General features: G+C 45.5%; 3 long non-coding RNA genes across 3 annotated transcripts; 2 read left to right on the forward strand and 1 right to left on the reverse strand.

The window, feature by feature from the left end:
- Nucleotides 1-17,669: 17,669 nt before the first annotated feature.
- LOC131905064 (uncharacterized) lies at nucleotides 17,670-20,295 on the reverse strand. The gene is made up of 2 exons (XR_009377846.1): nucleotides 20,158-20,295; nucleotides 17,670-17,838 (listed from the first exon to the last, which is right to left on the reverse strand). It is a non-coding gene; the product is annotated as an uncharacterized LOC131905064 (long non-coding RNA).
- On the forward strand, nucleotides 18,313-21,979 carry LOC131905063 (uncharacterized). The gene is made up of 2 exons (XR_009377845.1): nucleotides 18,313-18,449; nucleotides 21,655-21,979. It is a non-coding gene; the product is annotated as an uncharacterized LOC131905063 (long non-coding RNA).
- A 3,263-nt stretch (nucleotides 21,980-25,242) lies between these two features.
- Nucleotides 25,243-26,554, forward strand: LOC131905065 (uncharacterized). Its single transcript, XR_009377847.1, has 2 exons — nucleotides 25,243-25,603; nucleotides 25,977-26,554. It is a non-coding gene; the product is annotated as an uncharacterized LOC131905065 (long non-coding RNA).
- The last annotated feature ends 45,535 nt before the right edge of the window (nucleotides 26,555-72,089 follow it).

The raw sequence follows: 72,089 nt of genomic DNA on the forward strand, positions 1-72,089 counted from the left end.
AACTCAAAGCACAGATTGTTAGGAAGAGCAAGGGCCTTAGAGCCTAAAGGAGTGGGTACATGCCTATAGTACCAGCCTGCTCTGGAGGATGAGGCAGAAAAATCAAAAGTCTCCTGTCAAATGGGGCAAATTAGGGAGGTTCTGTCTCCAAATAACAGAATCAAAAGGAAGGATGGCGATGTAGCTCAGTGGTGAGTACTTGCCTAGCACACACAAGACTCTAGTACAACCCCTCTCGCCCTGAAAACCAACAGGCAAAAACGAGCAGGCTGTGTTTCAGCTCTGTGTTTACCAGCTGGGCCTCGTGTCTTGACTCATCAGTTCTCACCACAAGTCTCCACTTAATTCTCGTCCTTGTGTTACGATGATAGCATGTGAAACTAAGGACGTGGTTTTAAAAGGTGGATCGAGGAGATGGATGTCAGAAGTAGCATGGCTGAAAACTCAGGCCAAACTGGGCAAGTTAAATAAAACAAAAAAGACATCAACAACAAGAAGCCGCAGATATCCACGGTGGGAGGATGGCTCAGCCAGCTAACAGTGGCAGGATGGTAAGCCAAGGGTGGCATGTCACAGCGTAACAGAATGCTATGCAGACATTTCAGGGGGACATTGTGTTAAAACAATGAAGATATAAAACCTTAACTCTAGCATGCTCCCAGTTTCCCAAGAAGTAAGCAAAGCAAGTCAGCACCAGTGATGATGATCTTAACTGCTAGGATATGGCCTGTGCGCCTGCATGAACGCACATACAGTTTGTCTTTCCATTTCCCAATCCCATAATGAACATGAGTTGTTTCGAAAATGAATGCCAAATATGGCACTCATAAAGGGGTACAAGGAACTCCTCTTTGGTCTAAAGGACAATTAATGCTTTTTCAAATGCTTTATTTGTATGTTTATTCATTATTTTGTGGGGGTGGGGTACCAAAGTGCCATTTCAGCATCTATCTAATGCTCAATCATCTCTTTCAGTTACTATCTGGATTTGACTGGGTTCAAAGAAAAAACACAAACATCAAACTAAAGCTTTTCTTTAGGAACTACCTGGGCCCAAGCTGTGAATTGGATGTGCCGATACAATCTTAAAAAAAACCAAAAAACAAAAAAACCAAAAAACCACACAACAAAACCAAATAACAACAAAAAACCCCAAAGAAAAACAAAAATACCTCAAATAAACCCAAACCACCCAACAACCTCTCTTATATGTTACCCAGGAAGCAGGGCAATGGGAAAGTGACCTCAAGGCTGGTGTTCTGACTTTGCCACCAGTTGCTGCTAGGTTAGCTGTCCCCAGCATACCAGGGCAGGGCAGGGGGCCAGAGGAATGCATGTGGCCTAAAATACCAATGGGTGATCTGGGGACAAATGAACCTCATGGGCACAGTTTCCAAAGTTAGGTCTTTGATAGCGTCCCCCCTGGCTTCCTCTCAGACAGCGGCTGGTACTCCTTTCTAAAGGACAGTAGGGGAAGGGTGGCAAGGGGACTGTCTGAGACTTGTCCCAGCTTGTCTTCAGCAGTGATGATAGGAAGCAAAGCTCCTGGTGGGCAAATGGTTCTGAAAACTGTCAGGTTCCTCCTTCTCAGGCTCTTCCTGGCGTGGCAGATTTGGCAACTTACATTAGGACTTAGTGAGAAAGGAAAGAACGCAGGATTTCCTGGGTTCAGTATGCCCTTGGTTATCATGGAGAATGCACCAAGATCTTGCCAAGGTCATTCAGGCAGCAAGGCAGGGCTTAGAATCAAAGACTCTTCAGCCTAGGGCAAGAACTGGGGCTACTGAGTCCCAAATTCCTCCCCATGGTATCAGTGTCAAAGACACGGTCTACCTATCTGTTCAGGGTCTGCTGTGCGCCAGCCCCTTTGGAAATTTTGACGGACAATTCCATCTGTTAGAGGCAGATGATGGTGCCTCTAAATCAGCAGTTTTCAACCTGTGGGTCACGACCCCTTATATGGGGATGAAATGACCTTTTCACAAGGGTCACATATCAGATATCCTGCATAAGGTTTACATTACAATCATTACAGTAGGAATGAAAGCGATTTTATGGTTTCAGGTCAGCACAACACAAGGCACTGTACTGGAGGGTCACCGCATTGGAAGGTTGAGAACCACTACTCCAACTCCTTGTGCTGAGGGTCCAACCTCCAGGATTTCAGCATTTGTCCCTAATTCAGTGTGACTGGTGTCTTGTAAGAAAGGGTGCCTGGCTCTTGCCTTTAGTTCCAACACTCAGGAGGCAGAGGTAGTAGGATCTCTGTAAGTTCAAGGTCAGTCTGGTCTACTAGCAAATTCCCAGCCACTCAGAGCTACACAAGGAGATTCTGTGTCCCCCCTCACCCCCGAAAACAAACAGACAAACAAACAAACAAATAATATCAAAACCAAAGCAACAACAACAAAACAAAAACCACAGTCTGTGTGTGTGTGTGTGTGTGTGTGTGTGTGTGTGTGTGTGTGTGTTCCACCTTGATCACAGACTTCAGCCTCTGGGGCTATGAGGATGTGTATTTCTGGGACTTAAGTCACCAGGCTGCGGCACATGGCTATGGCAACCTTAGAAGACATGGTTCTACTGGCAGCCTTGATGGCAGAGAGCACTGGCTTCAGGTGATGAAGAGGAAACACTGGCCAGGGGCAGTGAAGCAGCTTGCTCAAGGATTCCAGCTAATAAATCCACTAGAGCACAGCGCTCATTGACTCAAACCTGGGGCTTTGAACTGTGTTCTGAGACGGGAGGTGGCTTCCGTGAGTGTGCTCGGCAAACCACAAATGCTTGTTGGATGAACACATGATGTGTTGTGGCTGATGTCAGCCCCTTCACAGGGAGCTGCTTGACCCTCTGATGCCAGAGGGATCTATCTATCATCTATCTATCTATCTATCTATCTATCTATCTATCTATCTATCTATCTATCCATCATCCATCCATCTGTCATCTATCTATCTATCTATCTATCTATCTATCTATCTATCTATCTATCTATTTATTTCAAGGCAGGGTTTCTCTGTATAGCCCAGGATGGCCTTGAACTCACAGAGATCCGCCTGCCTCTACCTCCTGAGTACTGGGATTAAAAGTATGTGCCACCATTGCCCACCATTCAGATGGGTTTTTCTCATCTAACAGGACACTACGGGGCTGAAACTGGGGCATCAAAGAAACATGCTTATTTCCACTTACTGCAAGGATAGGGACGACCATGGGCAAAATGCGAAGTCTCTCCCAGCCTTTGAGTGCTAGGTAACACATCCTGGATGATCCTGCTAACTCGGCTTTCAGGTTCTTAGGTGACATTTCGGTGAACTTCCCTGCTTGCATACAGGCAATCCCACCCCATTGAATGCTACCAATCCTTACCTACTTTCAGCCTTCCCACACTGTCTTCATCTGCCCTAAAGGTGACTCATTCCTGCAATGGTGGCTCAGTCACTTCTTCCTCAGCCTGAACCAGCTGCCCCCATTACAGGGGAGGTTAGCTGCATGGAAGGTACTTGGATCATTCCCAGCCCAGATGCTGCCTGGCACTTGGTGGGGTTTTGGTGCATATTGGGCATAAATACCAGCATGCACTCTTTTTAATTTTTAAAAAGGCTTTATTTTATTTTAATTGTGTGTGTGTGTGTGTGTGTGTGTGTGTGTGTGTGTGTATGTGTGTGTGTGTGTGTACGTGCATGCATACACAGGTGCCTGTAGCTAGAGTTTTCCTGCCTGACCCACAGTCAGGACAAATCTCTCTCACCTGTCAGTCCCGCAGCCGCTCAGACCTGACCAAGTAAACACAGAGACTTATTATATTGATTACAAACTGTATGGCCGTGGCAGGCTTCTTACTAATTGTTCTTACAGCTTAAATTAATCCATTTCTATTAATCTGTACCTTGCCATGTGGCTTGTGGCTTACCAGCATCTTCACATGCTGTTTGTCATCATGGTGGCGGCTGGCAGTGTCTCTGACTCAGCCTTCCACTTTCCAGCTTTATTCTCCTCCTTGTCCTGCCTATACTTCCTGCCTGGCCACTGGCCAATCAGTGATTTATTTATTGACAAATCAGCAACACATTTGACATACAGACCATCCCACAGCAGGTGCCTGCAGAGGTTAGAGGTGACAGATCCCCGTGGATCTAGAGTTAACAGGTAGTGGTCAGCTGCCCAACATGGTGCCGAGAACCAAACCTGGTCCTCTGGAAGAGGAGTACACCCCTTCTTAACCACTGACCCATCTCTGCAGCCCAGGGATGTGGACTTTGCACTGCCACTTGCTGTGGCCTCATGACGTGTACCAGAACTTCAAACCACACGGTTGATTAGAATCTGCCTGTCCATCTCTGACCAGTCAGACGCAGGCTACTGTTTCAGCTGTCACTGCATTCCCAGCACCAAGGTGGCATTTTAAAAACATGAGCTGAGTAAAATGAAATGAAGAAGATGGAGAGACCAGACAGTTGGGGTTCCAACAGGGGGAGTGATAGCCAAGTGCATTTCCGGATTTTGAAAAGCCTCCTCATTGCCATTCCTTGCTGTCCTCATTCAGCATCTCGAGTTAGGCGATGCACTTATAAGATTGTGAAAGTGTCCCGTCTAGGGGAATGGCAGGCATTAAACCCAGTAGTGGTCGATCATTTGGTGTGATGAATGCTGTAATCAGGGCAGCAGACAGTTCTACACATGGGCACAGTGGACTGTGCTGCGACCCACTGAAAAAAAGGTCAGGGAGAGTGGAAGGGAGGCATCTCCAAGGATGAACCTGAGGAGAGGCCTGTGAGGAGAAAGTGGGGGAAGGGCAGCAGCCTCGAAAGCAAAAGGAGGAGGCCCAGGGAGGGACACAGGCCATTAAGCACTTCTCTGAGCGTGGGGCGGAAACCAGAGGCTGGGAGGTGCTCTGAGAAGGTGGGGTAGGCCTCCAAAGAGGCCTGCAGACTCTCCCTGGACCTCGGTGAAAGGAGGGGCAGGGCAGGTGGTCACCCCTGTCAAGCTAAGCTTTTGTCCCCAGCTTGGGCCCAGCTCCTTTGATCCCAGCAAGGCCATTGTTTCTCCAGCAGTGGCCTCTCTACTTGGACGGAAAATGCGGCCTTTGTTCTGAGACTTTTATCCAAGGACTGCCTTAGTGGGGACAGGCCGGGAGGGGCTCCACGGAGGAGCCAGTCGGAGGCGGCAGAGGGACAAGGGCAGCCCCTGTCTCTGTCCCGCTGCCTTGCGTGGGTTGCACAGAGCTCTCAGAATCCTCTTGCTCGGCACAGAGCAGGCTGTGTTGGGGGTGGGGAAGGAATTATGGGCAGACACATTCCACTTCTTTATTTTGGAAAAATTGCCTTTGTCAACAGTGTTTCCAGCCTGACTGTGAAATAATTCAGAGACAGCAGCGAGGCCCAATGATAACCTAGGTTCAAATCTTAGCCCAACCACTAATTGTGCTGCCTTGCTAAGTGCATTTTGCCTTTCAGTCTTGTGCAAGGCAACAGGAGCCCACAAGAGGTGCCTTCTTCTCAAAATCCAGAAAGGGGTCATCTCTACCACATAGAAAGCCTTGAGAATGATTATTCCGTGCATTCATTAGTTCATTCATTCATTTATTCATTCATCTGCCCAGTCATTCAACATTCACCTATTAAGCTGTTTCTCTGTGTCAGGCACTGTGATCGGAGCTAAGGAAATATTAGAAAATGAAATACTTGATTGCACCCCCACCCCGTGAAATTCACCAGGGAAGAAAGACACTAAATAGCTACCTGAGCCTGGGAATGTAACTCAGGGGTACAGTGCTTTGTCTGGGCTTGGGGCCCTTAGTGGGATGCCCAGCAATGAGGGAAAAAAATGTTCTGAAAGAAGAAATGTAGGTTGTGAGAGACAGGACCTCACTGAATCTTCAGAGGAGTCAGAGGAGGGCCCCGTGAACGTGGCCCTCACGATGGCATTTGAAAGTTGTGCCTAGGAGGAGCTGGAGAGTGGGAGATGGTCTACAAATATTAGTTTCTACTCTCCGTCCCTGGTCAGAATCCTCACCAACACCCGCTGGGTTAAACTAGGGTGGGAAACTCTTCCGGCTCCCTAAGGAGCTTAACTGGGAAAATGTGGAAACTGGAACCGGTTTCTGGGGACCTGGGAATTGAAGAAGACACATACAAGGGAATAAGCCTGGGGACGGTGGTGACACTTTCCCTGTGTCTGACTGAGGAGTTCTAGGGCCGTGCTGCTTCAAGGGGAACTCTTGGCTCACCTTGGTGTCTTTGCGAAGGGGAAAGCAGATCGGTTTGCACCACAAGCAGCCCTGCTAGAACCCTGATGCAGGGCTCTCAAGATGCAGTTTCCCTGTGTCTGCATATGGTCTGCCCTGTCAGGTTGGAGTTGAGAATGAGGAGCCAGAGGCAGTTGGAAGAGGAAAAGGAGGGTAGTGCTGACTCTCAGAGTCTGAGAGCCCAGGTGGGTGGGCGGAGCTCTTACTTGTATCCGGTTCTATCTATGCACCAAGGATATTGAAAGAGAGCATCAGGATTGGTCCTTGCCCTATCTCATTGCTGGTGTGTGTGGGGGTGTTACTTTCACCCCTATTTTGCAGACAAGAAAGTCAAGTTTCAGAGAAGCCAGGTAATTTACATGAGGCCACAGAGCCAGTAAGAGGTGAAGGTGGGCTTTGTAGCCAATTAAGACTTAAGACTTCAAATCCATATTCTTCCCACTGTATGATGCCGCTAGATTATTTTTTGAACAATGTTTCCCTCCGTCTTTTCCATTTTCTCTAGTATGCTTTAACCAGGCGTGTCTGAAGATGCAGTTTCCCTGTGTCTGCATATGGTCTGCCCTGTCATGTTGGAGTGGAGGAGGAGGAGCCGGAAGCTCAGTGTGGCAGGTGGGTCCTTTCATGTCACACAGCAAAGGCACCAGGGAGCTAGGGGAGGTTGTATACTTCCTACCATTATCTTGAGTCCCAGGTGGGCTCCTCAGGTATCCACTGATCTTCCCGCCCGCCCTCCAGACTTAACCTTAAAATCCTAAATACAAAGTTTGTCTTCTTAAGAAGCACAGAATCTTCCCTTTGTTTCCGACTTTTGATAAAGCCAGCAGCCAAAAATCCCCTTTCCTGCAGCCTTTCCTTCTGAGAAGGGTGGTTGGCCATGTCACTTTTTTTTTTTTTAAACTGGAGCTCCCACAAAGAATGCTGCATATAATACCAAACACATGTGCTCGTTGCTTGAGCACCCCACCTCATGCCCTTCCCAGCACAGCTAGGAGTGCCTTTTGCAGGATCCTTGAGCAGAGGTGGGAGCCGTGCACCCTGAGAGAGGCCCCTAGGGACCACCATCTCCTATGGGTAGAGCTGGACCCTGAGATTCTCTACAATTTTCTTACTTCTTTCTCCTAAACCTTTGCCAACCTTCATTTTTATCCTTGCAAAGACTGGAGCCCATATTCAAACTCAGATGGGTTTGAAGTGAGCCCTGAAACACACTCAGCATGTACTCCACTTTCCAGTGGAGTAAGTTAAAGAGATGATGGATAATTGATAAACCATCTTGTCTCCCAACTCTATGCAACAGGTACAGTATAATCTGTGTTGGAGTAAAGAATACATAAATATCCCATGTTGGGAGGCTCTCACACTGGGTGTGTTTCTGGAGAATTCTGGAGCTAAGGGAAACATTTTGCCACCCATCTTTTCTATTCTAAGGACATGGGCTTGTCTGGCCCTGTAGTCCTTGAACTTGTAGGTGCATTAGCATTACCTAGTAGGCTTGTCCAAGCACAGACAGCTGATTATTCTCTGGGTATCTGATCCCAGTGGCCCAGGCATGAGAGAACCTTAGCATTGGATGCCTAGTAGCAATAAAGAAATAATGTAGTATTGGCACTCGCATTTGTTGAACATCTGTTAGGAGTTGCGTTCATAGTAAAACAGAGACGGTAGGGTGGACTTATGATAGGTTGTAGGGAGTATGTGAAGTCCTGAGTGAATGCATATTGTTGACATGGACATGGCCATGCTTCATCCCCATAGGAGTGTGAAAGCCCTTACCCAGTGAGGCTCAGAGAGATAGCAAAGCCTTCCTCAGGGTCTGAGTGTGAATGTTGATAGTGTGTGCTGAAAATGTTCACTGTAGCTTTCTCTTCCCAGATGTTCACGGCCTGAAGGCTAGTCCCCGACAGAGACCAGTCCTACTGAGGTGAGCTAGATCTGCCTCCTGGACTCAGCGGTATACTAGAATCTCTGCATGCTCAGCTTTTTGTAATAGACTTGCCTCTCTGTTCAACTGTATATAATAAACCAACCGAGCTTCCAGGGTACTGTGGCTTCTGTAGCAGACAGCTCAGTCCACTTGACAAGTGTGTCTGTGTTTGTCTTTTTTTTTTATTCCCTTGTCACCCCTAGTCAGGATTCCAGGACCCAAGCCATGCAAGCAGCAGCAGTAGGTCTTCCTACTCCTGCCCTGGGTAGCTCTCTGCTGGGGTGATGTGTAGAACTCTAAAACGTGAAAGAGAAGCCATGACTTTATGCATTTTATTGCGAGGGAGAGAAAGGCATAGACCAACAAATCTCATCCATGGTTTGAGCTGGCTATTGGGGAAGGGAGAGTCACAGGCCACAGAACTCACAGCAATGAACTGAACCCAAATGGGGTTGGAGGCTGAGGTCAAAGGAGTAGTAATAAAGCTGAGGCCTGAAGGAGCAAGACAAAGGAAGATGAACCTCAGCATGACACATTTGAGGAACTGAAATCATCATGGCAGAGTGCACCACCCAGGTGGCCTTGACTCCTGCATGAGAGTGAGGCCAGGTTTCAAATAGGTGGGGGTGGGGGGTGGGGGGGGTGGAATGGGGGGGTGGAATGGGGGGGTGGAATGGGGGGGTGGGGGGTAGGCAGAGGTTTCTCCGTGAGAGTGATGGCACAGGGGAAGTGGGAGACCAGATAGTCCTTTCTAAGTGAGGTGAGAGAGTCACAGAACATGAAACTGTAGATGAGATTGGCCATCCCACACGTGATACAGTCTGAAGACATCTCCAGGGTATGAGCTCACTATGGACTAGTGTCCTCAAGAGGGTCCTCTGGGAAACATTCAAGATGGGGGGTGAAAGTTAAAAAGCTGTAGGTGAAGGGCAACCCAATGGCAGGCATAGAGAAGGCACTGAACAAGAAGCATGGGGCCCAGCAGCCTGACCTGGCAGAACTGTGCACACAGTGACATGTGACCCTTCTCAAACCCCTGTGAGCTCCAACACATCCTCAGCACTCAGCAGATTAGGGCCATTTTTCCATTTTCCAGAATAGGAAACCAGCACAGACCGTCATGGGAATCATAGGAGACAGGCCACAGAGCCGCATGGTGTGGCCGTCTGTCTTCTCCTGTCTTAAAAGCTCCCAGGACCACCTGTTTCTTCCACCTTCTACTTAGCATCTAAAAACACTGTGGACATAGGAACCACTCTTGCCCTTCTTGTACAGCCACTTGCTGTGTTAGAAATATTTGCACACTCATCTTGCCGAGTCCTTGCACTGATGGCCAGGGATGCAGAGAGATGGGATGCTGGAGAGAAATGAGATGAAGGACCTGGTTGCAGTTCCCATCATGAGATAGTGGATCTGGGACCTCAGCCTGATCTGTTTGATTTCAAATGTGAAAAGTAAACAATATCAATGGGCAGAAAATGTTTAGAAACCTGATTCTCTGCCCGAGGGTCAGTGTTCTATGGGAAGGATTTCCAGAACATGATATATACTTCTCTGGATTCCTACCTACTTACGTGCTGTCGTCTTTCTGAGTGCAGCTGGCTCCTCTGTTCATCTTTAAGCATCTTGACAGTGTTGCTGAGAACTCTTGCCTGGGTTGGTCTCTATATCCCATTCATTTGTATCCATCCCTTTACAGAATTGAACAGTTTTCCTTTTGTTTTTTTTTCCCTTTGAGACAGGGTCTCACAATGTTGCCTTGGCTGGCCTAAAGTTTGCTATGTAAACCAGGCTGGACTTGAACTCACGAGGATCTGCTTACCTCTTCCTCCCCTGGAATGCTGGTATTAAAGATATACACCGTTATGCTCAGCCAACATAGTTTTTCCTAAAAGACAGCTTCCTGTGCATTTTGAAAAATCACTGTGAATGTGAAGAAACAGTTCTTCAGTGGATCTCTGACTGCTCAGTGCCAGGCACTGTACAGCACATATGAGGTTCCGTGGTCAATTGTTGTTGGATGTATGAATGAGCACATATGAAATGAGTCTTGTGTTCAGGTGCATTTCCCCACAGTTGGCCGGGGAGTCCCACCCTCAGTACTCGCCCTGAGGATGGTGAGTGAAGTGCGGTCCCATCACCAGCCAGCCAGCAGCCAGCCTGAGAGCACACCACTGTGCCCTGTCCAATGAGGCTGCAGTTACTCCAGGTCTTTTGTACAGAGTTTACATTGTTCTCTCTAGATCTGTCCGGAACTGTGGCAGGTTGCTAGCTGCAACTGATGATCCCTTTTCCCTTCTTGCAGCTACAAGCATCCTAACTGAAATAGAATCCAACCTCACATTAGGTTAGGAAAACAACTGCCTAAGGTCATACCACAGGTATAACTGTAGCAAGGTAGACTCCCATTTCCCAATCTTCTCTCATAATGAAAAACACGTATTTTTTTTCCTTCTATAACAGATGGATTCATCTGGAGAATAAAGTGAAATTCAGCATATAATCGGAATAAATGGAGGCAGCCCTGTGAGGTTCAGAATGCACACTTCTGCCCCTGTGACTTAGTTCCAGTCTACTGGTTCATTTTGTTTGTGTATCTATCCATTCACTGATTCATTCACGCATGCAACAAACAGGCCTAGTATTGGGCCATTGGAATACATATAGAGAGTTCCTGCCTACAAGCTGTCCGCATTTTTAGTGGGGCCACAGGTACTGCGCAGATGTGAAGACATTGAGATAAAATGGCAACTACAGGAGTAAGCATCGGGTACCCCGGGAGGAGGGGACCTCTCTCTAATGCTCCATACACAGGCAGCTGTGTCATTGGTTTTTGTGTGTCAAGTGCTGGGCCGTAGTATTTACATTTGTCAACCAACACACTTCCCACCTTTCCAACCCCAAGAAGGTGTAGTCATTTCCAGTTTACAGCTGAGCAAACAGGCTAAGAGATGAAAGGGGACTTTCCCAAGGGCAGAGGGTCATGGATGCTGGAATCGGGGCTTGACTCTAGGGCTTGGGTCCTTGAACCTACCCTGCATGCATGCTGGAAATTGTGTCTTTTGTTAGTAAGGTGATACTTTAGCTGCGTTTTGAAAAATTAGGCAACTTAGTAAACAGCTTGCAACAAGCACCGTGGTGGTTGGAATCACCGAGAGTGAGATTGTAATTTGGAGGCTGGGAAAAGGCATTTCAGGTGCAAGAGAAGAGCCGGGGCAGAGACAGAGAAGCTCACAACAGCAGAATATGTCTAAGAACAAAGGAAGCGGGGTTGGGGTGGGGGGGTGGGGGGGTGGCTCTTCCTCACCAGTCTTAATGCAGAAGTCACAGAGTGTCTCCCTCTCCTTTTATAGTTACTCTCCTTGTGGCTGGGACAAAATACCTCAAAGAACAGTCTAAGGAGGTGAGTTTATTTCAGCTCATGGCTTCAGAGGGATTTGCATTCATCATGGCGGGGAAAGCATGGTGGAGTTCATGGCAACAGAGCCATGTGTTGGAGGCTCCTCACCGAGCACAGACTAGCAGATGAAGTGCTTAAGGTGGAACTAGAGGCGGGTATGACCTCACAGGCCCACCCCTAGCGACCTACTCTGCCATTCTGGCTCTACCTCCTCTAGTCTCCATGGCCTTCAAAATAGGCATGCAAGCTAAGGATCAAACTTCCGAAATATGAGGCTGTGGGGGACAGCTTAGATTCAAACCATGGTATCTCATAATCTATCTCCTAGAACCATGAACTGTATTAATATCTATTCTTTATAAACTAAACTGCTTGCATCATTCTGTTGAAAGAACAGAAAACAGACTAAAATATGAGTTGGGGTTGGGGGTTGGGGACTAGGGGAGATCTGCCTAGTGCTTGATTGAGTAGAATCAGCCTGCTATTGGGGGCGGTTCTATTTCATTCCTTCCCTTTCCAATCTTTATTCTCACCTCCTGCACACACTCATTGAACACCCACCCTGGGAGCTTGGAAGCCTGGGATACGCACGGCAGCAGCAGAACTGGTCTCTGCCCAACAGATGTCTAAGGTGGAAGAGAGGAGATGGGACACACTGGCGGACTTCCTAGTCAATCATCACGGTGGGCACACCAGCTACAAAGTGATCTAGGGCTGATAGGCATCTCTAGGAACACTGGGGTGACCAAGTGTGGAAGAACAAACATAGATAGTAGCAGCCACTGTTTCTGAGAAGCCACAGTTGAGTTATTGAGAGGAAGTTGTGAGGTGACGTTAACACAAAAGATCAAGGCACTGTGGACCACCCAGAAAGGAGAAAACACCATGGGCTTGACCTGACATTTGAGCCTGGCCTTCATCCTAGTCAACATAGTCACATTTGTGCATCATATGCATGGTCATTGAGGACATACCTCTTAATATATATAAACATATATATAGAATGCTGCATAACTGTGTGTGAACCATATAAGGTGAGGCCCAGAGAGATGAAATGACTTACCTAAGGTCATATAGCCAACACAGTTTGGGAACAGCCCAGCGTTTAAGGCCCAAGTTCTTTCCAAGAGAGCTCAATGTCCCTACAAATAGCACAAAGCATGAGGGAGAGACAAATTCCATGCACCTGTGTACCATCTACTCTTAGCTCCTTCGTTGGACTAAGGCCTGGAAAGCTCCACCTTCTGCTGTATCCGTTCAGTCTTGTGGGTGATCTCTGGGCTCTGGAATAATCCACTAGGAAGATTTAGTTACATGGGTTGCCTGGCCTCTCTGTAGGAGGACTGATTAATCCTCCCAACTGTCAGTTCCATCTTAGCCTCACTGATCAGAGTCGGACTCTGAGCCCCACTCAGGGGTCCTTGAAATGTGAATGGCAGCAATCACCCAGAAGCTTTTTCTGCAGATGTCTTGATGTTCGGGGCTTAGATAGGAAGTGGGACAAAGCTCCTGGCCTCAGGCACCGAGGCATGCAAAAGGAGGTGGGGAGTTTGAAACCCTTGCAAGAAAAGGGAAGCAAAGGGCATGGGCATTGACTGGGTGTGCACAGTGCTGAGGGCTTGTTGTACATCTGAGAGGAAACATTACCCTAAGGATCCGAAGGCCTTGCAGCAAGCTGTGGTGCCGACACTACAGATCAGTCACCTCTCTATCATTGCTCTCGCTGGAATACCAATCTCTTTCAAACGACACTGAGGTTGGGTGGGGGCATCCTGCTCAGCCCCCCTACAATCCTATTACTTCTGGTTTACACACAGAAAGGAAGTTGCTCAGAGGTCAAGCAAGGTCACAGAGTTAGTCAGTAGTTCAATAGAACTTAAATTTAGGTCTTGGGCTCCAGGGAAGTTGTGTGGCGGGGGATACTTCTAAAGCCACTGAACCCCTAAGAGGAAGCTGGAGTTGATGGGGGTAGGTACAAGCTTGACATGTGGTGAAGTTTATTGCTTGTGTGGCAGGGAGCAGAGGGGCTCTTTTCTCCATCCGGGGATCTGAAAGCAGCCCTCTCAGAGATGCTTACCGCTCTCACTCCTTCCCCAGGAGCCAGGCCATTGCCGGCATGGGAGGGCAGAGGCCATCCCTCAGAGAAAGACCTCTTTCTCTCAGGAAGCTGAGCTTGCAGAGCTGTGGCCTCCCTGGCCCTCCCCATGGGCAGGATGACACCGAGAAATCAATGGCCTCACAGCCAGGGAGCCACTTCTGCGTAGCTCTATTTGGAATAGTTGTGAATTCTCCCAATACCTCTGATTGAGTCCATTGCTGTTTCAGCAGAAACTGGATATAGAAAGTGTTTTGTCTTTCAAAGAAACTGTGATTATCTCCCCCAGGATTTTATGCTCTGGAGAGTGGGTTCCTTCTAACGCTCGCAGGCTTCAGCAATGGACACATCCAGGATCTAAATTATTTTGTAGAATGCTGAGTCTGTGAAGCTAGGGGAAGGTTAAGTCACCAGGGAAGTGGGAGAAGGGTGTCTCTTTAAAAGGGAATGACATCAGCCTCCTGAGCACGGGGCTGCCTTTGCCAAGGGCCCTAGCACATGCGCTGAGCCTTCAGACCTCTCTGGATCACTGGCTACAGAGTCCTTCGTTCCGGACTAATCCTGGCACTTGCTAGCTGTGTGACATTGGTCAGGCGCTTAAGTTTGACCTTCTTAGCAGTCAGTCCAGTTCGCTCCCCAAACTGAGGTAGGAAAGTTCCTGGTGAAGCCTGTCCCTGTACTGGGTGAAGTGACATCAACCCATCCAAAACACGACATTGGCTAATAAAGCACCTGCTTCATCAGAGCAGTAGCGGTGTTGGGGTGTGTGTGCATGTGTGCGTGTGTGCGTGTGCGTGTGCGTGTGCGTGTGCGTGTGTGTGTGTGTGTGTGTGTGTGTGTCCTGGTGGTGACAGAGGTGGTGGTTGGGGGAGAATGGTGGTGGTGTGATGACAGTGGTAACAGTAGTGGTGACGGAGGCACAATGACAGTGTTTGGCTGGTGGTAGGGCTGAATGTGTACTTCAGAGATGATGACATGATATTCACATCACAGCAAATACAGCTACGAGTCAAAGAGGTAGGCAAATGCTCTTGGGTATTCAGTCTCTGTCTTAGGCCACTGCTGACTACCTTTTTCTTTTCTTTGGGTTTTTTGAGACAAGGTTTCTCTGTGTGGCTTTGGGCCTGTCCTGGATCTCGCTCTGTAGACCAGGCTGGCCTCGAACTCACAGAGGTCCACCTGGCTCTGCCATTTGAATGCTGGGATTAAAGGCGTGCACCACCACCGCCCGGCTCAACTACCTTTTTCTTTTGGTGCCTTTTGCATGTTTAAAGATACTTAAGAGGAAAAAAAAAGTGGTAGACAACTTTCTTCTATAAAATGATGATAACATCCTGTCCCTAAGAGTAGTGATGCAGGGATTGTGTAAGAGAGCGTATTTAGAGCCACTCAAGGTTTGGTGACAAGCTATTAGGTCCATCCAAGGCATCACCCGTGGAAGAAGACATTGCTCACTACAATTAAACCTACTCTCTGGAAGTTGCTATTAAGACGGCCAGAAAGACTAGTCACAGGGCAGGAGAAAATATTTACAAAACACAGGCTGATAAAGGAGTTCTATCCAAAGTATACAGAGAACTGGCGAACTCAATGATAAGAAGACAATTTAATCTAAATAGACACCTTATCAAAGAGATATAAGAAAAGCAAACGCTTATGTGGATAGAGGAACAACATAATTTGTCATCAGGGAGTTACAAGTCATCATGACCACGAGGTGCCCCGCAACTGTCAGAAGCCACACCAACGTGGAACCAGAGTTCTCAGGCGCTGTTTATGAATGAAAGTTGTGCTTCTAACACTTAGCTAGGAAGAAAAGCATGGTAGTTTCTTACAAAACTATTTAAGTACACTCTCACCGCGGGTGTAGCAATGGCATTTACAGGTATGTCTCAACTGGTTGAAAACACACCCGGGCAAAACTGCACACTGGTGTTTGCAACATTTTACTTTCATACTTTAAGCCACGGGAAAACTTCCACAAAATGTCCTGCAATAAGCAAACAATGAGACCAACTGTGACTTGTGTGTACAATGAAATGTTATTTGCTGATTTTTAAAACCTAAGGAACTATCGAGCTATGAAAAGACAAAGCTAGGTTGCGGTAGGTGTTGCTAAGTAAAGGGATGTCATCTAAATGGCCACAGACCACACCACCCCATAGACGGGCTAATCTAGAAACAGGAACACTAACAGAGACGGTAAAAGAGTCAGCGGTTTCCTGGGCTCCAGAGGATTGGAGAGAAGATATTTTAGAGTAGCAAAATGATTGTGTATAGTTGTAAGTTTGTGTACATGATGGCATGCATTTATTAAACTAAGTAGTACAGAGCTGATCTTAAAGTATCACATTTTAAAAGTCATTCAAAAGACCCAAGACTTATTATACAATGTGACAAAGCAATATAATCCTTAATATTTTTTAAATTTGTTTATTTTGTGTGTATGAGAGTTTTGCCTGCACATGTCAAGTATTTACCTGGTGCCCCAGAGTTCAGAAGAGGGCATCAGATCCCCTGGAACTGGAGTTAGGCATGGATGCGAACTGCCTTGTATATGCTGGGAACCTACCCTGTCTCCTCTGGAAGAGCAGCCAGTGCTCTTAGCTGCTCAGTCATCTCTCCAGCACCCCTCACCCCCAACACAGTATTATTTAAGTGTATGTAAAAATCACAGTGAAGGGGCCAGAGGAAAACATTGCTGACTTAAGTGACTTTGTTGATGAATGAAGTCTATGAAATGAAAGGCAAACTGAATTGTGTTCAAGTACTTGTTATGGCTTCACTCTGGAATGTCCAGAACAGGCTCATGTCCTGAACGGCTGCTCTTCAGCTTGTGATGATATTTTGAGGAAGTGAGATCTGGCTGGCAGAGTTGGTTACTAGGAATCGGCCTTTGAGGGATACACCTGCCCCTCATTCTGGTCTGCTTTTCTGCCTCCTGGTCTACATCATGTGAGAGTTCTCACAGTCTTCCACAGACAGGGATTGAACTGCCTTTCCCTCTCTGGTGGATGGCTTCTGAAACTGAGCCAAAATAAATCCTCCAGACATTAAGTTGGTCCTGTCGGGTATTTAGTCAGAGCAATGAAAAAGGAACCGATACAGAGACTTGGCATCAGAGAAGTGTTCCGTTGCTGTGTTCAATCGTGGGAACTAGATGGTGGGAAAGTTTGGAGATACAGGCTAGGGAAACCCTAGAGGGTTACTAGCAGAAATAAATAGGCCATTCTGATGGGAGTTTGAGGACCAGAATGCTGATAGAAACATGGAGGATGTCAAGATAGCATAACATGTAGGCTGTGGCATGGTTGTTGCTCGTTACTTTTAGTCAGCTTTTCACTAAGAAAAGAGAGCCAAGAACAGAGCGGAGAAAACTGAACGTCATGTAGTTTGGTGAAGAAAGGAGCCTGAAAGTGGCTAAAGTCAGACAATGCAAGTGAGGATAAAATGACTGGAGTTGCTATGGAGATTAGTGTCATTAAAGAGAGTCCAAGTACTTCATACTAAGACAAAAGGAAGACTATATTGAAGGTGAGACCCTTCTCCCATCATAGGCTCTAGGGTATAACTATGCTAACTGAAGTGGTGCCCTGATGGGAAACGACTGCCTAGAAAATATTTTCCCATGTCCAGCCATCGAAATACCCAAAGGCTATGGCAATTCTGGCCCACAGGCACCAGGCGACATTGCATGCTGACAGTGGAATCTGAGGTTGTACCCTGAGTGCTGGTGTTACAGGCCTGTAGAATGCAAGAGACATGAGAAAAGTCATTGAAGCCAGGCAATGTACAGGGTCAGATTTTCTTCAGGGAATTCCTGAGTGTGTGATGTATAAAACTTAAAGCCTAAGTTGCACTGGAGACCCTAGGATGTACATATATGACAAAAAAAACCAATAATGAATATGTCAAATCAATGCGTAAAGGGTTGTCAATGGCCAAAGCTGGAGTAATTTGGACAACGAAATAGAGTAGCACTGAATTATAATACAAAATATGAAAATTACTCCTGTGTTTATATTGATGTAATTCAATAACAGACAGAATAAACCAATAAGGGAATGTATTCACATTCTTGCAACCAAATTCCAAGCGATTAGTAGGTCTTCTGTCCCCAAGGAGCTGGAATGTATTGTGGACTGTGCGTAGAGACGTTCCCCTGGAGACTATAGCATAGAAAGAAAGAAAGCATGGCATTTCAGTTAGAATACCTCATAATACTTCCTCAGCCAGGTGACCAAGGTCAGTGTGACAGTGATGAGACACGTGGACGGCATTTCCTTTTTCATTTTTTGTAGGCTTGACTTTTCATTTTTTTGTTTTGTTTTGTTTTTTTTTTTTGTTTGTTTGTTTTTTTGAGACAGGGTTTCTCTGTGTAGCTTTGTGCCTTTCCTGGGACTCACTTGGTAGCCCAGGCTGGCCTCGAACTCACAGAGATCTGCCTGGCTCTGCCTCCCGAGTGCTGGGATTAAAGGCGTGCGCCACCACCGCCCGGCCGACTTTTCATTTTTAAAGGCAGGGTCTCTATACAGCCCAGGTAGACACAAAACTGTATTCTTCTCCCTTACTCAGCCTTCTGAGTCCTGAGGATTTCACACATATGTCACCATATCTTTTTGTGTGGTGGTATTTTAAGACAAGTTTTTGCTGTGTAAGCAGGCTGACTGTGAGCTCATAAAGTATGTAGCACAGGCTGGCCTCCAACTCACTGTGGTCCTTCTTCCTGAGACTCTCAAGTGCTGGGATTGCAAATATGTACCACCATGCCTGACTCACAGTATGTACTCATATGGTTCAATCCATCCCCCATCCTCCCATCCTCCCATTCTCCCATCTTCCCATCCTCCCATCCCCCCATCTTCCCATCCTCTCATCCTCCCATCCCCTCATCCTTTCAGTCTTCTTCCTTTCCCTCCTCTTTTCAGTTTGAATTCAGGGCTTGTTCATGCTAAATCAGTGCTCTACCACTGAGATGTAGCATCGGCCTTCTGCCTGGCAGCATTCTTAACTCCTGAAATGCATAGAATGAGCATAAGAAATGGATTGAGTTTTCTTAACCTCATAACTAATTAATGTTCATAAGTGCTTTTCCTGCATGTATGTCCGTGCAACACGTGAGGATCTTACACCCATGGAGGCCAGAAGAGGGCACTGGATCCCCTGGTATTGGAGCTACAGTTGGTTGTGAGCCACCATGTGAGTGCTGGGAACCAAACGTGGGTCTTTTGCAACAAGCAACATGTGCTCTTAACTGTGGAGCCATCTTTCCAGATTCTGGAACCGAGTCTTTGGGTTGGGGGGCTGGGGGAAGAGAAAGGAACAGTAACATTGTTGAAAGAAGAGATCGCAGGGTACTGAAAGTCTAGTCAGATAGAAAGAATAAATTCTAGTGTTTACAACACCTTGTACTGGTAGGTTTCATTTAAAAAATACCAAAGAGAGGGATTTGTAAGCTTCAAATACAAAGAAATGGTACCTGTTCAAGGAGGAGATAGTAATTGCCTGGACTCAATCATTACATATGACATACACGTATCAAACAGGCACAGTCACATTGTATTCCACAAAAATGTACAGTTAGCACATATGGACGATAAAAGCAAAAAGAGGTATTGGGAGGACTTGGCCTCCAAAGGTTGTGAGAACTTTTGGCAGGTTTACTGAGATCTCTGGGGTCAGGACAAAGGGGTGGGTGGGGCTCCTTCTTACTGGATAACATTATTAGCATCATTCCTTGTCAGCCCCTTCCTGCCATGCTACCTACTCACACCCACTCAAACGCCCTGGTGGCTGCTCCAATCTGGGCCACTTCCTCAGGGAAACAGGATGTCTTCTACACGCTGGAGCCAGGTCCCCGGGGGCTTGGGGTGGGAAGAGACTGTCTGATGGGTGAACACTGAGCTAGGCACCAGAGAGGAAGCCACATTTCCGGGAGTCGAGGAAACTGCCATTTCCTTCTCCAGCAGGAAGTGGCCTTGGCTATTCTCAGCACCACGACTTTGGCCTGTGGCGCGATGGAAATCACAGCCTGGCGCTGGCTCTGGCTCCCCTCCTGTAGTTTAACAATCTACCAGTCAAAATAAACGGTCTCCTTAGGTCTCCGGGGCACGGTTAAGGTAATAATTGAGAGAACGAGGCCAGAGGCCTGCTGCCGCACAAAGGCACCGGGAATCTTTTAAAATGTCAGGCTAGTCTTGGCTGCCGGGGTCTCATTAAACTGCATAATTGAAGCATAGAGAAGACAAACAAACCTGGAGGGTCTGGGATGGCTTCTCAAATACCCAGTTGATTTGGACAGGGAAGCTGTTGGTACTATAAAAATATGCAGGTGAGCCATGGGGAAACTGCGTGGTTCAGAAAGGTGGGAACTGAATAAGGGGTCAAGGCACCCAAGGTCAGATATGGACTCCACCAGACAGCTGGCTTTGAAGAGCTTTCAACACCATCAACTCTGCTTTCCCCCAGTTGAAGAGACCTCCATTTACCTGGCAGACTTTCTAAGTCAGAAAAATGTCTTCCCTTCTTTTCTCTTCCTCGCAATCCACTGTTTCCAGAGCCTGGGGGATTCAATCCGCACTTCCCTACTCCAGCACCCATTTACAGTTTGGAAGTGGTCGCCCTGGAGACTGAACACGGAATGGCATATTTACATTCTGCTAACAGACAAGCAACCACAAACAAACACATTTGATCCTTTTGTTTTGATAGGGACAGTGGAGGAAAAAAAAAACCCAGAAAACTGGTTGTGGAAGAGGGGAATGAGTCTGTATGAGAGGGGGAAGCCTGCTGAGATTGCATTTAAATGTTCCTTTACTAAAGAGGGTACTGAGTCACCCAAAACATGGGCTGTATCTTGTGTGTGTGTGTGTGTGTGTGTGTGTGTGTGTGTGTGTGTGTGTACATGAATGAAGTGCCTACTGAGGTCAGAAGAGGATTTTGGATCGCCTGGAGTTGGAGTTGGAGTTGTCAAATTGGGTCTTCTGCAAGGGCAGTAGATGCTCTCTCCGGGCCCCATGGGATTCTTGGCAAAAGGTCCTGCTTTCATGGAGAGCTCATATTTTGGAGAGGGGCACAGAGAAAAAGAAATAAAATCATGAAAACTTTGCAGTGACTGGGGTCAGGTAGAAGAAAGGGCTGTGGGAGGAGCTGAAGGCCCCAATGAGTGAGCATATGGCCAGATAAGCAGAAGTGAAATGTTCTTTTGACCTACATGGGGATTCTCCCTGTTCACGGCACAAATCCCAGTGGCTTGGAGGCCCCCTCTGGTTATGTGGAAAATTCCAACTTCTTCTCCAGGCTTCTTACCTGGGAGGGCTCATTAAGCTCTGCACCTTGGGCCTTTCTGGCCACTGTCCTTCTTGGAGAGCCTGGGTGTCAGGCACTCTGTTGGACATAGACAACCTCATGTTTAGACCTGCTGGTCTTTCCCTGATGATAGTGTCTGTGAGGATAGGAAATTGCCTGCAGAAGGCTGTTGTCTAGCAAAACACAGATCATGCAGAAGTGGACCTGGCAGAAGATGCAGGGGGACCTCCGCCCCCACTCCCCTGACTGGGGAAACAGATAACATGCTAGAAGGAGATCTGGGTCACTTGTTCAAAACAAAAATTCAGAGTGCCTGCTGTGTGCTAGAGTGATGGTTAGCAGGGGCTAGCACCACCAGGGCCAATGAAAAGCCAGCCCTGGCCCTGAGCACTCACTGATCTTAGAGTTTAGTGGGTATTTAATAGCAAGGTAGGCGTCTGGATGCCATTGAGAGAGCTCCAGGAGGCGTTTGAGTCACCCAGGAGACCTGTGATGAGTTACAGCAAACTTAACCCACGCTGGCTTGTGCAGTAAAGAGAGTTTATGGGCTCCCTATAACCATGAGATTGAAAGGTGGGGAGGCTTCAGATGTGGTGCCCTTGGGGCTCCTGCCATGAGTCTTGGATCCTCTTGCTCTAACCCTCCTGAAGGCAGACACGTTCCATTCCTCATCCCAGTTTCCTTCCAGGTCACAGCACAGGTACCAGCAGGCACAGAAGCCATGATTGCTCACTCATATGATTGGGTGAGTGAGAAAGAACATCATCCCGACAACCTGAAAAGTCAAGCTGGGGCCCATCTGATGGCCTCTCCTCACACGAAACTCATCTCAGTGACCAAAAGCATGCAAAACCTGAATTCCAATTTCTGTAACAGAGCCAAGGACATGAACGGACTTTGTGAACTTGGCTCACCTCCAGAGCAAGGGTAGAGACAGACCTGAATGAATATCAGTGACAGGAAGCAGGAATAATGTCTGCTGTAAGTAAAAAATGGATGTGACTGGCCTTGCATATTTTAAGAAGATGCCCATAGAGAAAGATTAGATGACGCAGATATAGAGGACAAGGAATCTTTAGTTACTCAGGGAAAGGCAGTAGTGGCTGGGCCCCGGGGTGGGGTTAAGGGTCCTGGGGAACAAAACAAAGAGGGATGGGGATGGGAATCCATCCCTGACGCTGGTCCCTCATCAGCAGTGACAATCCTTCAACTTCTCTGTTGATGGTTTTCAAAACTGGTAATTGGTTGTAGAAATTCTTCATGCTCTGGATTAGAGAGGACCCATTAGATGTACCCTCAACGCAAGACATTGTTACTGTTCCTTGTGGCGTTCAAGCTCCTCCACCTCTTGGGGCCACATGGTGCTAAGTGGCAGATCTCTCCTCAGCTGACAGAGTACTCTTCCTGTCACAGGCAGAGCTCTCCAAAACCAGAAACCTGTCATTCTATAGCCAGTTTTGAAATCTGTGTGTTTTTTTGTTCCCAGGAAATTTTGTTTCTGGTCCCATCGGTCAATGTCTAGACTTTGAACAGTACAGGGGACAGTTTGTCGTATTTTCAGTTCACAAATATTGACGAAAGAATGAAGGTTAGCTCAATGAATTTGAATGACTAAGAAAAAAAACACACACACATTTGCTCAAAATTCCAGGAACTTTCTGTTGAACTGAGGTGTTTCCCACTCTGCAACTCTTCTTGCCAGAGTCCTGGACCCAGGAAAGCCCCCCTGCTTGTCACTGTCACGACAAAATGATGTCAACTGAGTCAGAGGGGCCAATTTTTCCCAAACAATAATGGTTTTGTACAACAGAAGGAGTCCTTCAGTCCCCAAGAGAGAAATAATTTCCTGACCCAAAGGGAGTCCATATTAAAGAGAGATGTCATAGAGGATGTGTGTGGGAGGGCCTGGAAGGGGAGGTTGTTCTAGGGCTGGGTTCTAGGGTTGTTCTACTTCAGGTTTTAATTAGGTTTCATTCAACCAGGATGACGAGAGTCTATGAGTTTGACCATTGCTTTGACTTAGGTTGTAATCTCATCTCTAAATTCACTAGTTGGAAGATTGGGGAAACATTCATTAATCCATCCATCCACCTCCCCCTCCCTCTCATTCTAGGGATGGAACCTAGGGCCTTCCACGTTAGGCGGTCACTCTGTTACTGAGCTCTACCCTCATCCCTCTTTTCACTTTGTATTTTGAGACAAGGTTTCATTAAGTTACACTGGCCTTTAGTTTGCTGTCTTCCTGCCTCAGCCTCACCGTGTAGTTGGGATTACAGGCAAGTGCCAGCAGGCCCAGCTGTGCATCCATTCACACAGACCAGACAATGGATAAAAGCTATACTCTGTACTCCTAAAGGTTTCCACTTTGGGATGGATAATTAGAGGTAGAAGGTAATAGTATGTGCTGCACGGAGGAAATGCAAGGAGAGAGGAACATGAGAGCACAGATTGGGGCACTGAATCTGGTTGCTTGTGGTGAGAAAGGGAAGGGAGTCATGGCTTGCTTCCTAGTTTAGAAGCCTAACATGTCTGGAAGGCATCAGGAGGAAGAGGCATTAGCCTGCAAGGGAGACGTATGGTCAGCAGTGATGGGGTACCCTAGGTAGAAGAAGGTCCTTCCAAGACCCAGAGGCAAACATGGAATCTGGCAGCAGCAGGAGCAGGATCGGTTGACAGGCATCTGTGGGCTGGATACTCAAGACCCTGAAGCCACTCAGATGCATGTGAAGATGAGGGAGCCAAGCAGGGGGCTGGAGCAGGATAGAGGCAAGAGTCCCTGTGGGTTTCGAAGCAATTTTAGTTGTAGCAGAAAGACTGGACTGGAGCGGAGATAAACATCCAGAGTCCTCCCATAACAGAGGTGAGCCACGGCAGCGGCTGGGATGAAGGCTTTGGGGTTGCAGAGAAGTCCACATTGGGGGCACTGAAGGACGAGAGATGCCCTACTTGATCTCAAAGAAAGAAGATGTTCTGTGTCAGGTTCTCTGATAGCTTCATTCTCTGTTATAACCTCTCTTTATCCTTAAGGTAAGATTTTTTTTTGAGAATTTTGTACTTGAGTACTATATTCACATCATTTCCACCCTTCTCTCTCCCCTTTCCAACTCCTCTGCCTCAACTCACTCTCAAGTTCCTGACATCTTCTTTAGTTGTTGTTACATATACACATATACATATGTATACAAGATTCAACCTGCTGAATCAGTTTAGTGTTGCTGTTATGTAAATGTACATAGGGCAGACCACTTGGGACTGGATAGCCTGCCAGTGAGCTTGTCTCTGAAGAGAGCTTATTCTCTCAGCAGCCACTGATTGCCTGTAGTGCTTCATCTAAGGTTGAGGCCTTGTGAGGCTTCCCCCGTCACAGTTGGCAAGTTAACTGGTATTGTCATTATTCAGGATTTGTTTGGGTAGCCATATTGTTGAGTTTTCATGCATACAGCTGACCCTGAGATGTTAAAGTAACTTGCCCAAGTGGCAAAGGCAGAATTCAAAGCCAGGTCTGTCTCTGAACCTAAAAACTGTGCCAAGCAGATTTCCACCATTACTTCAAATTGCTTGTCTAAGTCAGTTCCCACAGGCTACTGCTTCTCACACTTAAAATCAAGACCATACGAGTTTTACCTGCTCTGAAGTGTTTACTTACTTTTTGTTTTGATTTGTCTTGTCTCACTGTGTAGCCCTGGATAGCCTGGCATTCGCTCTGTAGACCAGGCTGGCATTGAACTCACAGAGCTCCACCTGCCTCTGTCTCCCAAGTGCTGGGATTAAATTCTGAAGAATTTAAGTTAAGTGATAAAATGTAAACTGAAATAAATTGTTGGAGTTATAGTCAACATCTACCTCCATCTGTCAAAATCCCAGCCACTATCTCTCTGGGATTTTAATAAGGTTGATTTCCTTTTTTTTCTTTCAGCATCTTAATGCATGTGTTTATGTACTTGTTTAGCGTGGAGCATATGTGCAGCGAGCTCTGGCCCTCATGTGAAGGTTAGAGGACAACTTACAGGAATTGGTTCTCTGCGGCCATCATATGTATCCCAGAGATCAAACTCGGGTTGTTAGGCGAGGCAGCAAGTGCCTTAACCCACTGAACCATCTCACTGGCCCTACTAAGATCCATTTTCACTGTTATGCGGAAGCCTTTCACAGAACCTCCTCCCCCAACAGACTGTTTAATAGCTTTATTTTATCGTTATGTCCCCCACTAACTGGAAAGCATCCTAAGGGAGCAGCCAGTTTCTTATCACTGTAACAGTCTCAGTACTTAGCTGGGGGGGTGGTGGTGGTGGTAATAGACATTAATTACATTTTGGTTGGATGAATGAGGAATGCAGGATTGCATTAGTCACGATAGATCTGCTTGATTTGCTCACAAGTGCCCATTGAGATAGCACTTCATGTTGGAGTATTATCTCCTTGCAACCTTGTTTTTGTTTTTGTTTATTTTGGCAGTCGAACCCAGAGTCGTGCACGAGCTAAGTACACGCCCTGCCCTTCAGCCACATCTACAGTCCTTCACTTTGCCACTTTCTCCAGCAGCATCTTCTTTCATCCCGTGAGATGATCAGGATTCCAAGCATCTCCCCTCCAGCTCTGTGGAGGCAAGGCTCCCCAGCAGACTCGGTGTGACTCAGTGGAGTTCTCCTCCGCTGATCCTCTCCAGGTCCCTCGGCACAAATTACATGCTCCTTCTGTCCTGCTTTAATCATCGTAGCCTTGCGTTCCCATCAAGCTCTCTGCCCTATCTCAAACCAGTGCTTAAAGGACTCCCTTCCCTCGGAAGAAACAGTGTAATTTTCCTAAACATGGCTCATTCCTGCCTTTACAAATGTCAGATACGCAACCAGCACTTAACAAGTTGTATCAGAAGACAGAACCACACAACAAAGACTGTGAACAATTCTCCCCTACCCCCCTCCCCACCCTCCCCTTTTTTGGAGCATTGTGGGATTGCTCTCCCAAAATATTCCTAATGCTTTATTTACTTTGTCTTCAGATTTATTTTGGGCTGTACTTTCCTGAAACTGAGTCTTAGGATGTGATTCTCATCCTGCTGGTATCCTGCCACATTGCCGTGTGACTTCAGCTCTTCCAGGGAAGACTCGGGGTCCAGAGGATCTCAACCTCTCTGTATAGCGCAGACAGAGATGACCAACTTACAGCTGGAAATGTGTCCCAGAGGAAAGCCTGCGCGACCTAGTCACCAAAACTATGCACAACAGCAGAAGCAAAGCTTGTCAATTTTATCAATTATGTGTGCCAAGGACTGACGTGGCTCAGAGTTTCCAAAGTCTGAGTGATTTGTGACCATTAGCAACACAGACACTGGAAGATTCAAGCGGCCAGTCAGTGCTGGGAATTTTCTCATTTCAGGAAATTTTGGCGGTGAGGCATGCTAGAACCTCAGCAACTGGAGTGTTGGGAGGAGGAAAGTCAAACAGGCAGGAAGGGAGTGTGGGAAAAGACAGGAAGATGACATGCCGCATGAGCTTTCAGGATGGACAGCTCTATGTGGAGTCCCTCCTCCCCAGGCTCAGTTTCCTCACTGACAAATAGAGATGATGAGAATTGTTACCCGACAGTGCCTTGCCTGGTACAAGTCATGGGCTCTGCATGCCAAATCTCATCCCCTTCCCAACCCATGTCTGGTGTGCGGGGGAGTGGGGAGGGGTGAGGGGTGGGGGGGGTGGAGAGGGTGGGGATGAGTGGGTGATGATGGTGGTGGTGGTGGTGGTGGTGGTAAACTGAGGCTTAATCAGTCCAGGCTGGGTCTGGTTTGGTGGATCTGAGATTGTTAGTGAACCATCAAAACTGGGACTTGGAATTCAAGGACTACAAGTATGGCAAAGGATTGTTCAAGGTCACCAGCTCATACAAAATGTTTTGGATTCAGACTGGGTCATAGGATAACATAGAACTGCCATTCTCACAGTATAGCCTGTGGTTCCTGGAGGGACCCAGAAAACTCCCATAAGTCCATTACTGATCAGCAATTTATACAACTCCTAAGGCAGCACTATTTGCACTTTTTTTAGGGGAGGGGGTGATGTTTGAAGTGATATAAAATCAACCAAAAGTGGTTCAGACTAAAACATAGTGGTTTTACTTTTGGTACTGTCCTGGAAAGATGGTTAAGGGTGTGTTCTTGCTTTACCAGAGAGCTTGAGTTTTGTTCCTAGAAACTGTGTTGGGCCACAACCATCTGTAACTCCAGTTCCAGGTGATCTGATGCCCTCTACTGGACTCTTTGGGCACCTGCACTCCCTTGTGCACAAACCTACATGCAGGCACTCATTTTATGTATAATTTAGAACAGATCCTTAAAAAAAAATGTACTGGTAGGAAAATGTTGCCTCTAGGGACAGTTACAATGTTATCACAGCCTTTCAATCCCTGAACTGCCACAATGATTTCTGTGACAAAAATGGCAACTTCATACAAAGTGTCTGTTGACTACTGAAGAACAATTACGGTCTTGAGGACAAAACCACCGGAGAGATTGAGGTGGGAGCTGAACTTTACATCTTTAACTGAGTGTCGTTTTCCCTTGACAGAATGGCTTAGAGCCACACTGTGTTTATTTATCCTTGGGTAGTTGGCAGATCACCAGAGAGAGAGAGAAAGAGAGAAACTATGAAGGAAGAAGGGTGATACAGTTTTGATCTTAAGAGTCTTTTGAAGGCCCACGTGTTAAAGGTTTGATTCCCAGCCTGTGGCACTACTGGAGGTAGTGGTACCTACCTTTAAGAGGTGGGGCTTAGCAGGGGGGTCTTACACCACTGCAGGCCCCTGAAGAGGATGCAGGAGCACAGCTCTCTTCTCCCCCTCGTTTCCTGGTTGAGGTGCTGCCTCTGCTCTGCCACACACTCCCCACCATGATCATACTGCCTCAACACGGACTTAAAAGACAGTGGGACCCTGAGATGATAAACTAAAACTTCCAAAATGTTGTGCCCAAGCAATCCTTTTCCTATTGCACAATATTTATTTATAGCAAACTTTTCACTGTAGTGATGGAAAGTTACCATAAAAGACCAAAACAGGCCCTGATGTTTTCCTCTAGTCCTTTTTTTTTTTTTTTTGGTTTTTCGAGACAGGGTCTCTCTGTGTAGCTTTGCGCCTTTCCTGGGACTCACTTGGTAGCCCAGGCTGGCCTCGAACTCACAGAGATCCGCCTGGCTCTGCCTCCCGAGTGCTGGGACTAAAGGCGTGCGCCACCACCGCCCGGCACCTCTAGTCCTTTTATAAGACCATCAATCCCCTCTAAAGGCCTCACTGCTTAATACTAAGGCAATGAAGGCTAAGTTTCAACATGAAGTTTGGAAAGGACATGTAAACCACAGCCATCGGTTTCAGATTCCACTCTGCAGCAAGCCTTTAAGAAACTAGCACTTGTCACATTTTGGTAGACTATCCAAGTGGAATATTTGCAATTACGAGCCGTCTGTTCAAACACCCCTCTCTTTCCAACTCCAGTTCTGTGTGAGGCCAAACCTTTTCATATACTGCAAGCAAATAAGAAATCCCAATAGAGAGAATGAAAATAAGATACCAGAGTCTATTTTACTTGCTAATTAGTCAGAGCCAGGGCTGGGGATATATGTAGCTCAGTGGTAGAGCACTGACCTAGTATGTGCAAGGCCCTGAGTTCAATCTGTAGTAGCACGAACAAGAAAAAGAGAAAAATAGTCAGATATTGAAGATATCTGTAAACATGTGAGACAATGTAATTTTTTTCAAGAATTTTTATGTAGCTTTTAAATTTATAACTATCATTTTGATTGACATGTAATGGATTAGTTACATAAAATTTAATAAATACATATAACATTTCTAAATTCTAACTTATAATATAAAACATTACTAGGTATGATCCTTGGAGTCTTGGCTCTTTGGAGTCATCAAGTTTCATTTCATTGTTGTTTTTAATTTTATTACATGTATGTATATATGTATGTATGTATGTGTATGTATATGCCACAAAGCATATATGGAGGCCAGAAGACAACCTCTAGGACTTGGTTCTCTCCTATTATGTGGGCCCTGGGAACAAACTCTACTCATGAGGCTGGATGATAAGCACCGTTACTCCCTGAGTATCTTGAAGAATCACTTAAGGAATACTTATCTTTATGTGTATGACTGTTTTGCTTGCATATATGTAAGTGTACTTTGGGTGTGCCTGGCCCCCATTAGAGCTGAAAGACGGCACCAGATCCTTTGGAACTGGTGTTCGGGATGGTTTTAAGACATGCTGGGAACCGAACCCTGGTCCTCTACAAGAGCAGCACAGGGCTCTTAACCACTAAGCCATCTCTCTAACCCCACATTTTTGAGTCACAGTCTCATACAGCCTGGGCTGGCTTTGAACTCACCATATACCTAAGACTTGCCTTAAACATCCCGTCCTCTTGCCTCTACCTCCTAAGTGCTCGGACTGCCGGTGTCCATCACCACACTGGGCTTTTTGGTTATTTCTAAGAGTGTAAAATGTCCTTCCAAAACCAGTTTTGGTTATTTAAAGCCTATGCTTAGGTAAAGTACTTACCGTTTCTGCGCTTCACCTTCTCGTCAATCAGAAGTGACTTTACTCTAGCTCATGAGATAGGTTGTGAGGGCCAAATGGAGATTCGCATATCTGAAGGGCTGAGAACAGCTGTTGGCCTCTAACTAGCCTGTATTGATATTACAGTGTAATAATTATTACAACACAGCAGTATCCTGTGATGGCTTGTTTCCTCCAGGCTGGGAGACTGCCAGAGCAGGGCCTGTGTGTGATTCCTCTCTGGGTCCCAGCACAGTGCTTAACGTTGACTAGGCAGTCATAAAGTGGGGTGAGTGAATGAGAAGCCGGGGAAAGACACAGCAGATAGAGAATCAGATTATGGAAGAGGAGGTCTAATTCCGAAGAGTGAGTCTCTAAGCTAGAGTGGAGTAGTGATAAAGGTGTGGGGAGCTGCCAGCAGGAAGTGGGTTGAGGGAGGAGTGTGTGGGGAGGAGAGAGGAGAGCCCTGGATGTTTGTAATAATTTCTGATGGGGTGTGTTCCAGACAGTGATACTCAGTGTCCAGTGTCTAATGAGCTGGTGTGACTGGCTGTGTGGGCACGGGGTAGAGACCAGCCCCACCTACTGGTGGGGTTGGGTAACACAATTGGTGTTTTAAACCTGACTCATGGTGGGGGTGTTGGCCTCTCTGCTGGGTAAGGTTAAGTAAGACCTGCTCTAAAGTTATTAAGACAGGGGTATTTAACACAAGTCTCTGTTTGGTGTTCTTTGGGTATTGAAACTAGGGCCTTGTGCATGCTAGGTAGTGCTCCACTACCGAGCTGTCTTCACTAAGCTCCTCTACAGATTTTTCAAACATTTTACATTTCAACCATTGTACTTGTGAACTCCTACGCTGAAGTGATCTTATACTTGTAGGAAGGAAAGGAAAAAATGTTACTCAGTGTGTGCTCCGGCCACACTTTGGTTATGCTTTTCCCTTTAATAACCACCTTGAGAGGAAAGTACTATCCTGATCTTGCATATGAGGAAACCCAGGCTTGGGCAGAAGCAGTCTGAAGGGTCGCTCTGCATTATCAGTGGTCTAACTGGGATTTGAACTCACTTCTGGGCAAATACCACACAGGCAACCTCTGGAAAAGCAAAATGTATTTTATTTGTTATTATGTATATTATGTACACTTATTGTATACAAATGAGAAAACACTGAGAAACAAGTAAAATGAAAATGAAATGAATAAAAAGTGCTCTTAAACTCAACTATGTTTATTTACATTGCAGTGTCTCTTTCAGGTAGAGTTTTCTAGGTATGTTCTTGCAACCAGCGTTCCTGTGGAACTATGTATGTATCATGAAACATTTTAAACCTATAAATACATTTCCATATAATTTACAAAGATTACATCGTATTTTGTTATATGACCATACTGTTTATTTGACCAATCTTCTGTTTCAAATATTTAGCTTACGTGCAGCTTTTCACTAATATAAAATATTACAAATAAACAAGTTTGGTCTTTGAGTATGTCTTACTTCCTTAGAAGAAATTCCTAGAAGTAGGATGGATGATTTAAAGTGTACTCTGACTTTAAAGACATTTCAAATCAATGTATTGCCAAACTGTCACTCCCCGCTGGAGACACTGTAAGTTACTTTTTAAATGCCAGAGTTGAACCCAAGCACATACCAGCAAATGTTCTAGCACTGAGTTACATCCCTAAGCCAAGTTATAACGTTTCAAATTCTTCCCAGCAGTGCAAATAATCCTGATTCGTATCCCGCCAGCCTGTTTATTGTTATTAAATCCACGCACTTAACATTTTACCTTCCTATTTCTTGATCCAGTTCAAGTAATGGGCTGTGCTGAAATATGAGAACTCATGACCTATTAGTCCTCCAAGGTGACCATCTCCATTTCCGGTCTGAGGTGGGCGGAGCCTGGCCATGGGCCTTGTGGGTATGGATTTGACTAAGCAGTGGGTGTTCAGTACCTCCAGGAACTGGTTCGAGTGGCCCAACTGCATAGGCTCTGCCTGACAAAGTGCCTTCAAGGGACTGTGCTGAGCAGGCCAGTCAGCGAGCTGCTGCCAACAGCACTACCAGCCCTTGTGCTGTGTGGGCAGCAGCTTCAGGAGGAACTGGGGAGACATAGAGTTGAACCGTCAGAAAAAGCACTCTTCTTGATAACTCCTGTTCCAGCCAAAGATCCGAAACAGCTCAGCTACCAGAGTCTCCTGATTTCCTATGTCTCCCTGTGCTGAGTTCTCCACAATCCTGTGGACTTCTAGCCTTCCACACAACTTCGTGGGAAGACATACCTGTCAGAGTACCTGTGTCCCAGGGTACTTAGCAGAGTACCTGTGTCCCAGGGGTAGACTATGCACATGAGATTGAGGGGCTCTCAGAACCAACTTGTTAACTTGTGAAACAAGTTTGCAGGGACTCTTTCACAAGCAAAAGCTTAATCTTAATTCCCTGAGAGCAGACGGACCTCCTGAAACCCAAAGCTAGACTGTGTGGTAAGCATGGAATAATTCAAATGAAGAAGAGTGGAGAGAAAAAGTATTTAATGACACCAGCATAAACATTTCAATTACTACATGATGGGGACAGTTCCACAAGTTGGCTGGAAATGCTAAACGCTATTGGATGATATCTTCTCTATGGCCAGTGCCTCTGGGTTTGGATTTGTGACCTGTTCTTCAAAAGACAATGGTCAGCCAACTCCTGGGCAGGGTGTAGTGGGTAGCCATTCCAGCTTTGATCTGGAAGTTCCAACCCCCATTGAGACTTTGGCAACTGTCATGCCTACAAGGCAGGGCCAAGGGAGGCGCCTGGAGATCTGAGATCTGGATGGGCTGTGCTCTCACTCGGTTCTGGGATCTTGGATGGTGGAGGTGGGCCAAGCAGAGCTCCAGAGAACACCGCTGGAGTGCGATACACCTTCCCCAGACCCCGCGACCTACCTATCCCTTAATTTGTAAGTTACACCATTAAATACATCTCCTTTTAACTACGTGGAGTGGCCTTAATAATTTCACCAATAGTAGGGAGAATCATCTTCCTTAGAAATGCTAACAGTGACCTGGAAAGATACAGGCTTTTCTGCCTGGAAATTCTTCTCTGTCCCCCAGGGGGTTTGGCTGACCTCTGTTCTGATCTGAAAGGGCAGTACCAAAAGCATCCTTCACACCTTCCCTTCCCAGGTCTTTCTATTTCTCCTGTTTGCCTCTTAGCATCCACCGTCAGCCAGCCGAGGGCTCCTGGGGTGGCACCGAAAGTCTAGGCTATAGTCTAAGGTTTAACAAGAGTGAATGAATCCAAGAAGAACTGGAAACAGGGTGGGATGTCTCAGTACTTCTGGTAGAGCACCACGTACACGTTTGTTGAAGATGGGAACACCCCTGGATGGCCCAGCAGCTTGACTGACCTTTTCCCGGCCAAATTCCAGCTGCTTGTATCAGGGCTCCTCCATAACCTATATCCAAATATAAGTAAAGTGCGAGGTCTCCACTTGCAGAATGAGAAGGCTTTTATGGTCGTGCGCCGACAAGGGGGAAACTGAGCAGTATCCATGCTTTCCTGTCTACAGGCTGGCCTCTCACCTGAGAGTTCCCTGTGTATCATCTACTGTTCTATAAAACACCTGCACACAGCTAACTTTCAAGAGAACATGATGAATTACATTTGCAGGAAATCACGTGGTATAAGAGAAAGTAAGAAAGAAGGGGAACAGCCATGGGCATGCTAGGACAGCACACTTCAAAGATGTTATCAGTCTTCACATTTGCTCCCAAGGAGCCACAAATTTGAGTCTGGTTTTTCTAGCTGTCATGAGCAGGTGGGTTGTGTGAGAACCGTTCTTCAAATTCAAGTCTATCTGTCTCTTCTTCCCTGAGTTGACCCTCTTCATTACCAACAGACACAAAACACCATCCTCCAAAACTTGAGGTCACTGAAGGTAGAGACTGGAGTGTGTGATTGCTTATGTTGGAAGCATAAGGCTTAGGAGATGCTTGGGAATCAGAGAGAGCTGCTTCTACCCGTGGTCTCTACAGTAGCTATAAGGTCTTGGAAAGTTGTCAAGCTTCTCTAGACCTAAGAATGTCGCTGAGAAGATTCAAGAGACAATTGCAGCTTTTATGGGAGAGGAACTTGGCTGCTAGGGAAGGTATAAACTATCCGGTCTTTTACTTGTTAACATCTGACTGACTTATTATTTTCTCAACTATATGGACTCTTGGTAAAGAAGGTTCAGGAGGTTTAATAGGCCACAGCCTATTGCAAAGATCTGATGCCCTTTGCTCTTACAGGCTTGCCTCTTTGACTCTTCACACCACTCAAGCTGCTGCTGGAGAAATCTGACTTCATAAAGGGTCAAGGGAGCAGAATGTCATCCAGTGAACAAGGCACGTACCTGTTTGACCTCAGGATGGCTCTGACCTTTGCTTCCTGGGTCCCTTTCTGGCTTCTTTTGAGCCCTGGAAGAGTAAGGAAGTCTCTGATTAAAAGGCAGCACTCCCAGATGCCTCACTGCAGTGAACCTTGGAGAGGGATGTGTGACTAAAAACCCTCGGAGTGCTGCTGAGGACCCAGCATTGCCGAACAGCAAAGTCTGTAGTGGTATTTGCTCCGCCCATGGCCTTGGGCTATGTAGCCTCAAAGAGGAGGTACTTCTTGCCTGCATACGTGACTTCTTAACTTCTTGCCTTCATACATGACCTCTTGCCTGGGCACAGTGACGTCTTATAAGAAAAAAGGGAGGGATCACCCTGCTCTTCCTGGTGTGATCAGACACTGGATGGCCAGGTACATTCATTCCCGGACAGAACAGAGGACGACTTCAGCTGTTTACTTGGTTCTGTATTTGTGAGTGCATTTTCCAAATTTATATCTTAATAAATCCCAATTACCCATTAAACAGACTCATGTGGACTGATCTTAACAAGCAGTGCCCAATGTGGGGCATGAACCCATGACCCTGAGATTAAGAGTCTCTTGCTCTATCGACTGAACTAGGGCTCATTGTGGAATGTGGGGAGGAAGTGTGTGTCAGTGCACTGGGGTATGAGAAGCACAGGGACGGGGAGGCTTGGTGCATGAATGAAAAAATGAAATAAAAGGAGGAAGACAATACTACTCAAGTCTGGAGAAGATTTTTATGGTAGCTATAAGGGAGAAAGCAGGCAGAGGAAAGAGTCCAAGCTGAACATGGCTGGTAGACTAAACGGGACCGTGAGAGGAGAAGGAGGAGGAAAAGGAGGAGGAGGAGGAGGAGGAGGAGGAGGAGGAGGAGGAGGAGGAAGAGGAGGGGGAGAGTATAAGAGAGGAGCTGCCAGGGCCAAGAGACCAAGAGACAAGAGTAGCCAACATGGCTGAGTTACATAGAGTTCAGGCTGGGGAAGGGCAAGCAGAAGCCTGGCCTCTGGGAAGGCAAGGCTTAGGGTAGGTTAGGGATGGGGAGTGCTGGGAGGAGCCACAAGTACTGAGTGAGACTTGTTCTAGGTTTATTTGAGACCTAACAGTGCTAGGGTGGCCTCGAAAGGAAGTGAAGTTCCTTTGGATAGGCACTTGAGCTCATAATCTCTTGGGGCTGTTGGGTGTGTGGGTTCAGATTAGGGTAACCTTGAGGCTGTGAGGTCTCAGCAGCTACCAGCTAGCTTCCACTTGCATCTAGTACAGGCTGGATGTTCAGGAATGCCGCCTGGACCTGTGTCCTGGGCATAGTGATGAGGGGGTACCGAAAGCATGATTTTAATATGGTAAACCCCAGGATGGAGTTGCTGGAGCAGGTTTTGTGAAGAGGTATACATTTTCCTCCTGGTGCAGAGCTTTCTAGCTATGCCCCTTTGTGAAGGGCATTTGTGAATCTCCTCTGCATTTTCCCCTGGAAGCAAGGGTAGGTAGAACTCACTTTGGCCTACTGTTTGTATCTGCTCTGGAACAACGACCCCTTGCAACCTTGACTATTCTCTTTTCCTCTTGCTCTCAGCAAGGCCAGTTAACATCACACTGAAGTCTCTGTGACAGATTCATTTTACACTTTCTCCTGTAGTGATGAGGCTCAAACTCAGGCCCTTGTACATGCCAAGCAAACATGTTACCACCGGGTTATACTCCAGCCCTTTATCCTATTCTTAAAAGGGGGCACCATTATCCAATGATCACCACAAAGACTAATGTTCCCTGTGGTCCATATATTTAAATGAGAGTTCTTTAGACTTAGGTGACTAGTGTGCTCTGGGTTCTAGGGAAACAACCTGAGATCTAACTCCGAGTTGAAAATAAATGGATCGTAAGCTCAGCCAATCCCAAATGGCTGACCAGGCATTTGCGACATTGTCTTGAACTTCCTTCTGTGAGATCCAAATAAAGCAATTACTTAAAATTTAATAAAAAAGTGTTCTTTGTTCTGCTTTTCTCATTTACCCTATAAAACCCTCACTCTTCTCACTAATGAAGCCCCCAAAGCCTCTGGGAATGTGGGGCCGTTTGATTCGTGAGTTGCTGCCCACTCAAATAGTCTCCTCAGCTTTCGTGTGTACCACTTTGCCTTGTAGAACTATGCAAGGGGCCTGGGGAGATGGCTCAATGGTGAAGGGCTTGTTGAGTGAGGACTGGAGCATGGGTCCCCCCCCCCCCCCCACTCCACCAGGGCCCACATAAAAAATGTAGCTCATAGTGTAACCCCAGCACTGAGGAGACAGAGATAGGAGTATAATGACTAGTTGGCTTATTGGAATCGGTGAGGTCCAGGTCCAGAGACCTGTCAGAAAAATTAAAGTGGAGAGTGATTGATGAAACACGATGTCGACCTCTGACTTCCACATGCATTTGCACACATGTGCACATTGACCTGCATACACACAAACATGTAAACCTACAGATACCAAAAACTATGGGACGGTGCTTAGCTGTGGGGATGAATACTTGCTGAGCCAAGTACCCTGACAGTCCTGACAGTAGGAAGAAACATCTTTTACTAATCCGCAATAAACACATTATATGCCCTGATGGACTTGATCTCATGAATAATGATATCCTTTGCTACCAAAAGCAGCTGAATGGACTGAAGAGACCTTGATAATTTACAGTGCAAACCTCCCTCAATCCCCCATTTTAGTAGAGGAGATTGAAGGCCGTGGAGTTTAGGTGACTCAGTTTGCCAGGTCCAGCCGAGTCCCCCAAGGCTTGACCATGGTCCAGTTCTCCTTGCCATCACCCGGTGCTCCCTGCACCATACCTAACAGCACCTTTCCCTCTCATGACTAATTACAAGAACTCCTGTAAGCAAACCTGTGGCTCAGAGCGACAGCCCAGCTTTTATTCCAGCGTAGCTCAAAGAAAGGAGCCACCAGCTCAGCAGCAGTGGGAGCAGCATCTACTGCAAATGCCTCCTTCTCAGAAATGCAGCACTGAGTCTTCTGGTGCCCTCTGGGAAGTCTCGCTGCACACCCGACCGGATCAGCATCAACTCCAGCCCGAATCAGCAACTTTGGGCTCTGTTCCTCGCACACTGGAGTGAAGATTGGCAAGGAGGTGGGTGGATAGGGTGGGTTTGCAAAACATTAATGAATGTAATCTGTGCCTTTTCTCTGACCCAGCTTGGCCAGCTGCATTGGGCTGAAATTCCACATTCCATTGTTCTCCTTCTAAGAAAACAGAACCGGCTCTATTTAGCCCTAGGAATCTTCTGTGTAGGCTTGTTTAGGAGAGAATTTGCAAAGCAGATGGACTGACTGTTTACTGTGTCTCCTCTAGTTCAAGGGAAGTCATATTATTTCTGAAGGCCGTTAGCACCAGAATGGGCGTGCTTTCCCAGCCATCGTCCACTTGTATTCTGGTCAGTATGCTGTCTCAATAGACTGTTCTTGTTTCTTACCTATCTGTATGCACATTGCATGCATACCATCCATAGTTAGTGCTCAGTGGTGGGATTGACTATTCAATTCTTTTCTTTCCCTTCTATGTTAACCTCGATGGTAACAGTAACGAGGTCCTGGCCACCACTTTGCCATTTGTATCACTAATGTTGAGCACAGTTGATAAGACCAGGAATAGAAAAATGTATCCCATGCCATTCAGCCCCTAGGAGTTTGGAATCACTGGGAGCGAGGGACTAGTCTTCCTTAGGGCCATTGACTTAAAATAGTAGAATGTAGGTAAATGCCTCTAGTCACATTGCCTGCAATGGACAGGAAGGGAGGTTCAGAAGCATGTTAAAGTAAATGGAGAGAGAAACAAACGGGAGATAGAATGAAAAAGCTGTCTTTGGGGCTGGAAAGATGGTCCAGTAGTTAAGAACACCTATTGCTCTCCCAGGAGATCACTGCTCGGCTCCCGGCAGCACATCCCACAGCTGCCTGTAGCTCCAGTTCCAGGGGATCGGAAGCCCTTTGACCTTCTAGGGCACCTGCATGCGTGTGGAACACATCAACTCATGCAGGCACATGCAAATACACATAAAGAATTCAATCTTCGATTGAAAAAAAAAAACCTACTATCTCTTGTTGAAAGCATTCCAAGTTCAGTGTCTGGCTCATTCCTGTGCTTTGTGCCCATTGCTAGGGATGCCTAAGCGAGTACTTCTAGAACACAAATTGCCAAGAGGGACTTAAGAACAAAAAACCCCACAGATTCTGGGCCTGGTCTCTGTTTTTCTGATTTAGTAGGTTTGGGGTGGAGGGTAAGAATTTGTACTTGTAAGAAGTCTCCAAAGAAGAGAATGCAAAAGGTCACATTTGAAGAAGTATCTGGCTAAGTATCAGGGCATTTTATCATCAGAATGTTGGGCATGTCCTAAACATAAATATTCCTAGTCTTGTTGATGGGACTCAGTTATGTTTCCCTTTTTGTGTGTTTCAGGCCAAGTGCCTACATTCTTATGATAAAATGTTCTCTCGTCCCTGGCCCCTGCAAACAATCCTGTTGGTCTCTATTAATTGCGGTTGATAGTCCTCTTTGATACTTCAGCCAGGTATTTCAAACCTGGGACGTGTGAATCAATGGTATGGTTCTGGAACCTAGGATGCATGAATCAGTGATGTAGTTCTGGGTGAGCTGCATTCCCTGTAGGAGACCCACCTTCTTCAGTGGTAAAATGGGGAATAACTATGTTTATCACATACAGGAATCCAGTGTCTGAAAAAAAAAAAAAAAAAAAAAGGCCAGGGTTTCAATCCACATTGCAGACCTTAGTCTGCCCATACCTTAGCCCTGGGGCTGGCTTCTCTGGACTCTGACTGTGTGCCTGGGAATGTAACCTAAAATATCTGAAATTCATTTTGATTCCTCAGGTTTTGCCAACAGTAAAAAACATGCCATTGGGGCCATCCCAGAATAGAAGAAGGGAGTCAGCTGGTATATCTCTACGAAAGAAAACCACACAAGCTTCTACTTGCTAGTTTTTCAAGTCACACAGTCATTCATCCATCCCCACAACACTAAGGAGAAATGACTTTCTTTGCATGCTGTGCTCAATGCTGTATATTTATATATAAGGCCCTGTGCTCTCTTTCATCCACCCAAACTGTAAACAGGTGACAATACGAGCATAAATTGGCAGGAAATCGTCTGGGCATGACAACCAAGTCAGGATGTCTATGTTGCTGAAGCAAAAGGTAGGCGTTAGAAAGTCTAAGGCATGAGAGTCAGGTTGACAGTCTAATGATAAGACTGAATAACAATATCTGCTTTGGTTTCCACAGTATACCACCACGTGATAAAGAAGAGTGGGAAATTTGCCAGGGCTTCTCAGTTCTTTGGGTCACATTTGAGCCACTTGTGATGAATGGCCCTCTAGTAAGTTGATCCATTTGCCTACATGGGTAGGCTGGTTGTTAGCTCCTTATGTCTGCAACTACTCATCAATGGAATCTCCCCAACTTCAAGGGACCTCCTTCTGGTGCCCAGAAGGCCTGGCAAGCTTTTGGATAGATCTCCACCCAGTTCCTAGCTGCATATCACAGGAGCTTCCAGTCATGTGTAAGATAACCCAAGGGCAGTGGGATCTTTCCCCTCTTCAGAAAATCTATCCAGTTAAATGCTTTTGCAGATAAGTCCTTTAGGGGAATGTGGGACCAATATTTCAGATGCAAAAGAGACGTGGATATTCTAGAAGAGATGACAGACAAGTGGTGGTTGTGTTAAAACCCGCCTCATATTTGAAGGGTGGTTTTCCTGTTTGCGTCAATTACAAACTGCTTAATGAAAGGCATATTTGTCTTATTTTCAGACCTTATACAAGAATAACAAAAATAACAGCGAACATATTGCATGAGTCAGATAACATTGGAACCCAGTTTGACCCTTACCACTACCCAGTGAGGTTTTTTATTAAACTTTCATTCTCATTTAACAAATAAGGAGAGATCTGAGAAGAGATGAGGTATTTCTCATCCCTGAGCTTGGTTTTGGCCCAAGTTCCTCAACTGTAGATTTTATACTTGTTCTGTTATACCTGAGGAAATAAGGACAGTAGAACCACAGAGGAGCATTTCGGTACCATGTCTGTGCTGCATATTAGGGATCATATGAAGCTAGATTTCTGGGGTGTTGTTTGTTTTTTGGGGGACAGAGTCTTACTAAGTAGCCCAAGTGGGGATCAAACTTACACTTCTGTTTCTATCACTTCTCTCAGGTGCTGGGATTTCATGCATTTACCACCATGCCTGGGTCATATACCACCATGCCTGGGTCATGTACCACCATGCCTGGGCCATGTACCAGTATGCCTGGGCCATGTACCACCATGCCTAGGTCATGTACCACCATGCTTGGGTCATGTACCACCATGCCTGGGTCATGTACCACCATGCCTGGGTCATGTACCACCATGCCTGGGCCATGTACCACCATGCTTGGGTCATGTACCACCATGCCTGGGCCATGAGGCTTTCTTACTCAGGTTCTTACATAAGCTTTATTCATTTAACTCCTTTTGTATTAATACTTGGTCACTTGAGGATCTTTAGAATGTGACATGATATCTCAAGCCAAGTAGCCCCATGGAGAGGCTGTGATAGCTGAGCCAACATGAAGACTTCACTTCTATGATGACATGGCTTCTTATTCTCAGTATATAATAATATATAAGGAAAATTGCTTGCCTTGCAAGGTCCATAGGAGAGAAGTACCAGCTCTTGGGATCACAAAACCAGGTTTCTGAGCCAGCGGAATAGCAGAGAAAGTCCAGTTTAGTAAAGGAATGAGGAAAATGCCCTCCCTGGGTGGTCTCTGAGGACACTGGACCATCTGCTACTTTCTCCCACCAATGTTTTCTTCACTTTATGGACACAAGTCTGAATCAGGGCCATGGACATTCCTGGTCTTGCCTTTATTTCTGCTAGAGGTCAGGGGTACCAATATACCCAGGAACGTTTGACAATTACTATATATCTAAAGTTATTTGTTGTCCACCTAATCATCTTGGGACTGCCACCTATTCTTGCAGGAGAAATAGATATTAAACTTATTTTAGTAATTTTGTAGCTTCTTTGTGTGTGTGTGTGTGTGTGTGTGTGTGTGCACGCTTTTCAAATGTATCAGTCTATATATGAAACACTCATACACACATACATTTGCAATTTACATGTGAAAATATGAAACCATGGAACTTTGGTAAGTTAGGTAAGGTGATATATAGCGTAGAGCTATTAAATGTCAGAATACAGACTTGATTTCCTAAGGCATAAAGTGCAGAAAGTCTGCCACCAAAATCTTAAATAGATATGAATGTACATCATGGGGCAGAAATTGTTTCACTGCTAATTTAGTAATTTCTGTTTATTTCCTGATTATATCTTAGAAGCTCGTCAGGTGAAGATTCCCATTTATGTATGGCCATACCTCATTGAATGTGTCTTCTAATGAGGGTCTTGAGGCAATTAGAATATTAACTTCCTAGTGGGTAGAAGAGTGAGTTGAACAAATTAATGGATCTCAGTCTAGAATCCTGGTCGAAAATGAATTAATAAAGAGTTATAAGAGCCATTTTTAATAGAAAAATAATAATGAAAATTGTTTCTGCCCATCTCAGATAAAGCTGCCAACACGGACTGAACTGTTTTGGCTGGAATTTTATCAGCTGAAGTCCAGTTACACTGGCTGTCTCATTATCTTCACGAGCTCTGATTAACCATTAACTAACTACCAGTTCACAGAACTTTTTCTCAGAAGTGCTGGGGACTGAACCCAAAGCATCACCAAGCAATCTACCACTGAGCTAGTGTAGTCTTATCCCAGTTCAATGAACTTCAGTAATCTTGTCTTGGGTAATTACTACTGTGTACCTGGCTCTGAGCTGTGTTCTAGGGATATAGAGATAAAAAAAGAACACCTTTATTATTTCAAGAAACTTGTCATCTCAGAAGGGGTACAATATCTAAATAAGTGTTTTAAAACATTTTGTTTTAGAATAGAACGAAACATTTTCATTGGGAACCATTCCAATAGTTAGAGGAATACTCAATCTTTAGGCACTAGAGCTGTTGGAGACATTCAGGGTGGGCCTCCTTTCGGATGATTGACATTTGGGAAGGTCCTGGCAGATGGAAATATCTTCCTGGTATAGTACGGGGGCTGGCTTAGATCTGGGTCCTGTGGGAAGCAGGAAGCCTCAGAGGCCATCAAGGAAGCTCTTGTGCAAGTTAAGTTAGAGATGGGAAGCCTGGACCTGGACAGCCTTTGTGAAGAAGATGGGGAGATTACTGGGAAGAAAAATCTAGGTTGGATTGCTGAAGAATAGTAAAAACACAGTAACTTTGACTTAAGAAATGGGCCTTGCTAGATCAACCTTTTCTCTGGCCAGTCTCCTGGAAAGGACTCTGAGTCACAGCTAACCAAACAACCATTGCTCCTGGCAAGGGCTTTCTACCAGGTGAATGGTTTGCCATATTTCCGATTCCAGGAACCGGCTGCAATAACACTTATGCAATGATAGAATGCACAGGGCCCGCCTCCAGGCGCCTGGCTTCGGAGAACTTGGCAAGACTGGAGTCCTCTGCTGAGTGGAAAGTCCTGCTTTCCTGCTTTGCCTGAACTTCCTTTGGATGCTAACTTTTGGAGAAGTCAGAACACGTAGACTTTAGGAGAAGCCATAGAAGGTTGTGTGGGTTGAACCTGGAGCCCTGGCAAGGACAAACTGGGAGATATGCAAGAAATGATAGGACCATCCTTCATGGACATTTATTATTATTATTATTATTAGATAAGCAAGAGACATGGTATTTGTGGGAAGTCCACTGCCTTCTCATGACCTTGGGCAGAGTGAGGACTTGGGAGCTGAAACAGACCTCACAAAGCCCTTAGACTGGTCATTTAACATCTTTGAGCCTCGGTGTCTTTGTGTATAAAGTGGGAGATGTGTCTGCCCAATCCACTGGGGATAATGAATGAAAGTGGTCAGAACTTTGGTCAGCATCTCAGCAAATGCTAGCGGCTGACTCAAAACATCACAACTCTTTAGTAAGTACAACTGTCAAGTGGTTGGACATGAAAGAAGGCAGAAGACCATCATTAATGCAAAAAGCAAATAAGGGATACATCTGTTGCAATAAAGGCACACACTTTATAGGCTGAGGTGAGTCTAGTTTCTGAATTTTTGCAAGTCAAATATGTGCAGATCAGATCATTCTCAGAATACATGAGACTTTCTGATCCAAGGCATCCTAGTGGCAATATTTTTGTGAATTTGCTGCTGCTATTGCTTCTAATACAGTATTATAATCTAATGTCTCCTCACCAAGAGCTCCTGGAGGAAAGAGATGCTTTATCACAACAGATCTACTCATGACTATTCAAAGCCAGAAGCGGTATAAATGGCCACTGATAGGCAGGAGAATTAATACTGTTTGATATTACCTTGTAGTACTACTCAGTTCTAAATTGTATTAATCTCCAAATTTCATTCAACAAGAAAGGATAAAAAATTATCATAAGTACATTTTCTAAATAGCAAAAATTATTGAAGAAAATAAGACAGATGGAAAAAAATCTTACGATCTGGTTTATATATAGGGTCAGGATAGGAAAGTCAAAGCTATGGGGATTAAAAATTAGGTCAGTAGCTAGCTGGAGGCCTGGGCACTGAGGACAGAGGCTTAAAGGAAGTTGTCAGTGATTCTAGAAGCATTTTAAAATTTATTGACATTTTGGCACCAGGTTCCAGTATGACATTGTGGGGTCTGTCTATAAACCTAGAATGTGGGAGGCTGGGACAGGAGAATTTCTAGTGTAAAAAATAGGAAGAGAAGGGGAAAAGAGAGTTCCTAAAGTGCCTAAATATATCAGATTATTTTTTTAAAAACCTATTCATTTTAATTTAGGCAAATGATTACTTCAGTGAAATATATTTCAATACAATTTAAAATATGGTCACATATTGGAATATTTATCAGATATAAAACCAAGCTAGCCACTGATTCATGCAACACCATTAAGTCTGAACACCATTCAGTTAAGTCACCTACAAAGAACAGGAAGTGGATCATAGCATTGACATGCATTTGTTTAATGAGCAAAATCAAGCAGAGGTTCTGAACTCTGAGCAGTGACTGCTCTTGGATAGTGTGAGAGGACTGAATAGAAAGCAGAAGAGCATATAGGGTGATGGGACCTTTCTTCTTCATTAAACAGAATTGTTTATTGGCTCCCATGTTTGTGTAATCCTGCGCAGGTTATCCTGGCCCCTTGATTACATCTGTTGTTGAGGAAACTAGAATTGTTCATTAAAGTCAAGCCCTTTGCTTCTTTAACTTTATTATTTTTATTATCTTATGTGCGTGAGTGTATTGCCTGCATGTGTGTATGTGTATCACATGTAAGTCCCTTGTTTTATAGATAGGGGAAACTGAGGCTCAGGGGGATCCCACCATTTACTAAAGTTATATACCTGGGGAAGAACTGATTTAGAAGTCAAGCTTATTCTAGTTACCCAGATCTTCTGGCTTTCAATCAGTTTCTTCTTCTTAGTTACTGTCTCTCTCTGGGGATGTGGTGAGTCCCCTTTCCTGCATACATGTATTAAATGTATAGTGGAGGGCCCCTGGGGCCTGGGCAGTAGATGAAATTTCATCACTGCTTGTGAACACCCTGTACCCAGTGTGGATGTTTTGTGCCTGGGTGCAACCGTGTGGGATAAATACTCAGACAAGGAGGCTCCCTTCCCTTGCTCTCCACCCTGGCTATGTGGGAAGGAATTCTGGGTCACAACCACAGCCATTAGAATACCAACAACATGTTCTTCAGACATGATGTGATTCCACACAATCTACCAAGTCCTTAGCCTTAGCAAAGGGTTCTAGCAAGAATCAGCTGGAGACTTCCTCATGACTGTCCTCTGGCCTCTTCAGTAGTGCCCTGCACTGTTGGGCAGGAGCATCTGGGAACCTGAGCACAAATGTTCTGCTCCATTTAGAAATGGCACTGTCTCCCCATCTAGCCAGCATCCAAGCTAATTTAGGTCATCCTGGATGATCAATTTTTAGGCTGTTGTATAGGGTAATGGGGGAAATTCATTCGTGTCTTATTTTTATAATGATAAAGTGGGCATCTCACTTTATAAAGCAAACAGTGATTTCCCCATTGACCCTTCTAAAAGCATGGTGTAGCTTTGAAACCTCACAATGCTGTCTCAGACTGGTGGTGTCGCTTGTTATGGGCTGGTCCAAGGGGGCTTTCAGGTTTGTATTTAAGCTCTGGTGTGACCAGTCAAGGAAATCCCTTCCCTAAGGAGGAAACCATGGGTGCCTGAGGAAATGGAGGCCCTGAGATGGGGGTGTTATTGGAGTATTCAAGAGTCAGGGCAAGGCAATGTGTCTGGGTGAGTGGGTGGAGGTGGAGTGTTTCTACAGAAGTTGGAGAGGTGGCAGAGGGCAAGGGACTTTATTTGCTGACAAGAGATGATGGATGAGTGAAAAGCTGTGCAAAGAAGGTCTACAACTTCAAGTCCTAGTCTCCCGGGAATGTGTCTCCTAGGACCAGTCTGAGAAAGAAAGTACTTTCTTATTTTCCTGTTTCCCTGTAGCCCAGCAGGCAAGTGAGCAAAGAGCAAGACTACAGTTTCTGTCTGGCCACAATGCCTGAGCTGTGGCCATTCAGATGATTTGGTGCAGCCTTTGTGCGGAGCACAGAGGAGGAGGCTGACTTCTCTTAGCCCCATTGTCCTGGAAGCAGAAGAGAAAGAGAGGGGGATGAGAGACTCAACCCCAGAGGATCCTTTTCTGTGTGCTCAGCCCCATGCTGCAGATGGCCGCAGCTCACGCTTCCCAGCATTTTCACGGGATATGTTTCTGACCACCACACAGTAACTCCATGTAGTCCTTCAAAGACAGTTTTGGATTGTTTTCCAGCATGTAACCTACAGGGAAGGCAGAAGGGCAGACAAATCATATTTCCTTTGTCATGAAGTCTGACTCGGGACTGAATTATTAAACTATGACTGGCTTGCTTGATATGTATCCATAGAACTTATAATTAGACAATCATTCCTCAGCTCTGGTCCAAAGGTGTGTCTCCTGTGGTTGCTAAGTCCAGTCATATCCCAAGCACTATTTTAAAGGGGGGAACTTATGGTGTACTTCCTTCTTGTCGATAGGCACTGAGCCCTTGGTGTGGCTCATTCTGTGCTGTTTTTTATACTCTGTTTGGTTCATGGATGCTTTCAGATCCACTGTTTTGCTTGCTTGATCATGTGATCCTGGTCATCAATTTTATTTTGTCTGCTACCACTGGGACTCTCTCTCAATTCTGAATTCTGCTGCCTTTTGTTTCTACTTGTGCCTGGGACCCCATTGACCTTGGCATTCTCCTGCAGCACCTGTGGGCAACTCCCTGAGCTATGGGAGGGTATGTGGGAGTAAGGGAAGAAGCCAGAAAGAACAATTCTCTTAGCTTGAAGTCCTCGAGATTCATTCATGTTGTTGCGAACAAAAGAGTTTTACTTCCTGAGGGATGGCAGGTGTGCACCACCCCATCTGGCTTCAGTTTTAGCCTTTAAGGCACAAACACTCTGTCATTGTGCACATAAGCCACATTTCCTTTATCCATTCATTGCTGATGAGCACCTAAATGGCTTTCCTATCTCTGCTATTGTGAATTATACTGCATATTAAAGGGTAGAGTTTCAAGTTCTTACCACTTGAAAGGATAAATATGTGAGGTGATGATAATTAGCAGGAAATAATTACAATGCATGCCTGCATCACAGTGTGTTATAATCCATGGATATATACATTCATTATTATATTTTATCAGATGAAAAGTAAAAATAAATCATTAAAAGAACACAGTGGCATAATTGCTTATACAGCCTGCCTCATTCATTACATGATGTGGAACTGTCCTCTGCTCTAAGGAAATGTGTCCACCCAGCATGCACACATGCTGCCTAGCAGTCTCAGGGTACCTGGCACTGTGTTGGCTAGTGTGAGGAGGAAAGTGGGTAGGTCTGTTCCAGCAGAGAGGCAGTGGAGATGCTGTTTAGAGCTGGAGAAGGTGTGCTTGCCAAGTGTGTGTGAAACCCTGGATTCGATCCCCAGACTGAATAAACTCGACTGGGTGCTGCAGAGTGCAATCTCAGCGATTGAGAAGTAGAGGTGGGAAGATCAGAAATTCAAAACCATGCTGGGCTAAGTAGGTTCCAGGCAAGCTTGGACAGCACAGTGAGACCATGTCTCAAAATAATGAACAAACAGAAAATTGCATTGGCTTGTTACATAGTCTTGAGTAGAGCACTGGACTTTGAGCCTTACTTAAGCTCATCTATGATGTGGAGATAATAGTTACACCTTACATGGTGCTGGAGGACTTGGAACATATGTAGTGGGATATTGCCAGACCTAACTGCTCCCTGGGGGAAGGAGTGAAGAGGCTAGGTGACACAGACAAGGGGAGTCAGGTGAAGGCAAACAGCAGACTCGTTTATTCAATAATGAGGAAGGCCTTATATACCCTCCTCCCAGCACCCAGGCTGTGTCCCAATCTGGTGGCATTGTGTGGTCATCTCTCACTGTCTGGGCATGATCAGGAACTCAGACAGTGCCTGTTGCTAGGCCCTCAGGCAGCCTAGCAACAATATCTAAAATGCCAATGCTTGGGAGTTGCTGAGTGATTGGTAGCTACATAAAAATATAGACATACTTATGCACACAACACAGTTTGAAAAGGGAAATGAATAGCTCTCTTTAAGCATTAAGAGACTGATCTACTATTTTTTAAAATCCTGTGTTCTCTTCTGCTTTGCATCTAGTGGCTTTTAACTCTCGTGCTTATCAAACGAGCCAGCTAGGAAGAGATTATTAGTTTATTAGAAATAGATGTCTGAGTATAAGGTAGTGTGGGCCCTGCTGAGTACTCTAAGTAGGCATGGGTGTTAGTGTGTGTGCACATGTACACTCCTGGGTGGTGTGTAGTAAAATTAAAGAATACTTATTAGAAACTTGCAGGGCCCCTTTTTATGCATATTTTCAGGTTTTACCTTTACAACCACCCTGTGAGATAGTATTATTTCCACTTAAAGAATGAGGAACTGGGATCTCAAAAGGATTAAGGGATTCATCTATTGTCACACAGTTAGGTAATTCAAACTTAGTTCCCACAGTTTCACAATGGAGACTACAGACACATACACAGATGTACATGCTAAACATCGTACAGACAAGACTGGGCCTGTCACTAGTCAATCAGGGATAGTGAAGGGGCTCATTGAGTAGGAACTCTTTCTATCAGCTACTGATAGATCCTGGGGAAGGGACAGTCAGTAATTCAGTTTTGTATCCATTGCTGAGCCCACCGAGCTCCAGTGGGTAGTTCTAAAGCCACACCATATAGATAAGCCCTATTTAAACTCAGTGGGCCACAAAGCAGAAAGACAAATGCATATGCTGGGGACTTGGAAGGTGGGAATAGTCAGGGTAGGAGGGAGATGAAAGAGGGCGAGAAGTGTAGTAATTAGAGTGTTTGATACACAGGTAGGAAATGACAAAGAACAAAATTGATAAAAGTTAGAAATATGTGCAAAAAATTGACCAGTATACATGCATACATATGTAAATTTCCCTGTCTCTATGAACATTCTTTTATTTGTAGACATGCAATTCTACTAGCCTCATCTTAAAGAGGGAAGAACTATTTGGCTCTGTATCTGTCTTGTATGGTAGTTGGGAGACTAGGAAATCATAAATGTAAGAACGTCGCCGACGTCCACCACGTTTTGTAGTTTATTTGGTGAAAGCTGTATAGTCACAGACCGAGCAAAGGCTTGGGAGTAAGTGAGGTGACTTCAACATTTCCTAAAGGGCAGCTCAGTCCTCAGTTGTCCCTCAGGAGGGTTCCTCCTGTTTCCCCAGTTCATACCATGCAGATGACAATGCAGCTTCCCAGGTGGCTTAGCTAGCTCAGGGCCTGGAGTGCATGAGGATGGAGCTCTGACTCTACCTACCTCTATCACCATGCCATACTCACCTAGAAAGATCCTTCCTGCTTCATTGTTGAGTTTCAACAAGGACAAGCTTGCCTGCCTTCCTCCCTCCCTCCTTCCTTCCTTCCCTCCCTCCCTCCCTCCCTCCCTCCCTTCCTCCCTCTTTCTCTCCCTCCCTCTCTTTTTTCCTTCCTTCCCTTTTCTCTTAGTTCCTTTCTGTCTTCCATTCTAAACCTAATCATCCCGAAGCCAAAGCTTGTGTCCATGATGGAGTCCAATAAGAAACTAAATTGCTTCGCTCCTATTGCTGTCAGGTCTTTAATGAAGGAAGAACTGGAACCTAAGACTCCTTGTTACGATAAAGACCTGGCTGGTTTATTCACTCTATCCAGCTGGGCATAGGGACTCAGAGAAATAATTAAAAACTCTCTATTTAAGAATAGTTAAAGGTCTTAGAGAAAACCTGGCCAGGATTTTGTGGGAAAGGAGAGAAGGTGATGCACGTGGCCCTGGAAGAGTCATTTACTGATTGATTAGAGCTGGTGGATCTTTTTTCTCTGGAAGAACACTCCCAGCCACGCTGCAGCATCTGGGCCTTGTCTTAAAGTGGGTCTTAGACCATTAGAGTTCAGGTACTCAACCTAGAAACACTTGCTGAGCACTATCATATGCCGAATACACTGCTGGGCTTGGAGTGAGAAGAGTGCAGTCAGAAGATGTCCAGCCCATTAATCCCATTTTACACACAGCCAGACTGAGGCCCACAGGGAAGTTTTGTTAAGTTAGGATGTGAGCCTCCCTCACTCCCATAAAATACTTCCTCAAGCCAAGCAAGCCTGACCGCCTTCCTGTTTCCTCCACCCTCCCTGCGCTGCCCCAGATGACCTGCCCTGTGTTAGAGGCAGGGCTCTCAGTGTTAGAGCACAAGCCTTTGAAGGCAGAGTCAGTCTATGGCTTACAGACTGGCCTTCTAGCCAGACACCTCAACCCTTGATATCCTGCCTGCATTGCTTCATTAAAAGATTCCCAAACAAATATTCAAATGTGAACTTCAATTTGAGGCCATATTACCCTGAGGTTAGTAGTCATTCTGTGTATGAGTAGTTCATAGTAGTATTAATAACAATGGTCTTCGTTCACATTCTCATTTGAGAAATGCTTTTCACACACACTGCATGCTCAGTTGCTCTCACAATAGTGCTGGCATTAAATATGATTCTACTATTTTTCTTTCTTCTTTTCTCTGTTTAGAAATTATTGTTATCATTGTTGTGTCTTAGTTAGGGTTTCTATTGCTGTGGAGAGACACCACAACTGTGGCAACTCTTATAAAGGAAAACATTTAATTGGGGCTGGTTTACAGTTCGGAGGTTTAGTCTGTTGTCATCATGGTGGGACATGGTGGTGTGCAGGCAGACATGGTGCTGGAGAACGAGCTGAGTTCTACAATTTGATTCTGCAGGCAACAGGAAGTGCTCTGAGCCACTACATGTGGCTTGAGTGCATATGAGACCTCAAAGCCCATCCCCACAGTGACACACTTCCTCCAACAAGGCTATGCCTACTCCATCAAAGCCACATCTCCTAATAGTGCCACTCCTCATGGGTTTATGGGTGTAAATTACATTCAAACCACCACAGTGTGTGTATATGTGTGTACGACGTATGAGTGTGGACACACATGTCAAGACACACCTGTGGAAGTCAGGGGACTTTTGGGGGCTTGACTCTCTCCTTCCACTTTTATGTGGGGTTCAGGATCAAACTCAGGTTTCCAGGCTTGAGCAGCAGAGGCTTTTATCTGCTGAACTGTCTCCTTGCCCCTCTCCACCTTTTTTGAGATAGGGTCTCACTATATGGCTCTGGCTGTTCTGGAACTCACTATGGAGACCAGGCTGGTCTAAAACTAGATCCACCTGCTTGACTCCCAAGTGCTGGGATTCAAGGGTGTGCAGCATCATACCCAGCCCTGGCCCTATATTTTTAAAATTTTAATTTATTATCATTACTTCTGTGTGTGTGTGTGTGTGTGTGTGTGTGTGTGTGCTTGTGCGCAGTGCACATGTGAATGTGCATACATATGTACATGCATGTGCTTGTGTGTGTGTGTGTGTGTGTGTTAAACTAGAAGCTCAGAAGGAACTTTCAAAAGTTTCAGCAAATAGTAGACTTGAGACTTGTGCTATCTTTCTCTACCGTACAGTTTCCGCCGATAAAAACCAGACTGTGATGCAGGGTGAAGGTGTGTATGAGGCAGGGTAGGGGAAGATGTCACACAAGGGCCAGGGATGGCATTCAGGCAAGACCACAGGAAATAGACAAGAATGTGAGTGTGCATGGATGCAGAGGGAAGCGGTGTGACTGAGGGTAGGCCATTCCAGAAGGAGGCAATAACCCAACTTGGAAGAAGCAGGATGTGTCTATGGACTAGTGAGTCTGAAGGCTCAAACTGAAGGGTGTACCTGTGAGGCAGGCAGATGGGGAGGAAGGTGGAAGGAGACAGGCCCCAGGGTCGGCAAAGTTTTTGAAGCTTTAATAAATTTCTAGTTGTGTGACTTTGGGAAAGTTGCGTGTCTTAGCCTGCTCTTCTGTACTCCTCCATAGACTTGGGTACTTCAGTGCAGTTTGAGGGTTAGGTGTAACCACACATGTCAGCAGCACATGCCCACCCCATGATTATTTTAGGGGCTCAGAATAGATTCACATTCACTTTTTCTTATATTTTAATGATTTGAACCCAGAGCTTTGCTCATGCTAGGCAGAGACTCTACCATTGAGGTGTACCTCCAGCCCAGTACTTAACCATGGAAAGGGCTGCATGGTGAACCTGTGACTATAAGGAAGCTTGGAGCCTATCGCAAAGTGTAAAATGATGGGCTGAAGAGTGCCGGAGTCCATCCCTGGGCAAGGACAGGCTGGCAGTGGATGTGAGCTAAGCAGGCAAGTTTTTGTTTACTTGCTTTGTTTTTAGAAAACTGTGGTCAGGGTAGGTATAAACTGGAGTCTGGGGGCTGATGATGTAAGAGGTTGTATAAGACCTAAGAAAGAAGAAGAGGAAGTTCTTTTTAAAAATTCTTTCTTAGCCGGGTGGTGGTGGCTCACACCTTTAATCCCAGCACTTGAGAGGCAGAGGCAGGTGGATCTCTGTGAGTTCGAGGCCAGCCTGGTCTCCAAAACAAGTTCCAGGAAAGGTGCAAAGCTACATAGAGAAATCCTGTCTCGAAAAAAAACAAAAATAAATAAATAAATAAAAATAAAAATTCTTTTATTTTTTGAGATTATAATATAATTACATTGTTTTCTCCCTTGCAGCCTTCCCATACACCCCTTGCTCTCTTTCACATTCATAGACTTTTTTCATTATTATTACATGCACACTTTAACACACACAAACACAGATGACACACATAAACACACACACACACAGAGCTTCTATAATGTTACTTGTATGTATGATTTCAGGGCTGACCATTTGGTATTGGATAACCGATTGGTGTGCTCTTCCTTGGTGAAGACTGTTTCTTCTACTCTTCAGCACCCCTCAGTTGCCTGTAGTTCTTTCTGTATAGTTGAGGCTTCCAGAGTTTCCCCTGTCCATGTTTGCATATCTGTTGGTGTTGTCCTTATTTAGTTCATGTTTAGGCAGTCATGCTGGTGAGTCTTTATGGGTGTAGCTTCTGACATTTCTAGGACACACAATCCTACAGCAAACTCCCTGTGTCTCTGGCTCTTACAGTTTTTCTGTCTCTTCTTCAATGTTCTTTGAGCCTTGGTTTCAGGAGTTGTTTTGTTGATGTATCCACTGGGGCTGGGCTCCACCACTCTGCATTTGGATTGGTTGTGGCTTCCTGTAATGGTCTCCATTTGTTGCAAGTAGAAGTTTCCTTGTTGAAGGGTGGGGACTACATTTATCTCTGGGCATAAAGACATTTAGAATGTAGTTAGGGATTATCCCTTAGGAAAGAAATGGTTGTAGGTTCTCCTCCAAGATCCATGACTTCACTAGCCCTAGGTATCTGGCTAAGTTTCTAGTACCAGATATGATTTTTCTCTTTTTGATGGGGTCTTAAGTCCAATTAGAGAGCTGTTGGTTACTACCAAGTTATGCATGCCATTACTGAACCCTTAGGGTTATAGTGCCATGATGGTCATTGACACAGTTCATAGATCTCATAGCTGGGTAGGACTGACTGTTGCTTGTCTCTCTCCTTTGGAGGCTTGCACAGCACCTTCTAGTACCAGGAAAGCTAGTTTTTAGGGAGGAAACATTTAAGTCAGTGCTGTGGGATGTCTTTCTGTACACTGTGAATATGTGTTGCTCTGATTGGTTGATAAATAAAATGCTGATTGTCCAGTAGCCAGGCAGGAAGTATAGGCAGGGTGAGCAGATGAAGAGAATGCTGGGAAGAGGAAGAGCAGAGTCAGGACTCACCAGCCAGACACAGAGGAAGCAAGTGACAAGGCAGAACTGAGAAAAGATACAAAGCCACGTGGCTAAACATAGATAAGAATTATGGGTTAATTCAAGTGTAAGAGCTAGTCAGTAATAATCCTGAGCTAATGGCCGAGCAGTTATAATTAATATAAGCTTCTGAGTAATTATTTTATAAGCAGGGCCGTAGGACTGTGGGGAATTGGTGGGACTGGAGAAACCTTCCTACTACAGGTCAGTTCCAGCACAGAAGTCTCTGGACACTGTATCTGAAGTGCACAGTGCCTTCAGGGATACAGACTTTACCATCCATCTCTGGGGGCAATGAAAGGCAATAGAGATATGCCGTATAATTTGGGAGTCTCTTGGACATCCCTGACCAACAATTCAAAACAGGGTTGAAGAGAAAGTTCTTTAAAGTAATATATGAGAAGAGCAGAGGAGAAAAGCAGAGACAAAACTTTTATGAAATGGCACAACAACCTAGGAATTATTCTCAGCATTTTCAAGCCTTAGTTGCCCAGTGGTGCTTGTAAGACACCAGAGGCAAAGTCTGTTTTTCATGCATATTTGAAAGTAGGGAAACTGATGTAACTCCATTTATGTAGCTTCATTTACTTCTAATTTGTTTTCATTCTTTAGGAAGTGGCCACCACTGAAAATTCAACACAGGAATTCATTCATCTCTAGTACCTTTCCATGGCTAATGTTGAGTGTGTCTCCTGGCAGAATGCTTTGGGTGATTTTTATCTACTATTTAGATGCAATTGTAATTATAGTGTGTATTTATTTATTTACATATTTGTCTACATGTTTGTGTGGTACAGACATGTTTGCACAAACGTGTGTGTGTGTGTGTGTGTGTGTGTGTGTGTGTGTGTAGACTAGAGTGTTGTCTTTCAGAAAGCCACCCTCCTTGTTATTTTGAGACAGAGATTCTGGAAATTGTGGAGTAGGCCAGGCTGGCTGGCCAGCAAGTCCCTGGTTTCTACCTGTCTCTGTCTTCCCACTGCTGGGCTAAATATACTACCACACACAGCCTTTAGAGACAACAATAAAAATCCTGGTCTCTGGAGATTGAAATCAGATCCTCATGTGTTCAGGTCAAGCACTTTATGGACCTGAGTTATCTTCCCAGTCCCCAGAGTACATCTTTATATATCATGAGCATATTGTCCTTCTGATTCGTTTCAAACAGGGGCTTAACATTTTACTGACTGGGTACACCAAAACTATGCTATTTTTGCTTAGAACTTTAAATCTTGACAGGGATGCACTTACTCCTTCCTACCCTTGCTGTCTGTACCATCAATAAGGTGATGTGGCCATAGGACAACCCTTGACCCTTCACTATGATGCTTTCACTCCAGCCCCAAAGACGGGCTAAATGAAGCCCTGCTCTCTTTAGCTGTCTTGGGTATGTAACTGTAGTTATATGAAACTGACTAGCATAGCACATAAATAATGTTCCAGAGATCAACAAGAAATGAGTCTAGACAGAAAACTGCATAGAGACCACGCCCACTAGGATTTCAAAGTGGCACAGGCAAGAAGAATCGATGGCACTACCAAGCCATGGTAACCTAAGTTCTGTGGGTCTGACTTTGACCCCGTGGGTTTGACTCGTTAACCACTTAGAGGCCCTCCAAGTGCTGGAGGACAGAGGTCTTTTCCTGGAGACATAAAACACGGCTGGCTTGCTGGAGTCGCCCCTCCAGACGCACTGAGCCAGCAAGATGGCCCTTGAGTTTGAGCAAACCAGATGCTTCTCTGGCTGGTAGAACCAGATTACACGCCACCAGCCCCTCCTGGTATGCCACTCAAGGATCTCAAGGGAGCAAGAAAGGTCTGATAATTAAGAAGGATTTCTCTCCTGAGCGGCACTGGGGCACAGTGACTGTCAGGGGAAAAGATGGATGGCTTCATAAATACCACCCAAAAGGCAATTGACGTGCAAGGGAGAGACAGTCATTGCCACCCACCCACTGCTCACAGAGTCTCCTCCAGCCAGAGCTGGGGAGAAAGCTAAGCTCTTCAGGACATCATTTGGCTTTACTCTACAGTGATGAGCAGTCCCAGGACAGCTAGAGATGCATCCTTTCATTGAGAGGCGTTCCTCAGTGGGCAGATGCAGAGATGAAGAAGACATGGCTTTCTTAGTCTCAAGAATGCAGAGAATTACAGCTTTGGTGACTATTCAAGATTCGGAGCAAGTCAAGCCTTCTGCACATGCATGCTACAGTCTTTCAAAAGTCCATTTCAATCCCAGGCTGATGATTTAGAGCCCAGAGGTAAACCTTATGAGTATGTGTGTGTGTGTGTGTGTGTGTGTGTGTGTATTAGAGAGATGGGGGGAGGTGTCACAGAGAATGGACCTCAGATCAAGAACTAGTACGACAGCTTTATATCTACAGCTTTGCCAAACCAGCTTTATATCTCTGGCTTTGTCTTTGTAAGGCCAGAGAGGCTGTTGTCTTCTCTGGATCTTCGTTTGTCTACCTACCGAAAAAGGGCTTGGATTAAGTTGTCCTTGGAGGTAGTTCAGACCTAAGATTAGGATTTGTCAAATGGTCTAAAGGACCTTGAAAAAATCCCCTCCCTAAAATGCTACTAACTGCAGCAATTTTCTCTTCTTGAATAAGCATCACAGAGGATCTAAGAACAGGAAGACGGTCATGGGCATAGCTCAGTGGTAGAGTGCTAGCCTAGCATGTGCCAGGTCCTTGGTTCCTTAGCACTGAAAATAAAGGGAAGCAGATGCATGTGTGTACCCTTCCATATTATCAAAATTGATTGGTTCTTTGAGAGTTTGTACATGTTTTGATAGACACACTCACTCTCATTCCCCAATTCTTTACAAACCCACCCTCTTTTTTCCTGCCCATCTAATTTTGTGTCTTTTGATTATTATTTTTTTAACCTGCCAAGACCAATTTGTACTGCTAGAATATTCTTGGATACATGGTCTTCCACTGGAGTGTGGTCAACTTATCTGGGGCTATATCCTCGAGAAAACGGTCTCTTCCTCCACAGCAGCTAACAATTGCCAATAGTTCAGTGGCTAGGGGTAGGACTTCATGCCCACCTTGAATCTTCACGCTGGGATTTGGCCTGCTTTGGGCTTGCTCAGGCCTTGTGCACACTGTCTCACCACTGCTGAGTTCATTTGCACAGCTGCCCTGCTGTGTCCAGAAGACAGCTTCCTTCGAGCCATCCACCCCCTCTTTCTGACCCCTCTTGTACAGTGATCCCTGAGCCTTGTGTGTGTGTGTGGGGGGGCATATTGTGGGGTGCTGTTTGATACATATGCTCCATTTAGGCCTGAGCGTTCTGCAGTCAGTCCCTTAATCTTTGTACTTTGGCCACTTATGGTCTCTATGTCCATCATCGCCTACTGAGAAGAGAAGCTTTTCAGTTGAGAGTCCAGTGATGCCCTGATCCTCTGTGACATGGATAGCCCCTATCTTTTTCTTTTTTTTTTGTGGAGCAACATTCCTTCCCAGTATCCAACAGATCCAAATTTCTCAGGCGCTCAGCTTGATGGGAAACTTGGTTCATGTGCAGTGTTTTGAAAAATTACCCATTCTTAACCGTGGCCCAACACTGGCCTAACAATGGCAAGGTAGAAAATGCCTATGTTCCCCTTACCTGTTTCAGTGCATGGGAATGGCTGTGTACACACTGCCACACATGGCTACTGGGAATGTTCCTCATGCTTTGAGCCAAACTGATGATCAGCCTGGGGGTCTGGCACAGAAGTCAGTAGATGGCATGCATATGTCACAAATGAAAGGCACTGCATTCATCAATCACCTCCTCAAGGTGTTCCACTGTGAGTGTGCATACCACTTACATATGGGATGTTTCTACCTGGGACCTTCTGGTGTAGATTTTCCAGAGCAAGGTACTTCTACGGCTGTTCCACCCATCAACTGCAACCAAGCTGGGCTCAGCCTTGATTGTCTTCTCAACAGAATAATTACACGGTCTCCATAGGTGAAGGCCTATCTTCCATCTCCTCAAACTCCTTCTACAAAGGAAATAGGGTTACCATTCTGAGAAGGAAAAAAGGAAAAAGGAAAAACAACAACAACAACAACAACAACAAAAAACCAAAGCCTAAATTCTCCTCTGCTAGTGAGCCTTTCATTGGCTTCTGCTGTCACCATGGCCAGTGAGTTCCATGTCAGATCACATTACTGTCTTTGTTTTGAAGGTTTCTTCTGACTGGGCTTCTCAAGTTTTCAGAGTCCCAGCCCGCCCCAGGGTTTGTCCAGTGTTTTCTCTGCCCAGGGAATTCTTTACTCTCCCCTTTCTCTTTGTTTCTCTCTCTCTCTCTCTCTCTCTCTCTCTCTCTCTCTCTCTCTCTCTCTCTCTCTTCTTTCTTCATTAATTAATTATGCCCACCTCTGATAGCCCTTCATTGGCCATTTGAAAGCTGAAGCTCTAATTCTTTTTTTTGTTGTTGTTGCTATTCAGTTCCTTATTTTAGCATATGAATTTTTGTATTTATTTGGTTTCTTGTTTTTGTTTGTTTATATTTTCCCCACCACTCACACTAGCCCGAAACTGGAAACTCCAGGAGAGTGGAGTAAATTTGTGTTTTACACTCTCATCTCTGTCTTCAGTGCCCACATTGGTGTCAGCACATAATAGATGCTCAATTAACCTAATCTAAATACTCTATCTATTCATTAATTAATCTAATCTAAATACCTGGCCTGGTTCTGCTCAACTTCCTCCCATTGACCTTCGGTCCTACTTGTGTATGTCTAATGTGAAATTAAAAAGGAAAATCACTGTGAAAGTAGTGTGCAATCGCTTTCAGCCAGGAGGCCCTTAAAGGATCAGGATTCATGTCCATCATAAGTGCTGTCCCAGTGAACACTGGCCACCTCCACTCTCTGAAGCAGATACCTGGAATGACCAAAAGGGCTGGACCATGCCATTGTGCCCAGAGGCCATGAGATGATCGTCCTGAGATCACTAGACTCCTGCTTTATGAACATTGCTCTTCAGTTCATGTATTTCCCCCTCACCGTTTGTCATGTAGTGGGTGTCAAGTAGCCCTTGTATTCTTGACAAAGCAAAGAGAAGTTTCTCTTCAAATAATCTGAATTACTGTGTAATGGTTTAAGAGCCTTTTGCCTACATAAACTCGACTTTCCCTTTCTCCTCAGAGCTGTGTGAACTCGTGTCTCCCAATTGCAGCTCCTGGGATTGCTTGTTTGGATTTGTTTGTTTGGTTGGTTTTTGAGACTGGGTTTCTCTGTGTAGCCCTGGCTGTCATGGAACTCAGAGATCCATCTGATCTCTACCTCCTCAGTTACACACACACACACACACACACACACACACACACACACACACACACACACGAGTGCTCTAGTCATGGCTTGTCTCTTCGCCTTGTCCTTACCTGTTTTTTTCCATACCTGTTTCTTCTGGGAGTTACACGGTCAGCATTTGTGAAGTGTGGAGAACACACAGGTCAAGGAAAGACCTTTGTTTGGGAGATGGGAAGTGGGTCGTCTTATTTGAGAAATGTACCTGTGTACACTTGCTGCTTGGATGTTGCCTCTTGGGAACTTCCAATGATGTTCCTAGTTGAGATCTCTGTATTGCATCTTCTGGGCTTAAGCAGTTGGTTTGGCTTAGAAAACAGTTTGCTATTGATACTATAAAAGCAACCTATCAGGAAGTAAGGGGCCTGTGGGGGAAACCGGAGTGCTAGTGAGGGCACACCTCTGCTTGTGCATATTTTATTTACTGCTTTACCCACCAAGAAGTGGTTGAATATTCACGTACTCACTCACTCACTAACTATCCATTGTTCTGCTCTAAGCCAGGTGCTATGTCGGTGCTCTGAATAAAGAGATGCATGAAGGAGAGATAAGTCAGATGACACACACCTGTAATCCCATCACTTGAGAAACTGAGGCAGGAGGATCATGAGTTCATGTCCTGTCTCAAAAACAAACAAACCACCAACAAATAAGACAGACAAGAAAAATACCCAGATGCAAGAGGTAAGGTGATTGTCTGATTCCTCATCAGTGAGGAGGCAGAAGCAGAGAGACAGACCGAGAGATGGTCTAGTGTGAACTCTCACACGGGGTGTGTGTGCAAAGTTACAAGAAGGCAAAGGGAGCGGGAGGCTTTCATCCAGCCCGAGAGCTTCAGAGACTTGCTGGCATACAGGCTCTGCACACTGACTTTGTGTGTGAACTTGTCCTGTGGAGAAGGAAGATCAGAAAGGGATGGAACGAAAAAGGAAGGCAGAGGGTCCAGCATTGACAAAGGTTCATAGTGAGGTAGTAAGTAGGCATGCTGGGAAATGGCACGGAATCTGCCATCCACAGTTGTGCCAACCTTTGCTAGTGAAGGCGTGCCCTGAGGACCAGCAGCACTGACGTGGCAGAGAACTTACTGGAGCTCCACCCAAACCAAGGCATCAGAACCAGCATTTTAACAAGACAGTCCAAATCAAGGTGGTTCCGTGCACTAGAATGTATGAGGAGAGCGGGACAGGAACATTTTCTGGTCACAGCATGCAGCCTACTGCCTGAGACAACATTCTGACATTCTGAACGAGCTGCCTGGGCCCCACCTCGGCAGCCTAAAGCTGCAGCTGAGAACTGGCATTTGTCAGAAGGACCTACAGCACCGCTTGAGAAGCTCTAGGAAGACGACTCTCAAGGCTCATTTCTACAGCTCAATAACCTCCCAGGTGGAGGAGGCTGGCTGGATGATTTCTAAGCAACAGGCTGGGACAGGTGATAGGAAGTCCCGAAGGACCTTGACTTGAGGGGTGTGGACTTCATCCTGGAGAATCAGGGACCATTGTGGGGGGCCTTTAGAAAGCAGAGTGAGAGCCTGTGCCTCCAGTCTGTCTGTCTGTCCCTCTGGGTGTGGGGGGTGTCTGCTGGCCTCATGTGAGGACGGATAAGACACTGGCAATGGGATTGGTCACCACGTTCTAGGGAGACAGATGAATTACCAGCTAAATCAGAGCTGGTAGAGGTGACTTTAGTAAACTTGAGGGGTTGGAATCTGCAGGAACTAGAGACTGAATCACAGCCTCTCTGCCTTTTGGGGACCCTGGGAGGGGGCTTGCTGCTTGCTTGCTTCCTGTGGCTGCCGCCTTTTCCTGCCCACAAAGCAGCTCCACTTTCTTCGCCCCCTCTTCGCAAGCCTGCCTCCGGCCCCAAGGACAGGTTCCAGCCTGTGTGTGTGGAGGAAGGGGGCAGTAAACCACTCAAGAGCAGGATTTATGAAGAGGAGCCGTGTAATTACTGCCAGACACAGCAACCTGAAGACTTTATAGCCGCAGTGTTTGGTGTCCTCCTGGCGTAGCTGCTGTCACCTTATGATGAGGCCCGTCTCTCTCTGTGAAAGTCCCTCCCTTCTGGTCTGAAAGTGGAGCCTCGCTGAAGAGTCGAAGGCAGATAAATCACCAGAGCTCCGTGCCCAGACCTTGCTGGGGCTCCTTGAAGTCAGGACAGGACTCCGAAAGGGACTGGCATTTGTCTCCTGAGTTTCTGATTCCCTACTCACATATGGACAGAGCCGTTCATAAGGACACCCTCCTGCTCTGCTGACTTCCCAAGGCCTGCCCCCCCTTTCTGTGCCGCAGCTCACCAGCCTCTTGTCGAATCCCTGACACAGACAGACAGTGGAGGTTATCATTGCTTCGCCCTGCAAATGGGGAATTGAAGCCTGGGGAGGCTCGGTGAGTGTCCCGGAGTCATACCGCAAAGGACCACGTGAGCACTGTGCATCTACAAAGCTGTTTTTATCTTTCCACAGGCGGACAGGCTGTCCTGGTTTGATGAGGAGAGTAAGGGCTTGTTCTGACTACGGACCTGTCTAACTGACAGACGCACTGGCTGCTGTGAGAACCCAGAGGAAGCTCAGGGTTTCTCTGAAGTCATGCTGGGAATGTGAGAGAGCTGCCCTGAGCCTCGAGGTCTCTAAATAGGAATGGGGAGAGGAATTATGCAGCCTCTTTTCACAGGGTGTTGCCAGAGTTAAATAACCTTGCAGGGTCTGGCACTGGTCTTCTTGTCTTGTGACCCTTAGGGTCTCGCAGAAAGCACTTCCCAATTAGAGTTGGATGCTCAGATGAGATAATGGAGGGAATGTGATTTGGAAAATCCTTGTACTCTATTCAACTGTGAGGTAATAATAAGAAAATGGATCTGCCATCACACTGCCAAGAAAACAGCAGCATTTGAGAGAAAAAGCAGACCTGGAGTCTAGAATCTTCATCACCATGATTGTTTTTGAGCCGAGGACCTTCCTTGGCCCTTCAAGCATCCATCTCAATGTCTACTGAGGACTAGAGAGAATATCCATATGTAAAGTGTAGTATGGAACCCATGGAGGGGGCCATGAATACCTGCCAGGTATCTATGTGCTGGGATACTGTTCCACCCACCCATCAGCTCTCTTCCAGAGGACTGCCATCTTGCTGTCTCAGCCTCTCTCCATCCCTGCCAGTGTGTCCCATAAGATCTGGCACCATGTGGGGACCCGGTGACTCTTCACCTGAACCGGATTGGGTTTTTTCCTTTTCCATGGGTTCATAGTCTAAGTTTTACCATTTCTATGTCTTGAGCCAAGTCCATGGCTGGCACAGTGTAAGTGTTTAGTAAATTCAGGTCGGACTAAAATCAAGCTCCTTATCTAATGGCTGCACTGAGGTATAGGGGACCCAAGGTTCAAGGTCGCCTGGGAGTCTGGAGCTTGTAGCTGAAGTAAGAACTGGTCAGATGACAGGCACACTTCAAAGGCAAGTGGTGGGGGAGGGGAGGGGATGTGGTTGCCCAGTTGCCTCTTTGGCTGGGTGGGAGCCTCAGTTGGCAGCAAGGGTAGGGTGGGGGAGGCTGGCAGCATACCAGATGCTTCTGCTAGGGCTACAGGGCAGGAAGACACAAGCCAGAAGAGAGGAAGCAACTCAGAAGGAAGCAAAATGCATTTAAAATCTCCATCCCTTGTCTGTATGGCGTGGCAGCACTGTGTGTGTTGGACAGAAAATGGGCTCCACACTCAAGTCAATCCATGTGTGGATCCTATCAGAGCAAGCCAGGCTGCTGGAGCTTGAATGTGATTTTTTTCTCCCTTGCATCTCTATTTTCTCATCTAGGAAAGCGGCTCAGTGGTTCTCTTCACACAGTTGCTGTGGACGCAGTTTTAAAGCAAGGCTTATTAAGCACCTGCTCTCGGGTGGGCAATGAGCCGAGTAGCTACATGGGTTTCATTTGTAGTCCCCTAATCATGAGGCAAATATAGTTATTACCATCTCCAGTCTCCCTGCAGAACCGGGAAGCTCTTATTCAGAGGTGATGAGCAATTTGCTCGAGTGTTCGAGCCAGAAGAATTCCAACTAGGATCATTCTGTACAGACTACACCATGGATGTGGGAGCGAGGGGCACGTTCTGTGAATCCCAGTCAAGCTTAAAGCACTCACGATGCCCTTTTCCTTCACTCTCAGCACCTTCCACGTTACCTCTCCGTCTTTTTAAAACGGAACCTTTGGCTAACGCAGTTATCCCTAGCAGAAGGGAGAGTCTCACGAAGTGACTTAACGACTTGCCTCCCTTGTCCAGGGGCTCTCAGGCTTCAGTGGGATGTGAGGCAGGAAATCATCAGTGGGTGTTTATATTAGGGAAGAAGCAAAGTTGCTCAAAGGCAGACATTCGGATGATCCAATATCTGAACTATCAAAAACTATCATTCCAGAAGAAAACTAGCAGTTCCTTTTACACACTCGTACGTACACACACACACACACACACACACACACACACACACACACACTTCTTCTTTGAAGTTGCAGCCACGCATGAGATGTATCTGAGAGTCAAGGAAAGTAACTGTGTTTCCACTGATGTCTATCATGTGCCTGGCTCTGGATATGTTGTTTCCTCTCCTCTTCACAGTAATTCAATGAGACAGCATTAGGTCTAGTTTTCACAGAACCATGCTCAGACAGGGAAAGATGTCTTGCCATCACACAAGGGCTAGGCATGAAGGCCAAGATGCAAAACTTAGCCCGTCTAGCCCTAAAATTCAGGCATTATTTATTTATTTTCTTTCCTCCTCCTACTTCTCCTTCTCTCTCCCTGAGTTAGTCTTATTAGGTAGCTCAGGAGTGTGCCCATGCGCAGTCAGGTCTTTTTATTTTTAATTTGTTTGTTTGTATTATATTTTTTTTTTCTGCTACTTCCTGCCTGGGAATTCGTGTATTGACGGGAGCCGTTGTTTTCTCTAAGCTCCCCTCAAGGAAAAGAAGACTCCATTTCTTTGCCCTATGTAGTGCTACAGACATCCTGCATGTTCAAGACAGAAGTAAAATTTAGCTTTCAGACTAAATGGGGCTGCTCATGTTCTGCAGTGGAAGACGACGCAGGAAAGAGCAGTGTCAGGAGATGCTCTTAGTGCAACTGATGCTGGCCGTTGCATCTGTTTTGTGATGTGGGGTCAGGTATCAGGAACGGGCTGTACGGCTATATTTGTTTTTAGCTCGAGTAGGCTGGGCTTTGGAGAGAAGGACAGGAGAATTGAGCAGGGAAGGGACTTCCTTTTAGCTCAGCCAAACGGAAGGCAAGTTAGGGACTTAAGTTACCCGTGGGCAGTAGCAACTACTTAGCAGCTTTGCTTAGATCCAGGCATTTGTGTATGGAAGATATACACAGATATCCTGTCCTGCTTGATGCACTTTTGAATTATAGTTGGCAAAATAAATAAATAAATAAAATAAGCTACTGAGTACATGGTTTGTGTACCACTCTCAGAGTTCTTTGGGTGCAGTGGAATGCTCCCAGATTATGGAGTTCATGAGACACAGGTCTGATTTTCAGTACAGCCTCTTACCTGTGTTTGTGGCTTGCCTATGTGTGTCAGCCAGCTAGCAACTCTAGGCTCAGGTTCCTCCTCTGTAAGAAAAGTACAACAATACCTGAATTGTAAGATCATCATCATCATCATCATCATCATCATCATCAGACATTCATTCAATGATTTTCTTTCCTTGTTTCAGAGTGGAAATTCTGTATCTGTTATTTCTTAGGTAGAGAGATGGGCATGAGTGATGACCTACATTCTTTGGGACACTATGGATCCACGCAGCTTGTTGGTGGGGGACTGCCAGCCTCGGTTCAAGGCTGCAGCCAATGCCCATTATGTCATTATGGAGCCTGCAGAAGTGATTACTAATGTTACTTTTCCAGTTCACTGCAGAGCAGAGGGGAGAAGTTTTTTCACACTGCTGGCGTTTTGTTGGAGCAGGGCGATATGGATCCCAGATGGCTTCCTCAGCAGATGCTGCCCTGGAGAAGCGTACTGCTGCTTTACAAGGGATTTAATGAAAACCTGGCACCCCTCCAGGCTTGATTCAATCCTCTGGTGTTCTCAGCGAATACATACAGACTGGTCTACAAGTTCCCACCTATAGATGGCGTGGGGACTGTTGGGGTGAAAAGATTTTACGTGGAAAAAAAAAACAAAACAAAAACAAAACTAAGCCTGTCTGGCTGAGTTTACAGGCTTGGGGCAGGAGAGCTGGAAGAGTGACATGGAAGGGAAGTTGGTAGGAGAGTAGTTGGTCTGGAGGTTGTCCCGTTAGCGGCTGCTTGGTCAGGATGATGTGGGGACAGCTGACAAGGATGGCTTTCCCAGCTGTTGGGGACTCATGGTGTTTTCCTTCCTTGGCATGAGTTAGGCTCACAGGAGTGGGAAAGCTGTCACCCGACTTCAGTTCCAGCTACAGACTGGAATGGGGTCTGCCTCTAGTCACTCTGTTTGAAGCGCTCGCACTCCTCAAGTGTCAGCTTGCTCTCTTCCATCTCTTTTTGTTTTGGCTTCAATATCGTATCTCCGAAAAGGCTGCCTTGATTTCTATCCTGCAAGCCCCCACCCTCAAGCTCTTTGCCTTATGCTGTAAGTAAGGCTTATGCTGTCTTGAAGGATGTAGGCAAAAGCACCTTGGCCTAAGCACTGTCATTTTAACTTCAGACTCCATTTTACCTGCCGGGTGAAATAAAGTTCAGGTCCCCAAGCCCTAGGGGAGCTGAGAACTTTCCAATGGTCGACCAACCTCCTCCCTAAATCATAGAAAGAGTCGTTATGCATCTTTAGTTCTCTAGAAACATTATGGCTGTTCCTAACAATGGAAGGAACAAATGAATCTGATTGGTTGGACTGAAAGGCTTGCATGGTATATCGATTGACAATGGTGGAACACTCAAGGAAGCCCCTAATCTCTAAATCCTAATTGGTGAACATTGTAACCGTAACTTGGCAACAAATGTTTGTGATTTTTATGCTTATAAACCCCACTTCTGCGGCTACTCGGGGCTGTCAGGAGAAACAAGGCTCCCGAGTCCCTGTCCTACAGCACTGATTGATGTGGTGATTTAATAAAAACTCTGGAATCATAAGTGTTGTCTCTCTCCTTCCTCGGGGTGCATAACAGGCTCAGTCTGAGCTAGACGTGGGTTGTGAAAAATAAACCACAATTTATTTGTCTGCTTGCTTCTTGTTTTGGTAAATCGGTGGGATGCAAGACCTTTGGCGGTAGGAACTCCCTGCATCTCCTTGACCGATGGAGCTCGGTGCCCAAGAAGACCTGGCCCAAGGTACAGATTCAACAAGCCTTACTGGTTGCATTTTAGGACAAGAATGAGATAGGTCAATGTTTATACTTCAGTGCCCTCATTCACAAGCTGAACTTCTCTCCAGATCCCTCTTGGGCTCAGCTGCAACAGAGAAAGACTGTTCATGGAGAGTAGCCCCAAGAGCCCAAGAGATGGAAGCTGTTATGCAATCATTCAAACTTACCTCCCTCCCCAAATACCTAGTATTTCTGTTCAGCTAATATCCATTGAAAATCTAGCACCCACTATGGCCTGTATCAGGGACTTTTACCTGCAGTATATTAGGGGGTTCCTCACAAAACCCTGGCAGCTGTTTTCTCCATTTTAGAACAAAGGAAGCAGGGCCTTGGGAAGGTGAAACAGCTGAGCAAGCTTCCTGGGCTCCTCAGAGGAGCAGGCAGCATTAACCCCATTTATATTTTCAAAGCCATAATTTCCCCCATAATTCCAGGCTGCTTCCTATTAACACTTACCCTGGATAAATAAACACAAGGAAGCCACATTCTCTGTCCTTGAGGGGCTCTGGTTTAGGTGATAAGACAGATGTAAAAGTAGATTGAAACACTAGTAAAAACCAGTTTCTTTATACTGCTTTGAAGTTTACAAAGCTTGTCCTAATATTTACTACAAATCTGAGTTTTAAAAGGTTAGTATCCAGGATATATAAATAATCCATACAAGTCAATAAGAAAAAGATAAAGAACCCTGGAAAAGCTGACAGATTATGAGCAGGCAATTCAAACAGCCAGTAATCTCATGAAAAGACATTACTAGCCAGTGGGGGAACACCCATGAAAACAAGAAAATACCATGTCTGTCCATCACATGGACAGACATGACAGACCCAACTGTTGGTGAGGATGAGAGGAAATGGGAGCCATCACACCAGGCCAGTGACAAAATCAGTTTGGGGGAACAATTGGCAATGCCTAAAAAGGAGAGAGAGGGAGAGGGAGAGAGAGAGAGAGAGAGAGAGAGAGAGAGAGAGAGAGAGAGAGAGAGAGAGAGAGAGAGAGAGAGATCCATTAGGAGAAAGAAAGAGAACTCTTTCGTAGGTATCAATATTAGCACTGTGCGTATTTTAGTTACTGTGTTGCTCCTGGGATAAAACACTCTGACAAAAACAATGGAAGAGAGAAAGAGTCGATTTGGCTTGCTGTTTTAGAAGGACACAGTCAGTCCATCGTGGCAAGAAAGACAGGGTCGCAGACCTGGATGGCAGGGCGGCAGGAACAGGAGACTGGCTGGTCACATTGCATCCCTATGAAGGAAGCTGAGAGCAGTGAGTGAATGCTTGTTTGCATTTAGCTCACTCTCTCCATTTTGTACAGTTCAGGGCTCCAGGGACTGGTCCCTTCTACAACTAAGACAAGTCTTCCTCTTACAATTGATGTAGCTGAGAGACTCCCCTACAGGCATGCCCAGAAACCCATCTCCTTGGAGATTCTAGAGTCTGAGTAAACAATGACTACTATCACAGTTTTAGAAGTTTGGGTAAATAAATTCATGGGTCATTTGTAGATGATACTTGAAACAGCAATTGAAAGAGTAAACTAGAGCTCTATTTAGTATCATGGATGAATCCCAGCAAAACTCTCTCTGTTGAATAAATGAGACCAGAAAGGCACAGCCAGAATATCATGTATGGACACTTTTAAAAACATGCACTACAATGCCACATGTTTAAAATGATCCCTACTCCCACCCCTTTTCATAGGCCTGGTCAGGGTGAATGAGTGCCCCCCACCACCACGCCCCTTGGTAGTATTAACTCCTGGACACAGGACAGCTCAGATAGCTTCCAAGGAGGATGTCTAAACCCCACCAGGATATTTTAAAACAACAACAGCAACAGGAACAGAAACAGAAACAAATGCTGCAAAACATGAACACCTTCAGATCCAGGTGCAGAGTTCAGAGAATATGCTAAATCTGCTTTTGAACCTTCCTATGCGTTTGGGTATCTTACCAAGCAGACACCTAACCAGCTGAGAAAGTCTTCCCTGCACAGGGGCTAACTTGACTCTCACTGAGGCCATGGAGGCAGCAGAGAAAGAGGGGTGTAGCCTGTTGCTGATGGGTCCAGCCCTTTGCCATCCTGCCCATGGCCCTGTGTTGAGCTGACCCAAGGGTTGAGCAGGTAAAAAGGAAGCTAATAGAGTTTTTCTTAGAAAATGGTCTGAGCTGCGGTGGGGTGGAGTCAGAGTTCTGGGAACGAGGCAGAGAGGATCAGGAGGGATGCAAGGCTGAGGTCCTATGGAGATAGAGCTGGTTCATTTACTCGCACATTTTTATCAGATTCACAGGTATGAGAGCGACAGAGTGTGGAAACTAGGCTTGGACAGGCTAAGCTAGACCCCAGCTCTGTTAGGATCAGTGTGGCCTTCGGCAGCCCACCTAACTCTGGGCTTGGATCCATGCTGCCTCTGAGCATGTCATAGGGAAGAATACATGTAATGTGTATAAAGGGACCGCGGGACAGGTGCTGCCTGACTCTTGGCATTTACTCTGGAATGAGTGTTGTGGCAGCAAGGTATGTCTAGTTGTTTCTGCCATACTTCGGTGATACATTTTATTACTCACTCCTCACCCCTTTCCTCATCCTGCAGCACAAAGCAGAGCAGTTCTCTGTGAGCAAATGGCAGCTTATTTGTCCAAGAACTGACCCCTAAGTTTTCCAGTGAAGCCCACCAAAGCCAGATCTGGGCAGAACCATAAACACCTTTTCTTTGGAATTCCTACTCTGGGGCTAGTTGAGTGACCTATCCTCAGTGAGCGACACATGAAAATCTCTGCAGTGCTGAGGTGACTTACCGTTAAGGAGTGGCTTTTGTCCCTTCGACACATTGGCCTTTTCCATTTGAATGACGGGTCACAAACATAGAAATGTGGGAAGATCGAGATGGCGAAATTATGCCATGGTGCTATGAGTGGAAGCCAGTTTCTCCTGTTTTGAGTAAAAGAGAGTAAGTAGCCCATTGTCGTCTGTTTCCAGAGTTGTGTGTCATGGTGTCCATAGAGTTGAATACGGTGTTCTTCCTTTGGCAACAATGTCAACTCTCCATCTTCCTGCCTTTTCCTCCTGGGTGCTGGGGTGACAGGTGCCATCCCGGAAAATTACTCTTAAATATATATGTATATGGTGGAGAGAGAGAGAGAGAGAGAGAGAGAGAGAGAGAGAGAGAGAGAGAGAGAGAGAGAGAGGTATACAGATAAGGTTGTACTAACAGTTGGCAAAAATCTAAGTTTGGGGAAAATAATAGGATCGCTCAGCTTCACTGTTAAAGACTTTTTGTTTGAAACTCTTCAAGATGAAAAAGATGGGCACAATAGCCATAAGTACTAGCCAGTGAGTTTCATCTCTCTCTAGCAAGTGCTAGGCAGTGAGCTCTGGTTTTAGGCTGGGCATGGATGCGCTTCAGTGTATTAACTTGTTTAACCAGCATCTCAGTCTGCTCGGATGGGCAGCCTTACCACCCGACTTTGTGACTGAGGCATCTGAGACTTCCAGGAGCAGATGCTCACCCAAGTTTGCACAGCTTGCATGGCAGAGAGCAGAAGCCCAGGGGGAGGGACGCTTGGTTGTCCTAGCCTGCCTTTTTTTGCTGTGATAAAGGACCTACCAACCTGAGATGGAGGAGCAAAGTGTTTATTTGGCTTACACTTATCACAGTCTGTCATTGAGGGAAGATAGGGCAGGACCTCCAGCAGGAACCTGGAGACAGGAACCGAAAGCAGAGACTAAGAAGGAACTCTGCTTACTTGCTCACTCCCAGGCTTTATTCAGCTACCTTTCTTAGACAATCCAGGCTCAGCTGGCCAGTGGTGTCACTGCCCACAGTGGGCTAAATCCTCCTCCATCAATTAGCAATTGAAAAGGTGCCCCCCAGAGATACCTACAGGCCAGTCTGATGGAGGCAATTCCTCAGTTGAGGTGCCTTATTGCCAGGTGTTTTAACAACCAAGATCAGACATCACATGCATCAAGGCTGGTAGACAGAGTGGCACAGCAGACTGGGACCTAGCTCTCGGGCTCTTTCTCAGTGTCCTATGCACTGCATCTGTAAGATTCTTCCTCATTGTTTTCTTGCCCATGGTGGCTCCATTTAAAGAAAAGTTTCTTCCAGCACTATTCTGAAGAGAACAAAATTGGTTTTTCCTGTTCCTTTGATGAAGATAAGCATCTAGCTTCCTGTCCTCCAGCCTTCCTCTAGACAATTTACACTCATTCTCAGCGGCTCTTGTTATCTGTGGTTACTGGGTCACAGTTTTATCAGATTCCAATCATGTGAAAATGCAAGCAGGCAGCTGAGGCTGGACACTCAGGGCAAGCGTTTCCATTCATTAGCAGAAGGACAGTGACCCTTTGTCTACTTTCAGCTGTTTGCACGCTATTCACTTTATACACAAGCATAGAGTTAGCCCCATTGTGTTCTCTTTATTGGAGGTTATGACCCATCCGTGGGTCTTGAAATCAATTTAGATGGTGGCCGTGTCAGCATTTGAAAAGCAACTTAGAATCAATTTGGGTAGAATAGAAAATACTAGGGTGTATGATCCTTACAAAGACAGTTATTGCTTGGTGGACATACACAGTGATCCATATATGTGTTTGCTCTGGGTGAAGGTGGACGATTCGTTTCTCAGCGTGTATCACAGTTAAAGCAATTTGAAAGCTGCTGGTCTGAGATGGGTTGGCAAACATCTGCTTTTGTGAACAGGTGTTTGAACACAGCCGCATCCGCTTGTGTTGTCTTGAGTCACTTCCACAGTACAATTGCCAAGTCCACTAGTTGCAACATACTGTACGGACAACGAAGCCTAAATTATTTATTTGGTCCTTTAAGGAAAAATGACCCTCTTCTCTGGCCTATGATATTGAGGCTAAAGCTTTCATTTTGAAGTTAAATTGCAGGTAATCTTCAGAATTTCTATCTCCTGTTTTTCTACCCCAGGAACTGTCTAGGCTATAGTCATCACATACAGACTTAGATAAATGCATCTATAACTGCAGAAATGTAGTTATAACAAGGGCAACGGCTGCTTAGGAAACCAGAGGTGTTCAGATGTGACGGCCTTCCAGGGCACAGCCAACAGGATGACCTTTCCATCCTAGGAAAACATTCTGATGTTTAAGCCTGCTGCACTCAACCAGACATTTCCTTGAACAAATCTTCAAGTGAAATATTTCAATCCTGCATTCATCTTGGGGGCCACGTGTTTTATCCAAGTTAAATATTTCCAGAAAATAAATGTCTAGACACCGTCTCATATAAATTAAGCACCCGTTTTTGAAAAGATTCTTAGCAGACCTCTTTTTTGGTGTGAGGTGAGTATAATTTAAGCCCCATGAAAAATGTTAGGTGCTAGGTCAAGCCCGACGTGCCTAAGTCAGTCCCCTGTAGGGAGCTAGTATGTGGTGAGATCAATCTGGGAAGACAATATGTCAAAAGACAGCCCCTTTTCTTTGCAATTGTGATTCATAACAGTCTTGGATGAAAAAGCATGCATTCATGTCATGTATCTCATAGAAGCTTCGTATTTTTGACTCCACTGTTCAGAGAACAAGAACGTGGGAATGAAGGAGGTGAAGGTAAAATTCCATATATTTCTTTGATTTTTTCATTTTATTTCTGCTTGATGTTTTTTTCAAATGGATGGCTTTCACCTCATTCAAATAAGCCGCTTCAGTGCTTTTGATATTTATGTTTTCTTGGTACATACTTCGTCATTTTGGTGTATATTATAGCTGTTCCCCCCCACAAAAATTTGAATTTTCAAAAAATCAAATATGTAAAGGAAAGATCAAACATTTTTAAGGTACTATAACATTTTTTTATAATAAATCTTTATACTTTACATAAATGTTATAAATATATTTATATAAAATTTATAATCATGAAAAGATTATAATTATAGATGTTATAAACTAGTGTTTTAAATCATTTACATTTTGTATAAATATAATAAACATATTATAAACATTATACCTTATATAAAAATCATAAAATACATTTGTATTTTAAATAAATATTATGTCATATATTTATATCCAACAATAAATATATAATAAAGTATAAATATAATATTGTAT

This window comes from Peromyscus eremicus, chromosome 2 (genome assembly GCF_949786415.1).
Source record: "Peromyscus eremicus chromosome 2, PerEre_H2_v1, whole genome shotgun sequence".
NCBI lineage: Eukaryota > Metazoa > Chordata > Mammalia > Rodentia > Cricetidae > Peromyscus > Peromyscus eremicus.